The 72,089-nt window shown below is 39.0% G+C and overlaps 2 protein-coding genes and 1 pseudogene across 2 annotated transcripts; 2 read left to right on the plus strand and 1 right to left on the minus strand.

Annotated features, from left to right (window-relative positions):
- Window positions 1-12,285: 12,285 nt before the first annotated feature.
- Window positions 12,286-14,966, minus strand: LOC114420624 (nucleoside diphosphate kinase 2, chloroplastic-like). The gene is made up of 6 exons (XM_028386471.1): window positions 14,418-14,966; window positions 14,264-14,320; window positions 13,967-14,104; window positions 12,720-12,800; window positions 12,533-12,645; window positions 12,286-12,400 (listed from the first exon to the last, which is right to left on the minus strand). The coding sequence occupies exons 1-6, from the start codon at window positions 14,745-14,747 to the stop codon at window positions 12,286-12,288; spliced, it is 834 nt and encodes a 277-aa protein (XP_028242272.1). The 5' UTR covers window positions 14,748-14,966.
- Window positions 14,967-16,132: 1,166 nt separating this feature from the next.
- LOC114420625 lies at window positions 16,133-16,810 on the plus strand (annotated as a pseudogene).
- Window positions 16,811-48,236: 31,426 nt separating this feature from the next.
- On the plus strand, window positions 48,237-49,961 carry LOC114420626 (protein NSP-INTERACTING KINASE 1-like). The gene is made up of 5 exons (XM_028386473.1): window positions 48,237-48,258; window positions 48,477-48,668; window positions 48,756-48,832; window positions 49,333-49,668; window positions 49,755-49,961. Exons 1-5 carry the CDS (start codon window positions 48,237-48,239, stop codon window positions 49,959-49,961), a joined length of 834 nt encoding a protein of 277 aa, XP_028242274.1.
- The last annotated feature ends 22,128 nt before the right edge of the window (window positions 49,962-72,089 follow it).

Below are 72,089 nucleotides of genomic sequence, written 5' to 3' on the forward strand. Positions count from 1 at the left end.
TGGAAAAAGAGAAAATAAGTTGTCTAGCTAAAAAACGACATGCTTTTGAAAAGAGACGATTTCCAACTTTTCTTTGAAAAAATTCATTGATCATAACCAATTTTTGGAAAATGTGTCTACACCTGAAGGGTGAATACTGTGAAATTTCCCCGGACGCCCGAAATGGACTTGGAGGAATGCACAAATTGATAAAAGAACATATTTTGGAAACATTGGGTTGATTTAAAATAGAGGAAATGAATCCTGAGCCCTAGCATCACATGACCATAAAAATTTGACACTTGAGTGTCCGCATAGGTGCATGCATGACCAGTTTTGCATAAAGTTTCCAAATCATCATTTTTGCATTTGTGTCATGGAAATAATGTGAGGCATCCCTTTTATCCTTGAGCCAAACCAAACCCCGACATGTATCATGTCTAGCCATTCTACAAACCTTGAGCCAAAATCCTGACTCACCATAATCCTTACCCTCGGAAGCAAAAAAAGAAAAGAAAGGAAATTCCCAATCAAAGAGTGGGAGAAAGCAAAAAGAAAAGAAAGGAAATTCCCAATCAAAGAGTGGGAGAAAGCGAAAAGAAAAGAAAGGAAATTCCCAATCAAAGAATGGGAGAAAGAAAAAAAAAAGAAAAGAAGGAAAGAAAGCTCCTGATCAAGGATCGAAAGAAAACAGAAGAAATGTGCAGAGAGGTCTTTGGACCGGGCAATATCTGAACAATACAGAATTATCACCAAATGAACAAAAAAGGAAGGAAAGGAAACCACGACCTAAAATGGTCTTCTCCCTTTAATTACCAACCAAAATCCCGTGCGCTAGCGACCTTTTTTTTCTCTCGCCCCGCACTAAACAAAAAAAAAACAGAAAGAGAAAAAGCCAGGAAAATCAAAAGCCAAAAACACACAAAAGCCGAAAAACTCCCCAAAAGAACCCATTCCCAAGGGAAGCCCTATTGATCCATGATCACGCATGTGATTTTTGATTTGATAGGAAATAATTTGCAAAGTCAAGTCATGACATATCTATGGTTCGGAATTAGGATGAAACACTTACCTGTGCGAGATTGATACACTTTGAGTGATTTCTTCTATTTTGTCGAACCCGGTGTTTCCTCTAAATGGTCAATTAGAAACGAAATGCTAACATCCAAAATCTCATTTATGGTTATGGGAGATTTCATCAGCAGACTCTCCTTCCCCGGTAGACGCATTGTTTTTCACTCAAAAAAGCATATGCTGCTCTAAATCAGTTGGAATATTTGTCTCTTTGCTAAAGCATGTTTGCATTTTAGTGGAGAAAACACCGAGACTTTTTCAAGTCTCACAAGTTATCCAGAACTACGTAGGTCTGAGTTCCTCATTGGAGGATACGTAGGAGCAAGAGCCTCGCTTTTGTTGACCACACCGCCTTTTGTTGCCATGACTCAAGAGCTGGTAGCCCGCGGAGACACCTTACGGTTATCCGCACCTCGTCATTCAGTGACCCCAAGTGTGATTGACGAGCAGAGACCAATATGGTCATCTGCGCCCTTTCCGGAGATGTCATCATTTTCCGATGGAGACTTTTCAAGTCTCACAAGTTACCCAGAACTACGTAGGTCTGAGTTCCTCATTGGAGGATACGTAGGAGCAAGAGCTTTGCTTTTGTCGGCCGCCCCATAATCTTTGTCATACTGACCCTGAGGTCATGATACGTGCACCCTTGTATCATCCAGAGGCGGCGGGCCCGATGATACGCGGAGATACCTTATGGTTATTCGCACCCTTTTGTCATCCAGAGGCGGCGGGCCCGATGACAAGCAGAGACCAAGTTTGGTCATTCTGCACCCTTGTATCATCCAGAGGCGGCGGGCCCGATGATACGCGGAGATACCTTACGGTTATTCGCACCCTTTTGTCATCCAGAGGCGGCGGGCCCGATGACAAGCAGAGACCAAGTTTGGTCATTCTGCACCCTTGTATCATCCAGAGGCGGCGGGCCCGATGATATGCGGAGATACCTTACGGTTATTCGCACCCTTTTGTCATCCAGAGGCGGCGGGCCCGATGACAAGCAGAGACCAAGTTTGGTCATTCTGCACCCTTGTATCATCCAGAGGCGGTGGGCCCGATGATACGCGGAGATACCTTACGGTTATTCGCACCCTTTTGTCATCCAGAGGCGGCGGGCCCGATGACAAGCAGAGACCAAGTTTGGTCATTCTGCACCCTTGTATCATCCAGAGGCGGCGGGCCCGATGATACGCGGAAATACCCGAGTGGTTATCCGTATAAACATTCTTTTGCTATCTGTAAGACAGAACGCTTGATAGCATGCAGAGGCTGACATAGTCTTCTGCACCTTTTGTTCCTCCGGGAACAACAAGTCATTTACATGCGGAAATTTCATGGTCGCCCGCGACTCTCGTCAACCGAGAGGAGCGAAATTAGTGTCATACACTGATTTTCGGGGACCTTTGCTTGATGACATGCGACCATTCTTTGGTCCTTGTGAGGTGCTTGGCATCCATCATTAGGCAATTTGTGAAATTCTAGGAGCGACAAGTCATGGTCACCCGCGACTCTCGTCAACCGAGAGGAGCCAAATTAGTGTCATACACTAATTTTCGGGGACCTTTGCTTGATGACATGCGACCATTCTTTGGTCCTTGTGAGATGCTTGGCATCCATCATTAGGCAATTTGTGAAATTCTAGGAACGACAAGTCATGGTCACCCGCGACTCTCGTCAACCGAGAGGAGCGAAATTAGTGTCATACACTGATTTTCGGGGACCTTTGCTTGATGACATGCGACCATTCTTTGGTCCTTGTGAGGTGCTTGGCACCCATCATTAGGCAATTTGTGAAATTTTGGGAACAACAAGTCATTTGCATGTGGAGATTTTATGGTCACCCGCGACTCTCGCCAAATCGAGAGGAACGAAATTAGTGTCTTATCTTTACTTTCCTTTTATCTCCAATAAAAGACAAGTAAAGAGGGGCAACTGTCATACCCTAATTTCGTCCGGGGACCTTTGCTCGATGACGTGCGACCATTCTTTGGTCCTCGTGAGGTGCTTGGCACCCATCATTAGGCAATTTGTGAAATTCCAGGACATGCCGAAAAACCAAAAAAATATTGATGCACAATCCGTAAGTTTCCGTGACACACCGGAAATCAAATGGAAGCATCGTTGCATAATTAAGTGAGGTTCCGTAACATTCCGTAAGTCAAAAAGGGGATGATTATGTAATCCGCAAGGTTCCGTAACATTACGGAAAGAAAACAAGTATCGTTACGAAATTCGTAAGTTTCCGTAACTTTACGGAAAAAGAATCACCAAAAAACAGCAGAGGGGGTGTACTTAGTAAAAATGGGGGTGCAAATAGCACCCAGGCCCACTTGGGCCCTCCGGAACATTCCTCCAGAAGGCGGTTGCTTCTGGAGGAAGCAACCCTGCTCGCCTGGGCGAGCTGAGCTCGCCTGGGCGAGCTGGGCGGCAACCACCTCCCCTATTTTGCTATAAATAGGGGAGGAAGGCAAGAAGGAAGGGGTTCAGCCCCTTTGGCACTTCTCTCTCTTTCGAATTTGCTTGGAAAAATTGTTTCCGTGAAGAAAATCTAAGCCGAGGCGCTTCCGAAACGTTTCCGTAACGTTTTCCGTGAGGAATTTCGCAAAGATTTCAACCGTTCTTCGACGTTCTTCATTCGTTCTTCATCGTTCTTCGATCTTCAACGGGTAAGTACCTCGAACCAAGCTTTTCGATTCATTCTATGTGCCCGTAGTGGTCCACATTGTGTTTCGTGCATTTTTATTCTCGTTTTGTTTACTTTTTATACCCCCTGTTGACGTGCTTAAGCCATTTTACTTAAGTCATTTCTCGCTTAACTTAAAAATAAAATAAATTTCCACCGAACGTTTGAATTGTATTATCCATTAACTTCGGTTAAAATAAATTCCGACCGTTCGGTCGTGCCGTAACCACGTTGGAAATCAAAAAGAGGTAAAAAATAATATAATAATCAAAAAGACATCTTTTAGTAAAATAAAGCGGAAAATCAAGTGGACGTTTTCTCTTTGGGATTTCTCATTCTTAATCGAATTGATTAATAACTAAAGTGAAACTAAAGGCTAAAATCAATTCGCCTAGTCAAGCTCGTCCATAAAAAATAGGCTTTTGAAGTTTGTCATTTCATTTCCTCACTAAGTAAAATGGATCATTTTTAAGGTCCAACGCCTTAAAATGATCACCTCTTAAAATAAAAAAGAATCACTTGATAAAAAAGAACTACGTAGGTCTGATTTTCTCATCCCAAATTGAGGAATACGTAGGAGCAAAGGGAAACACCCTTGTCGACCACAAAAAAGGGAAAAATATAAAAAGGGTATAAAAGGATATAAGGACATAAAAAGGAACGTAAAAATCAAAGTCATGTTTGCACATTCGATTAAAGGCTGCCGTCCCTTGGGGCGGACGTGTGGGGTGCTAATACCTTCCCCGTGCGTAAATACAACTCCCGAACCTTTTACTTAAAAGTTCGTAGATCGCGTCTTTTCCGACGTTTTCCTCAAATAAACGTTGGTGGCGACTCCGCGCGTATTCCTTTCGTGGAACACGCATCCCGCGAGTCTCGCGTCGCCCTCCCGCCGAAGGGTAGGTTGCGACACTAGTCTAAGGAGCCGTCTACTATGATGAAGAGTCTCCACTAGTCGCTATCCCTCTAGGGCCGCTCTCCTCCATAGAGTCTGCCTCAAATGCTGACATGACGTCCTTTGGAGAATCCACATTAGGGAGTGCGTCCTCATCACCCTCGGGAAAGTCAAGAGCATCCACAACAGGCTCAGGAGGTAACTCCTCTGGGTCCTCCTCAGGGTCTTCTTCAGATGACGAAACCTCTATCACTTGGACTGGCTCCACTAGTCGATATGGAGTAGGTGTAGGTAATATCCACTCCACAGTTCGCTGAAGCGTGAGTGCGGGTTCCTCTGCATGTACCAATGAAGTAGCCGTGAATCGAATCGTGCCACGGAATCGGCACCTCGCATTGCCTTCGAGGGTCTCCCAAACTCCCTCTAGGCACTCCATCTCCACTCGATCATGGATTAATTGCGCTGCCATCACGATCTACAAGAAATAAGAGAAAAGGGGGTAGACTCTTTCACGAGAAATCTAACTACGGGTAACAACACAATGCGTCCCATAACCGCTACATGTAGTTAAAAGGTATGCCTCAAGGGTTTTCTTCTCTGGTAATCGATTACACAGCATTGGTAATCGATTACCAGAGGCCAAACTCGAGTTACACAGCTTCAGAACATGGAAACCTGCAACTTACACTGTGTAATCGATGCCCGGGTTGGGTCGCGATTGGTGAAGCTTGGTTTTGGGCAATAGCACCCCACCTGACGTCCCCAAGGTCTCCTGACCCCCGTGACATATCTCCAGGTACCACTCTGTGGTCAACAAATAAAAGTAGGAAGACTGACTCTTCCACACTTTCTCACTTCAAGCTTGTAGGATTATGGGGTACCCGTCATATGTGGTACGAGGTGGCGATCGGGAGATGGTGCAAATCAACTCTCCCACATCCACAAATCACACACGAACCCACCATCCCCAGTTGCCCACCTTCAACTGAGCTCACGTACTCCCACGTAGCCCTTATCCTCGTCCCTCTCAGCACCGGGTCCCCATCAACCCCTCCAAGCTTCCTCAATATCCAAGCAATTCAATATCAAAACATCATGAACTACCCTAAACCAAACCATTCAAACACAATGTTAGATGTTAAAAGTTATTTTCATCTTGTTTGGTTGCTATAGCCAAGAGGACTCGTCAAAATTTATTAGAGAATATATTGCTAAACAATTTCTTAACACCTATGCACTCTTGCGTGATCCCTCTATAGTCAATTATATGAATCATACAGAAAAGAATGAAAGATGTTTCATGAAAGAGTGTTCCTTCCACAAGTCACTAAATCCCTAGCAATTCATACAACATTATTTTTATCTAATTACATCTATAACATCCAATTACCAAAGCACGAGACAAAACAATCTTGCATTGTTACTCATTACAACAAAGCAAATGGGCATAGCAAATCATTGCAAGAGAAACGATCACATTGAAAGAACCAAGTAGCTAGGATCCATTGCAGGCCAAAGACATGTATAAAATATTGGCCACCATTACAATAACAATTCTCATACAATGCCGATGCACAACCTTTGGTCAAAAATCTCACACGAAATGATAGAATCAGCAATTCATAATAGCACATCATTTAAGGGAGACCACACTATTCCAAATCTAAAAATTCTAAAAGAGAACATGTTGTTATCAAATTGTAGTATGGTCTCAATCCTATAGTCACATGGTAGGCATTCCATTTAATATTTATGCTTACAATTTTAAAAGCAACCAATGTAAGTGATCATAGAGTCAATCTAATTCTAGTTTGTGATATTACTCAATTGAAAATACCATTTCAATAAATGTCGGAGGGAAATTGTTCAAACATAACCATTTTTTGAAAAACAAACAACTAAGGTTACTTGATCCCAGATGTTCAAATCCAAGTGAAGCCCCTTTGCCTCAGCTTAGCCTATCTTTCCCTTTCCCCACACCAGATCTTGGACTTGTAAACAAAATAAAGAAGAGAATAGGTGACAAAGTAAAGAACAAAGTCAATGACCAAGCAGAAGCAACCGTATGACCAAATCCATACTGATAAAGCATATAGCTGCATAAAAATACATATATGCCCAGCATCTGCAAGCGATAGGCATAAACTGGAGGGTTACATAAAAACAAACTATTCACATTGTCTCTTACCATTTTCTATTTCTATATTACTATCGTAACATTTTCTTTTATCGGCCAATATTAGTTATTAGTTTTTGTTAGTCAGAGAATTTGAACCTACGACCTCTCCTCTCCTTCCTTCATTGAAACAAGAGATCTTGTACAAAGAAGAGATAAACTAAATGTTTTATCTTATCAAAATGACTACACTACTAAAAAAAGCACATTCTACATCGGTTGTTTACCATCGTCCTAGGCAACGTCGTAGAATGTTCGCATCTACGATGACGGTTCCCAAAAAAATATCTTAGAAAAGCTATAATTCTAAGACGATTTTCAGGAAAATAACCGTTTTAGAATATATTTTTTTAAAAAAATAAAAATAAAAAAATTGAGAATTCTAAGACGATTTTTTCAAAAAACCATCTTATAATTTATTTATTTTTAAAAAATAAAAATAAATTAAGGATTCTAATTCTAAGACGATTTTTCGTGATTTTTTAACAATTTTTTTTTAAAAAAATTGAGCATTTTAAAACGATTTTTACAAAAATCATCTTAAAATGTAAACATTCTAAGATGATTTTTCAAAGAAGCATCTTAGAAAATTTATTTTTTTTAAAAAAATTAAAATTTTAAAAAAATTTAAAAATAATGATGCTGAAAAACTGAAGTGGGTCGATCCCCTTGACTTTCATGTTTGAAGTGGATACACAATTACACATACACAAAGACACAAAGGTGCATACCTCTGCGTATTATGTGAATGTGACTAACAAAAGAACTAGCTATAAAGCAAAAGAACCACCACCACGCACTATAAGAAAAATGACTTATACTTACAGACTTCTTTTACCTACAGTCATGAATTAGTATAGGTAAAACTAAAAAATACTTCTATCTACAATGGATGAATGTAGGTAAAACTTAATAACTTGTACTTACTATTATTTGGTGTAGGTAAATTCCTTAGACTTTTACCTACAACTATTTTATGTAGGTAAAACTTAAAAAAAAATTATGTCTATGGTCGATTAGTGTAGGTAAAACTCACTACAAAAAATTCATTATATACCTATAGACACTTTCAATGACAATCATTATAAGTGTTTAATTTAGACAATATTTATTTTTAGATTTAAAATTATGGATATATGTAACTTATACCTATATATGATAAACTATAGATATAAGTATCATTTAACTATATTTTTTTTTATTTCTATCATTGTTTATTTTAATGATGAATTTAAAATCATGAGTATAGATAATGTATACATGCAAATATATAATTTTGTAACTATTTATAAATAAGTTTTGGTTGGATTGGATAAGTGTAAATAGAAAAAAAAATATAATTTCAAAGAAAAAATATAAAAAAAGAAGAGACTAAAATCGTTATAATTTACAATTCAAGTCCTGCCAACTAAACAATTAACAAAACGACCCCATAAATAACTTTAATTATATTCTCAACTCACCCAAAATTTGAAAAGTGATGTTCGCGACCCCTTTTCCCTCTTCCATTCTCCCCTTTGTATTTGTATAGTTCAGTTATGTTCTGTGGTTGCCGACACAACAACGTTTCTCGCACTCGAATCTTTCTCCACTCTTACTCTCACAACAGAGATCACTACAAATGCAAGACATTTTCAGATCAGTTCGTCGATCACTGGTATTTTGCAGTTCGCCAGAGAACGAAGAAGCCTCCTCGCTCGAAGTCATAGGAAGCCTCGTTGATAAGATCAGTTATTGTATCCGAAGTTCCAGAGTCTTCTCCAAACCCTCTCTGCCGTCGCCTCCGCCGCCGTCCTTTCCTAAGAACGCTACTCCTCCGATCCAATGGCAGAAAGGCGAGTTGATCGGTTGCGGTGCCTTTGGCCAAGTCTATGTTGGAATGAATCTCGATTTCGGAGAGCTTCTTGCGGTTAAACAGGTCAATTACTTTCAGAGTTTTTTTCTTCACTTCACTATTAATTTCTGCTTTCTAATTTTATCTTCATTTTGAACTTTTTATTTATTTATTTATTTCATTTCATTTTGGAGTTCGGTTCTTAGCTTCTGTTTGTTTCTCCTTTTCGCTTGATTCTTCAAAATTGACCTTGTTGTAGTCTCTTCTTTTATTATAGTTTGTCATTTCGGTTCGCTTTTATTTGACTTGACTGCGATTTTAGCTTTGTTGCTTAAATATAAATGAGTAATTTATCTTGATGAAAGAAAGTTAGTTGCATATTTTGACAGGAAGATTGTTCCTGTGCCCAAGGCTGAGGGGACTGAGTACGTAGCTTCAAAGAAAAAGCCTCCATTTGGGCCAAGATTCATTGGAGCAGCTTTTGTGCAGCCAAACAAACCAGGATTCAAGATCAATGGCCACTCTATCAGGTAATTAGTTCATATATATGGTGACTTTTTCAGTCTTATCACTTAGAAGAAATATTATTCTATACTACACCCTGGTTGAGATTCTAGAAATGAGAATGTTGCATTACTATAATATTTGAGAAATAAGGACACAGACAACACTACTGGAAATTATACGGTTGGAGTTGAACCGTCGTAGTATGTCACAACAATCTATGCTGATTGTATTGCTGACCGTCTTAAAATGGTTGTTTGAGGACAGGACTTTCTACGACGGTTGTGATATAACCATCTTAGAAAGATCCCCCTATTATGCCGGTTGGAAGCTAGACTGTCTTAATATGTCCATTTTGCAACTTGACTTTCTACGACGGTTGCTATATAACCGTCGTAGTATGTTCAACAGACTAAGACGGTTCTATAACAACCGTCTTAGTATTTAAATATTTTTTTTGGAGATTGCTTTTTACGATGGTTTTAATATAACTAGCGTAGAAACTCCATCATACTAAGACGGTTATACTATAACCATCGTAGTATTTAGTAAATTTTTTTTTTGCGTTTTTGATGGAATTTTTTTGCTTTTTTTTTTATCCTTAATCATTAACAACATCGATAAGAACCAAAACTATCATTTTCAACATAAATAAAATCATTTAACTACAACAAGTGTGAAATCATTTAACTACAACCTCTAATCATCATCATCATTAACTCCAGTTCAATCTGAATCCCAGTAAGGAAGTTTCACTCAGTTAATGAACAGAAGAGAAGAAAGAGCATCATTAACTAACCGTATTTTAGGTGTTGGAGTGTGAAAGAGCTCAAACTTCAAGATAACAACAGAGGATTTTCCCTGTGGATAAAAATAATCATTAGCAAAGATATTTGTGGCCTAGAAGAAGAAGAAGAAAAAAAAAGGTAGAAGTGTATGGTTTATACATAAAATAACCGAGAGAGAGTAGAAGTGACCTTGTATCTGCCATAAGATACATAGAATGAGATCATGATAGCAAGAATTACATCCTGCCTTGCATATCTAATCCGGAATGACGACGTTGAAAAACTATTGTCTTTATCATCAATCATCAAAACTCCACATAAATTGTCGGCACCCACTTTAGGAGCTGCACCTCAAAGGAAAGACAAATTCGAACATTTTAATCAATCTAAGAAGAAAGCAAGACAGCAAATTAACCGGGCAAAAAAATAAATGCTCTGCATATTCAGCATGCTAGTGCTAATGTCTCATGAAAATCAAACAGTAAGGCAGTTCAAAATTGTAGGCATAAAGATTTTGAGAACATATCCCAATCAAGGCTAATATGGGTTGAAAACAGAAAAATACATTGGCACTGGAATCCCCATTTAGCATTTGTTTTGCACACTGAAAACTTATCAGAGAAAATGGTGAACAACATTGGAAAACTCATTTTGGAAAAAAAAGAAGTTTGGAATGGTTAATTAAAAATCATGAGAACTGAAATAAGTTTTCAAACCTTATTTGCTCATATAGTATAATTAAAAATAAAAAGAGGGAAAAAATGGGAAATAAGTTCTATTCTATGTTCCCTAAGCTGATTTCTTTTTTTTTTTTTTTTTTTTTGGTAACCCTGTTATTGTTATATGGAGTATCCCTCGACTTTGTCGATGACTAATCTCCATTGGATAACATGAATGGTCACCTTTGGTGAAATTCTCTCCTTCCAATCATATTTTTTTCGTCTATAAGACTCGAACTGAGACCTTGTTCAAGGGAGCAGAGTATCACTTGAACCAACAAAAAAAAGGTAAGGTCAGTCACATGAATTGCATAACGCCATCAGGCTCAATTAAAGACCAAATTTTCAAGCAACCTAAAGTCAAACTAAAGAACATAACTGCAATGAAACATGAACACATAAAAATATTAGGAATATATTAATTTCACCTTCATACTGAGCAACCCCTGCAAGAACCCCAGGATGGGAGTCATCACCGTCCTCCCATCTCAAAGTAATCTTGATTCTGTACCATCTGCACAACAATAACAATAATTAAAAATAAAATGTAAAAAAGAAGTGTTTAAAATGTAAATAAAATAAAACCACCCGAATTGCAGAAATGAAAGCTTACCCTTGTTCAAAAAGGTTGAGATTGTGAAACCTATGAATGTAAACAGCAACTTCATGAACAACATCGAGTATAGGAAGTTGGTGATTTGCCCTAGAAGAGGCAGTTTGGTCTGCATTGAGCAACCTTTTGGTTGACAAATTGGTTTGATTCAGACCCACGAACCATCCTAATCTCCGAAACATACGTAGTGTATTGTAGTGCTAGCAGACAAAGAAATACTCTGAATGAATGGCCAAATAAAATTTCAAAACTGAATTAAAGGAGGAAAATAATTGAAACCACAACTTGTCCATCGTTTAACACCCTAGTGCTATGACCAATGTTTTTTAATCCCTATCGTTCCCATGATGAAACAGTGACTTTTATTTCAAATTTAATTTATACTGATTTTATTCTTTGTTGAGTTACAGGAAGTTTTTCTCACCACCATAGATTTGAATTTGAAGCTTAAAATTTTGTCGTAATTTTGGGGATTTGTTCCCTGAATCTATTGAAGCTGCCAATGCCTCTATCAAGTGTAATCCCTTGCTTGACAAAAAGGGTGCCTATCTGTGCAAACCATACCGTATATTTTATTTTTATTTTTGTTTTTAGATTTTTTTTCATTTTTTAATAACTACAAGTATTACTTTTTATTGTAAATTAAATTATTTTCATAGTTAGATTACTTCATCCAAATGTGTGAATTTACTGTCATAGACTTATTTCCACTTAATCAATAGTAACTCAAGAATGATTATCTATATAAAAGATATTTGTAAACTCTACAAAGAACTTTTTTTACAAAGATTCTATCACTACAAATACTTTTTTACATTTTTATTTTTTACTTTTTTATTTGACGTCTAACAAATAGTTACTTTTTTACATCCAAACATGCAAAAATTGAAACCTAATAAAACCATATAAAGATTACTATCCACTTAGTGTTTCTCAATAGGCCAACTACAATAGCTTCCACCACATCAAATATGCTGAACGTATTGTCTCAACAAATCAATGGCTAACTTTTTTTGTTCTCTTTCACAATTCACATCTATGTTTGTTGCATGTATTTGGGTTAAACTGGATAGCATAAGAGGCCTTACCTATTTCACGCTTGCCATTCTCAGGATTGTCACTGCCATGAACAACATTCCTGGCAAGTTCAACATAAAATCATGTCAATCCTAAATCTTGACACATATGCTGTGAAGCCTATCTTGATTATTGACTAAGTGAAGGCACTCAAAAGTGAAAGTCAGCTGCAAAAGATTAAAAAAGTTGTTACCTTCGTGTCTGAACAGCAAGGTCTCCTCTTATTGTGCCTGGTTCAGCTTGAAGAGGATATGTAGCGCCTATAAGTTTACGGGCCGATGCGACTATCCCAACCCCCTCCCAAGCCTTGCAAACATAGCATCATATCAAACATTGCAAAAATGCAGGTGAAATTGGAATTCTATTGGAGCGAGTTATACCATACACACAACAGGACCTGAAGTAATATAGTCAATCAGCTTGGGGAAGAATAACTTTTGTTTTAGATCCTTGTAATGCTCCTAGAACCATAAACAATCATAATAAGCCTAATAAATATAATAATCACATTAAAAAAACACAAAAGAATCAACATTACTGCAAACAAAAAATGTAAGTCCACATTATATGGTTCAGTAATCACTTCATGCAACTACAATGAAATCAAATAGCATATGTTAACAATTATTAGACAAGTTATTTTTTTAATGTTCTATTGAAATCGTATACACAATGATTCTAACATACCTTTCAGATGATATAATAGTTAGAATATATCATAATACCTTCTGTGTATCTTGAAATGCCTTAAAAGATTTTTTAACATATTGTATATTCTCATTGTTTTTCCTTGTTTATTTAGGGAAAAATAATCTGCTTTATCGTATCATTAATATAAATAGTCCACTGAGTTAATATTTGGTATTGATATCATTATATATCCTATTAATTTAATAGATTATTATTAGGAGGCTCCTTTCTCTATTTTCCTTCTTCCCTACCTAAAACCCATAATCAGGCCATGGTATCCACCTTGAAGAGAGTTTCATGTCTCAAGTTTATGAGTCTCATTAAATAGTTATTCAACCCCACAAAACCCATATATTGTTTTTCTTCTCACTTTTATCACTCTGTTCCAGCTACATTTCGAACTGTATAATTCTGTTCCAGCCCTACTCTTACCACAGATTGACATCGTTTGAACCTGTCTAACAACATGTTGGCTCTGTTCCAACCAGTCCTTTTGCATATTAGCTCTAAAGAAAATATGGTTTGGCTCTTCTCCCATTGTGTGTCCTAATGAAGGTGCCTCTCCTGGTATGCACCTTTACAAGAGCACATCTCCCATTGTGTGCACTACTGCACTTAAGTTATTTTTATGTTTATTTGTAACAAGCTTAAGTTTATAGAGGGAGTGCTACCATTGTATCCTCTATGCATCTTGAACATCTTAGAAGATCTTCAGAACATATTGTGGAATCAATTAGTTTTCTAACCAAGGAAAGAATCAATCTTTTCATCATATTTCCTTATTTAATTAAGGTTAATTGTATTCTTAGTTCGAATAGGACTATCGATTGAGTTAATAATTTGTATCATATGATATCACTATCATTATTGTACTCCATATCAATTTGATAGAATATTATTGGGAGCCTTCTATCTCTCTCTTTTTCTTCTTTCGTACCTGAACCCCATAATAATCCCAACAGTAAGAAAAACCACTGCACTCAACACATGACATACATACACACAAGCACTCAAAGAGCTTCAAGCCGGTTAACTTAAACCCCTTCTTCTCAAACCTAGAAATAATTTCTCCCACCTAAAGTTGTCAGCACAAGTAGCCAGCCATAAGTAACCATTATTCAAAAAACAATGAGCTAAAGATCAGCATAATAAAAACAGATAAACATCTCTTATAACTTGAATTATTATTTTGTTCTCTATTCCTAAAACCAGAAGAACAAATTAGGAAACTTACGAGGCCACGTTGCACGCCGTCGGGCTTGACCATTATGTAAGTATGGTCAACTTGTTCCTGTGCATTAGAATTAGAATTAGAATAATTAACAATCACAACAACACTTCTCATAAATCAGACTTAAGAAAATTGAAATAGTTGAAAGAGAGGAAACCAAAGAAGCAATTAAGTGGAGAAGGAAAATGACGAGTTTGGAGGAGGTTCTGGCACGAAGGGTTTTAGCATTGGCATAGGGAGGAGGGTGATATAAGAAAAGATGGGATTGTGAAGGAAATGCTGTTAGGTGTTGATGAGTAGAGCGAAATAGAGGGAGATTAGACTTGGGTGAGTGTGGAAGAAAGAATGTGACCCAAAAACTTCCACACACAGCTTCCATCTCTGTCTGCGGCTGTGAGACAAAACTACAGGTAAGAACGGTTAAAATTCCTAGCCCGTGAATCATCTGCAGCATCGAATTCAAAGCCCCACGACTTTCCTTCACCATGCAATGCAGCTACAGAATGCTATTCACCACAAGAACCTATTCTTCCCTCCATTTTATGTCCTCTGGTTTCAGATTTTCCAAATTCTTCTCCACCACCGAGAACTCCAAGTTGACGCCCAAATTGTTTGCATAAACAGAGAGTTCTTCTCCAATGGTTTGAAGCCTCTCACAGAGCCCCACCCCCGTGATCCGCAGGTGACGAACACATTCGCCGGCTGCGCGTGCAAACACTTTTGATGCCTTGTAACCTAATAACAAGAAACAACAACCTAGGGTTTGAGATACACAACATGGGTGAGGTTCAGGGTCAGGTTCAGGGACACAATGTGGGTGAGGTTGAGGGACATGCACAATGTAAAAAGCTTGAGGAACAAATGTGGGTGAGGTTCGAAGAAAATGGTTGTGGAACAAATGAAAGTGCCTGAGACAATGGCTGAGGGATTGCAGGCGCGCCGCGGGTTTAGCCTAATTTTAATATTTGTAATACTACGACGGTCGTAGCTCGAAACCCGTCGTTGTCTTCACTGTACTTAATTACAATAATGCCACTTACAACATTCTAAGACGGTTATTTATAACCGCCTTAGAATGTACGACGTGAAAACTAAATTTTTCCCCCTAATTACAAAATTGCCACCGCGCCTTCTTCTACATCGTTTACGTAGAACCGTCGTAGATATTGCGACTTAAAAAACTACTTTTCTAGTAGTGCAAGTTATAATTTAATTGGTGGACTAAGTTCATATATCTCTAAAATCTACCATATTTTTGAAGCAAATATAAGGAAAGTTAAAAAGCACTGAAACACGCGTATATGCATTGTAGGAACTAAGAATAAATCTTATAAATTTGAATTTTATGAAATTTTATTTTATAAAAATTGTGTTTATATCTTTTTTTACATAGAGTCTCAATGTCTACGTACTCACAGGTGGCTACTATGTCCAGGGATATACAATTGTTTTAGCGTAAAAACTTTTCTCACAATATTTAGCACAAATAACTTCTTTTTATTTTAACTAATTAATGATGTTTTCCTATTTCTTATTTTATTAATTATTTTTTATGGCTAAATTACTCTTTTAGTTCCTCTTTTTTTTTAATTTGTTTAACTTGACATCTCTATTACTATAGAAAAGATCTGATACATGTATGCCTATTGCTTAAGCTACATGATAGCCAGAATGCTCTTAACTGCAAATGTTGTAGCTAGAATGTTCTTAACTTTTCTTGTTTTTTCAAAAGCTCATTCATTTAGTTATTTTTAGAAAATTACACTTTTTTCAAAAGCTCATTCACTAGTTTGAGTTGGAGTGAGAGTGACTTGAACCAACATTTACAACAACAACATTCCACTCTGCTGAATTATTTTCTAACTAAAATTCATGGCCTTAACAGCTGAATCACTTCCTTATAGCTCAAGAAGTAGAGATGTGTCAGAGTTCAATTTGAGAGAATGGGCAGTGAAAGCTTGAATTAGCCATGAGGTAACCAACTCCAGAAGGTACTCAGGATCTTACATGAGAAGCTTTAGAGAAGACACAAGATCATTTCTAGCACTGCTTCTTCACCCGGATACTTCTTAAAAGGTACATGTTTTTTTCTCTCACTCCAATTCAAAGGAGTTCATTGTTTTAAGTCTTAACTTCTTTTTCACCTCATTTTCTCTCATTTGTTTTACATGAAATAGACCCTTCAACATATTCTTTCACTACTGCTCTTAAAGGTGCAACTACAAGTGAATAATGAAGCACATTGATAATTAGCATGGTTTGTGATTTTTTTTAGTGTGCTTAAATTTTTTGAATCAATTAAATGATGGTGGTGGTCAATTGCAGCACTGCAAGCAAGTTCAAGCTATAACAGTTGGGAATGCTTATCTCCAGAATGGTCTTGCTTTAAATTCAAAGTGGAATGAATCAGAAAGGTATGTATGCAACCCTCTCTCAGGGGAGGTACCATTGGAGTGTTTATCTGCAAAAACTATTAGTGGAAGATCTTTTAGAAACTCAATAAACAGAATTGCCATGTATTCCCCTATAAATATTGCTTATTACAAATAAATATAAGCTGATTACAAATAAATACAAGCTGATTTTCAGCCCTGTAAATTAGCAAAACTACCATAAATCCCTATACTGCAGCTGTTATATTCTAATTAAGGAAAAAAGCACAGATTTGCAATTACATATAGGTTTTTAAATGGCTTTAAATATCCAGCTGTACATATAGGTTTTTAAATGGCTTTAAATATCCAGCTATATTATGCTGCAATTAGAACATTTCCATTTCCATTGACAAAATATTCCGTCTTCAACTTGGTATCAGAGCTACCTTTTAGGAATTTTTATAAGAACATAGGACACTTCCACTATAGGAGCTAAGCTCTAGGGGGTTGATATGTACTTGTTTTCTACTATCATTTAAAACCTTGTACTCTTCATTCCAGTTGCAATAAATTTTTTCTTTCTAGTTTCTAGTAGCACTACTGAACCAAGATTCACAACAAGATTCTTGTTGATCACTTTAAATATTTATGCAGGGAAGTAATGACCAATCACCAAATTGACTGCATAGGTTCACAACTCAAATGAAAAATCGTTATGCTACAAACAATGAAACCACATCTTCTTTGGAATCTGATGCTAGTCAAAGTAAGATGGTATCTAAACATTCAAACTTACAAGTAAAGGGCAAGGTAACTACATCTTGGATATTTTGTCATCCTCAAGTAATGAATTTATGTAGAAAGATTTATTAATTAGGTTGTTTCATTTATATTACTTGTCTATTTTGATCTTTTTTGTCCAAATTTATATTCGTTTTTCATGGAGTCCTAAGAAGCATGATGTGCACTTTTTAAAAAAATAAAGAAAATAAGTTTTTGTTTGCTTTTCTATTTTTGTTTTTGGTTCTGGTCATTTTTATTTAAACTTTTTGGTAGGATTTATATTTCTTTTTAGTTTTGAGTGAACTGATAGCATATGTATGAATGCCTTCTAGGAACAAGCAGATATGATAGAGGGAAAATTTAGTCCCCCAGCAGCAGTACAACATATTCATGAGATACGAAAAATGAAGTTGGAACTAGAGCAAGAACGCAAAAAGTTGGTAAATATTCAGCTAAAACTCCAGGGTAATTATTCTGCATTTAGAATATCTAGATTGTATTATCATTTCACATGTTTAAATAGAAACGACCAACAATCTGGATCTTTCTTTAATGCCAGAAGAAGAGAAATTGAACAAGTCTTTCCAAGAGGAGCTTAAATTGCTAAAGTTGAAAAGAGACAAAGTGAGTCTATATAAATTTGATTTATTTCTATAAGATTTTGGCAAAATATGGAATGCCAAAATATTGGTGGAGTTTTTTGTATTCTTCCTGTATGGTTCTGCTCTGCAATAGTTAGAAAGGTTAGGAAAGAGCAACCAGCTAGTAAAGTTTTGTTATGACTCAAGATAATTTGATTGAGAATTGTTGGTTTGAACCAATGTATTTCTCAACCGAAAATCAATGACTGATCTTTTAAAATGATGATAATTTGTTCATACACAAGGCAAGAATTAAGTTCATAATCTCTAATAAATAATGTTACTTATGAATTATGTCACACCATATTGGTATTTAATTGACAATTCTACTCTTAATAAGAATTATTCTCTTGGATTATATCAAGTTTCTATAAGATTTTGGCAAAAATGTTTTCACACCATATTAGTAGAGACAATGAATAGTTTTCTTCTTTTTGTTTATATATATATATATATATATATATATATATATATATATATATATATATATATATATATATATACCTTGTTTGTGTGAATGACAAATTGTTATTTAATTATAAGTTTTTTTTTACTGTACTGCTAGCTATACTAAAACATAAGCTAGCTAGCTTCTTTTAATGATGTACTTATTCATTAACTATTATTATTATTATTATTATTATTATTATTATTATCTTTCATCTTGATACTATCTGTTTTTGTTTTTGTTTTTCCTTGTTTCTTTTATTTTTATAACTTACATATTCTTCCAATTTAAATGTTATTTTCCATATGGTAATTAAAAAAAAACATATGAATAAGTAAGTGGGCATATCTAGAAGATTTATTATTATTATTATAATACGCTTTTTACCTACACTTGAAGACGATAGGTAAAATTAAAGGCTTTTACCTACAGTTGGGAGATATAAGTAGAAGTTAATGACTTTTACCTACACACTATAAATAGTAAGTACTATCTATAGTGACAGTGGAATATAATTGTAGGAAAAATTATATCTGTAGGTAAAACTTATAGTGACATACTATTAGCCGTTGCTATACACCCCTCAAAATTGATGGAAGAAATGTCCGAAGTACAAAGTCTATTATACATTTACTTACGAATTTTTCATCTATAATGATAATGGTTATCCGTAGGTATAAGCCATTTTTTTTGTAGTGACAAATACAAAGTTAAAAACAGTGCATCGCTACTGTGACTCACTTTATCTATCTACATTATTCCACATCAACTTATTTCATGTAGCATGAACAAGAATATACCAGGGAACAAAAAGTAATACTAATAAATACAACTTTATGACTCCCACCTTGCGTAAATAAAAATCCACCAACATATCTGCTATTAAATGATGTCAAGGAATAAATGTACTGGACTTTTATTTGAACCTATAAAGAATTAATGTACATCAAACCGACACTCATACAAAACTTCTTATTATTAGTACTTTCAGATCTGACCACAAAAATAGAAAAAGTTAGTAAATATAAGTTTGAATCAAAAGTAAATATAAGTTAGTAAATATAGGTTTGAATCAAAATTGAACGTGACTTGCCTCAATTTGACCAATAGAATTTTTTTATTTAATTTCTCCATATAAAATAAAATTAAAATCATGTGGATTAGTCACTCATCAAAGATAAGTATTTCACTGGTTACACATGAATGTATGTTTACCTATAATGCAATGACACTAATGGAGTTAATGTCTTAAACAATAGAAGGTTATATTTTGGGAGACTGAAAGAAAGAATTTTGAGGTATTAAATGTATTGCAATGACACTAACGGAGTTAATGTCTTACATTGAGGTATTAATTTTGAGTTAATATTTTTTTTTTAAATATTTTGTCCTACAAAATGAAGGGGAATAATATACAGATTATAAATTGAATCAAATATTATTGCAATTGATTAAATAAAATTCACAAGCCATCATTTTTCTAGTGATCAAAGCACACCGTCAATAGGCCTTGTCATATATCTACGAGTTATACCATTAGCATAACGAAAAAGGCATAAATCAAGACTTTTAACAAAATAAAACATTCACAAGCAGCAGCAACCTACCGAAACTCCTATCTGAATTAAAAATTAAGGTAACACATTAAAAAGTAAAAATAAAAACACCAACCTTACTCATAATTCAAAAGAATTTTACAAAGGGTTCGCCATGATGGGAGATAGAACACACCTTTGCAAGTCTCAACGAGTGATCAAAGAATCTGGATGCACCGCGATGCTATATTTTTTTAGCAAAAAGATATTAATAATTAGTATTGAAAGACAAGACAAGACACAACAAAGAAAATAGAAATTATTATGTTTTAATAAATTAATTTGAAGAATCCAATTAATTAAAGTTGTGATGAGGTCCAGCCATCACTACTACAAAAGCGCTTTTTTAAGACGTTGTTTCTAAGACGACTCTGAAGGACTGCCTTAGAATAGGAGGCGGTGACAATTTTGTAATTCGGGTGAGAAATTTTGTTTTTTAAGTCACACATTCTAAGGCAGTTACAAAGAATCGTCTTAGAATGTAACCTGGTGGCAATTTTGTAATTAACTAATGTAAGACAACGACGGTGAAACCATAAGCCCGTCTTTGTTTCGGCCCTGGCCCGTACGCTTGCACCTACTTTTGAACCACCTGAATCAAACACTCTAGCTAGTTAGCCACAGTTCCAACGCCCATTGTTGTGCCCTAGCTTAAACCTCTCTCTGGAGCTCTGTATCTTAAACCCCTCTCTCCCTCAAACCTCGCTCTCTCTCCCTGATGCACATCATCTGCGTGTTGTGACCCGTTATCAAAACCTCGCTCTCTCTCCCTGAAGCTCCAACGTCCATTGTTGAGCTCACACCGTGAGTACGCATAATGAGCTCGCCTGTGCCATGACCTGTGTGCCATCTCGAAGAAGTGGAGGCTCATTCGTATTCGCGAAAGAGGAACGAGTGGAGGCTCGCAGCGTTGAAGTGCGGATTGCGGTGCACGTCCGTTTCTCATTTACTCCTTTTTGTGATTTCAATATGAAAGACTAAAACCCATTTCTTCTTCTTTTTTCAAGACGATTCTGAACCCAATCCCAATATCCGTCTTCGAGTAATGCTCTTTTTATAAATCCCTAATTCCCAATTTATGAGCAAAATAATAACTTGTGCTGCTAGCATTTTTATGACGAATTTGTCAGGATAGAAATCCCTAAATCCCAATCCAAAATTTTAAATCCAACACCCCAGTATATCTTCGAGTAATGCTTGGTATTTTTCAAATTCAAGTTTTTCTTTCTTTTACTTCTCATGCCCAATTTCATTTTCTTTCTTTATGAAATTCATTATTAATTTCTCTGTGCCAAAAAAGCAAGAATCATGAGTTGGGTTTTTTTCTTTTTGAGAATTATGAAGATTGATCTGTTCGGAGAATGGGTGGAGAAGAAATAAATGGTTTAAAATTTCTGGAGGTTATAAACAGGTAGCATTCATTTAGTATTTTTTAAATGAGTTATCAAGTATTTATTGACTGTCAACAATGTTGCAATTAGTTGATAAAATGAAAATAAAACAACCTAGTTCCTTTTGTTTTATTTTCATTTTATCAAGTATTTTTTAAATGAGTTATCAAGTATTTTTTAAATGAGTTATCAAGTATTTATTGTTCATAATTTTGCTCTGTTTATGCTTTATATTTGGCTAGATATATTTTCTATAAAGTATTAAGAACTTTGGGCCTAATCAGTCTTCTACTCTAGTTTTGTCCAGCCACCTAACATGGTTTAACAATAAGAATGGAGGAGTTACATGCGGCATAAAAGTCAAAACCCAATTGTAGTGTTGTTTAACAATAAGAATGGCTCTCTTCGGTCTATTTTCATGCATGCTGATGGCTTAGACTGGTTCCTCATGATTTTTGGTCTCTTTGGGGCCATTGGTGATGGCATAGGCACCCCTTTGGTGTTGTTTACCACCAGCAAAATTATGAACAATATTGGTGGTTTTTCTAACAATATAGGCAGCACTTTCATCCACAACATCAATGAGGTTTTGATTTTTGTTTGTTTTTGTTTTTCTTCTCTCTCTCTCTCTCTCTCTCTCTAGTTCAACACATGATGATAATAGGAGTAGCTTAATAATTTGATTTGGGTTTACTATTTTGTGATGCAGAATGCCGTGGTTTTGTTATATTTGGTTGGTGGGTCTTTTGTTACTTGTTTTCCTAGGTGAGTGTCAGTTTTGCTATGATTTTGATTTTTTACTTTGACTGAGTAACTAATTATCTTTCTTTTCTATGATACAAAAGTATTAGCATTTATCTTCAAAAACAAAGTATTAACATTGTATACTACTTTTACTTTTGGGGGGTTTCAGAGGGTTATTGTCTTTGCTATATGGGCATTCATGTCCTATTATGATAGCAGATTGGTCATGTACCATGGAGCTAAAGGTGGGACTGTATTTGCAGTTGGAGCAGCCAGAGCTCTTGTATAGTCGGACAAAACTACGTGTGTATGGTCTCAATCAATTTTCATGTGACAATTAACCAGATTAGTAACTACTCTTTTCCCATAAATTGAAATACTTATATATATATATATATATATATATATATATATATATATATATATATATATATATATATCACCTGAAAGATTGATCAGAATTATAAATACATGATAAATATATGATGATTTCAAATCATACAACAATATCCTGTGGAATTTGAATTCAACCATGTGGACTTTGTGTACCCATCAAGGCCAGACAGTGTTATTTTGAATGATTTCTGCCTAAAGATTCCAGCAGGGAAAACTATGGCTTTGGTTGGAGGGAGTGGCTCTGGAAAATCCACTGCGATATCACTTTTGCAAAGATTTTATGACCCAATTGAGGCAGAGATATTTCTTGATGGTGTGGCCATTCAAGAAGAGGTTGTGGAGGTAGCAAAAGCTTCCAATGCTCATAATTTCATTTCACAGTTGCCACAAGGATATGATACTCAGGTGAGTGCTACTTCATTAGTCATTTGTCAAACCAACCCAATATGTTAGTAGTTAGGTTAGGATGTTTGTTTGTGGAATGTGTTTCATGGCATGCAAGTTTTACCCTTGGTTGTTAGGATGAAAAAAGAAGTAAAAAAATTCAAATTAAACTATAAAAAAAGTGAAGAGAAAATTTTTAATATATAATATACTAAAAAATAAACTCAATTTATAGAGATTAACACAAAATTATATATATATATATATATATATATATATATAACACAAAATTATACTTGTACATAAAGATATTTTATTTGCTAAAAGTCCAAAAAAAACTATTTTTAAAAGGCATGCAATCTTCTAGGTTCTAGCTGTAGTCCTTACACGTATAAGTTATTAGCACTAATTAATTAAACTAGAGGGATCCTTATTCACGTAGTTGAAACAGTATAAGAAATATTGTTTATTCATGTGTGTTCCCATTATAATACTATTATTTAAGAAACTAGATCAACAACTCACCATTGATTTGCATGGTTAGGAGTGGACAATAAAGGAAAAAAAGGCTCACATTAAATATGCCTTGTGTGACATCCTCTACCCCTCACATATATATTAATAAAGGAATAAAAATTCAAATATTTAATTAAAAGTATTTTTAAAACATTTTTAAATACAAGCCTTTCAAAGGGGTAAAAGGCTCACATTCACTTTCTTCTACATTATATTCAAACTTGTCCAAATAAATAATAAAGTCATCTCGACTCAAACAAGTTCGTCTAAGCTTCTTACAATTAATATAGAACCTATATCCTAATGTCACATCCTATTAGAGCGTTGTGTTCTCGTGTCCTCTAGCATGAGGTTCTTCATAGTCATCCACCTATTTATCTGCTCCCCCGAACACAAGTTCAAGATCATCACAGGATCCAAACACAACAACACACAGGGAGTGAGTTATCACATTCCTAGCTAATAGAGAAACAAGACAATTAAATATACATATTATATAAATGATATACCACTTGCTTAAACATAGCTCACGTAATTTCACCACTTTGTCATTCAAAATTCACTTTTCAATCATCAATCACATTACGCAAGAATCCCACACTCCGATCAAGATATAATCACACATCAATTTCATAATAAACAATTAGCAAGCGTATGCAACAGTTATGCTAAGACTCAATCCTATATGCAATGTGGTACCATGTCAGTGAAAAACCACCCTGGGCGCTTAGGAGTACATAACAAGACACACCACACAATGGGTTTGTCAGGTCACTCTCACTAAGTAAGATCATAGGGAGACCAGTCAGGGTCACGATGTTTTGTGAGAATGTTCCAACCATATGGGATCAACATAGGCTTAAAGGAGCACTCAAACCCGGTGACCCCCAAGGCCTACACTCCGAAGAGTCCGTCAGGGCCTCTCCCTCCTGATTTAGGTCCAACCCCTAAAATAATTTTGCATGCAGACACTGCTCATGAATTATACAATACCCACGACCTCACACTCGTGTTTTAAACACGTACAACATATTGCGCTACAATTTAACACTGGTTCCTTAATAAGAAACCTACACTTTCTCTTTAACACTAGTTCCTAAATAGGAAACCTACATTTTCTCTTTAACACTGCGCATTTACACTTTTCTCAAGATGACAGTAGTCGGGTTATTGTACAATTCATAGCTTACAACACAAGTAATTTCACATCAAGTGTTAACTACACACTTATCCACAACTAAAACTCATTCACAATTTCACATCTCATAGTGTCACAATCCACCATCACATGTTTACACGTATCTCACAAATTAACACATGTTCATGAATTCCACAATTCATCACATATTCCATTTATAAACATTGCTCATGAATTACACTTGTTGGATCAAGTGGCCTCAGAATAATTAAGAAGGGGGGTTGAATTAATTATTCCTAAACCTTTACTAATTAAAAAAATTATTCTTCTAAGGCTTCTACTTATGTTGTTAAGAGAATATGGAGTATAAGAGAAACTTAACCAAAAGTAAAAGCGGAAATTAAATGCACAGCGGAAAATAAAAGAGTAGGAAAGAAGGAAACAAACACATAAGAGTTTTTATACTGGTTCGGCAACAACCCGTGCCTACATCCAGTCCCCAAGCGACCTGCGGTCCTTGAGATTTCTTTCAACCTTGTAAAAATCCTTTTACAAGCAAAGATCCACAAGGGATGTACCCTCCCTTGTTCTCTTTGAAACCCTAGTGGATGTACCCTCCACTAGAACTGATCCTCAAGAGATGTACCCTCTCTTGTTCTCAGTCAAACCCAAGTAGATGTACCCTCTACTTGTACCACAAAGGATGTACCCTCCAATGTGTTAAGACAAAAATCTCAGTCTGTTAAACCTTTGATACTTTTTGAATGGGGATACAAAAGAATTCTCAGGCAGTTAGTCCTTTGAACACTTTTGTATAAGGGAATGGGAAGAATCAAAAGAATTCTCAGACTGTGTCGTTTTGAATTCTTTGACAAGGGAGAACGGAGACACAAAAGAATTCAGGTGGTTAGTCCTTTGTTCTTTTGGAAAAGGGAGAAGAGAGACACAAAAAGAATTCAGGCGGTTAGTCCTTGACGAATTCTTTTTGGCAAAGGGAGAAGAGAATGAAAAGATGAATAGCACAAGTTTTCAAGGTTTGGAAAACCAGAAAACTTCAGAAAGCTTTTGGTACAAAGAAGAAGAAGAAGTTCAAAGAGATTCAAGGCTTGTAAAGGATTGTATGAAATAAGTGTTCAAGATTATTGAAATGCAAAACAAAGTCTTGCTTTTATAGACTCTTCATGTCTGGTCAAGACAACCATTTAGAAAAGTTATAACTTTTAGAAAAACTTAAAACCAATTTGAAAAAGTCAAAAACCTTTTGAAGAGTTACATCTTTTGATTTATTCAGAAACAGTCACTGGCTTTTGTGTGAAAGGATGTGACTCTTCACATTTGAATTTGATTTTCAACGTTCAAAGGCACTGGTAATCGATTACCAAAACATTGTAATCGATTACAGCTTTTTGAAATTAATTGGAACGTTATAAATTCAATTTGAAAACTTTTTCAAAATAATTTTGCTACTGGTAATCGATTACATAAATCTGGTAATCGATTACCAGAGAGTAAAAACTCTTTGGTAAACATGTTTTGAGAAAAAACATGTGCTACTCAATTTTTGAGAAAAACTTTTCATACTTATCTTGATTAAGCCTTCTCTTGATTCTTGAATCTTGATCTTGATTCTTGAGATCTTGAACCTTGAATCTTGATTCTTGACTCTAAACTTTCTTCTTGAGTTGTTCTTTGATTGATCTTTGAGCTTTTTGTCATCTCCTTTGTCATCATCTATTGTTATCATTGTTATCATCAAAACACCTTTGAATCACCTTTGATTTACCATGAAGCTTTGCTTCTACGTAATTGATGCGGGCTGGCTGAAATTTGAGAAGAATCGCTTGTGAATCCTAACATTGACAAGCAACACCACACATGGGGCAATTTTGAAAGCTGTTGTTAGATGTCTCTAATGACTCATCAGGATTTTCAAGTTTATGCCATTATTGTAAACCACAGTTACAATGCTAAATAAAATGGATAAATTTGACATCTTTGTCCCTCATCCTCTCGTAATTACATCTTTGCTTCCACTGGAATGTGGGTGCAAACCATTGGTTTGTTTGCTCAAGCAACCTGTGCTCTTGAGTTTGGACTTCCAAGACCGTTCAATCAGAAATTACTTGTGCTACACATTTGGTGAGGGTGCCATAAAATGACGAGTAAAGTTAAAAACAATAAGTTTCAAAATAAAAGAAAAAAAACATTTGATTGGCTGTGTCTCAAATAAAGTACAGACATTCATGTGACCTCATTTTATCATTTTTGAAAGTTTGTCTTTTTTGAGAGAGAATGTGAGTTATCAAAAATAGGAATCATTTGACTTAATCTGTCAATTGAAAAAAAAAATCCTTCAAATGTTTCTTGTCCTTGAAAATTCATTTTTGAGAACCTGCACAGTTTCTTCCTTGCTACAAGGTCATGACAAAAGACAAGGTTGATACCTCAATGCCCTACTCTGGGGAAATGAGGGGCACCATGCATGAACCTCAAGCGAACCTAGGGGCAGATCAAAAGTACTCACCCATCGATGTTTTTGAACAAAAAAAGGGGGACAAACCCTGGGATTTCAATGGATTGATTAAACGCCAAACGGCTCCATTGTCATCACTCCAAAATGGTCAAGTGTTTAAATCAAACAGAACATACACTCTGAGGGAGTTCCCAGAGAGATTTGCAAAAGATACGATAAGGTTGCATGAATTATCACCTCTTTCAAAAGGACAGTCAATCTGTGTTTTCCAAAAAAATCAAATCAAATCAAAATCACAAAATAGGGAAAGAATGTCATGAACATTGTACAACTTTCCATTCCATTACACTATTGCATACGAAGTCCGCATTTACTGCATTTGAAGACAAAGGTTGCATGCATCTGGATCCGTAAAATTCATGTTAACTACATAGATTTCCTACATCTATTGTCCAATCTTCTCAATGAGTCAATCTCTTACTTTCTCATAAGGGCAGACCCTTGGGTACTAGTAACCTCACCTTTGAAGGGCTACACGCCCTCGCCATTAGAGGGCTGCACGCCCTCGCCTTCAAAGGGCTGCACACCCTCGCCTTCAAAGGACTACATGCCCTCACCTTCAGAGGACTACACGTCCTCGCCTTCAGAGGGCTACACGTCCTCACCTTCAGAGGACTACACGTCCTCTCCTTCAGAGGGCTACACGTCCTCTCCTTCAGAGGGCTACACGCCCTCGCCTTCGTAGGGCTACACGTCCTCGCCTTCAGAGGGCTACACGCCCTCGCCTTCAGAGGGCTACGCATCCTCAGCTTCAGAGGGCTACATGCCCTCGCCATCAGAGGACTACACATCCTCGCCAACAGAGGGCTGCACGCCCTCGCCTTCAGAGGACTACACGTCTTCACCTTTAGAGGACAACACGTCTTCACCTTTAGAGGGCTACACACCTTGCCTTCAGAGGGCTTCATGCCCTCACCTTCAGAGGACTACACGTCCTCACCTTCAGAGGACTACACGCCCTCGCCTTTAGAGGGCTACATGCCCTCGCCTTCAGAGGGTTGCACGCCCTCACCTTCAGAGGACTACACAACCTCACTTTCAGAGGACTACACATCCTCGCCTTCAGAGGACTACATGTCCTTGCCTTCAAAGGGCTACACGTCCTACCCTTCTGAGGACTACACGTCCTCACCTTCAGATGACTACAAATCCTCACCTTGAAAAGACTGCACATCGTCGCCTTCAGATGGCTACATGCCCTCACCTTCAGAGGACTGCATGTACTCGCCTTCAGAGGACTACATGTCCTTGCCTTCAAAGGGCTGCACGCCCTCGCCTTTAGAGGACTACACGTTGTCGCCTTCAGAGGGCTGCACGTCCTCGCTTTTAGTGGGTTCCTCATCTGTGCCTTCAAAGGACTTAAGGTCCTCTGCCGTTAATGCTTAACCGAGACTTGCACTCCCGGGTGAGGGGCCAGTAGTTTCCCTTTATCAGTCCCTTGGTCATCCCCCTGATCTAGGAGGAGGGCCAACTGTGCGAGCACAACCAGAGGGAGGCTATCATGCAACCACTATGCATACTGGGGCAAGATTTCACCTGTGCCGCTACAAAGAGACGAGTGCGGATCATGCACACCAACATGACCACTCTTACACAGATATGGATGACGTTGCTACTTAGCAACATTCTGCCCAGTGACCACAATGCCGATCTCCCCCTGCGAAAGTATCAGTTTGGATCGCACCCATAAGACACCCAGTGGACCCGGAGGAGCCCAACAAGGCCCTAGGGTTTCCAGCTCTGGTCACGGGCCTCTGTCAGTCCTATAGGGTGCCCGTCCCCCCCAGCAAGGTCATGCCATCGTGACATAGGTAAGTATGCACTTCTCTCAACTAATTTCTGATGTCATCTATTGTTTGCAGGGATCGCGCCCACAAGACACTCAGTGGACCCTGAGAAGTCCAACAAGGTCTTGGGGTTTCCAGCTCTGATTATGGGCCTCTGTTAGTTCTATGGAGTGCCTGTCGCCCCCAGCAAGGTCATCAGGCCCCTTACTAACCGAGCTTTCATCAAGAAGTACTGTGCCCCCAGGCAGGCGCAGGGCGAGACACCACAACAGCCTGGGGATGGCCGGCAGCGGGCAACAGACGCACCGCCGACACCTCCAAAAGCCCCTCAACTCATCTACAAAAGCTGGAGCATTGCCTACGAACCGTGGTCGACCAGCAGGCGGCCAAGTCCAAAGCCAAAGGTAAGCAAAAGTACTAGGTCCGTGACCGACAAGTCATCACGCGTCTAGCTCAAGATGTTAAAGAAGTGCTACTAGGAGGAAACCTAGTACTTTTTAAATCTCTGCCTGTTATTTGATCACCTTTGTTTCTCGAGTCATAGTAGGACACACCTAGTTGATCCTAGGAATTTAAATGAAACAAGCACAAGCTCAGAAGGTAGTCATACCTCACAAAATATATGTATGCGTGTTTAGGTAGCAAAAATATCGAACAATATATATATATATATATATATATATATATATATATATATATATATATATATATATATATATATATATGTATGTATGTATGTATGTATGTATGTATGTATGTTTAGGTAGCAAGATACCTTGGATACGCATGTATATAGCAAAAATACCTCACAAAAATATACATATGTTTAGGTAGCAAAATACCTCATGAAAAAAAAAACAGAAAAAGTAAAATAAAAATAAAATTGGTTAGCTAAAAAGCCAACATGCTTTTGAAAGGAAATGAACTTGCCATTCAGAACACAAGGTTTTTGAAGAAAAATGTGTATGCACCTGAAGGGTGAATGCTGTGAAAATTTTCCCGAACACCCAAAATGGACTCGGATGAATGCATGAATTGATAAAAGAACATGTTTTGGAAACACTAGGCTGACTTAAATAAGGAAAATGAATTCTGAGCCCTAGTGTCACATGACCATAAAAACTTGATGCTTGAGTGTCCACATGGGTGCATGCAAGACCAGTTTTGCATAAAATTTCCAAATCATCATTGTTGCATGTGTGTCATGGAAATAATGTGAGACATTCCTTTATCCCTGAACCACTGGCCAAACCAACGCCTTTACATATATCATGTCCAGCCATTCTACAAGCCTTGAGCCAAAATCCCAACTCACCATAAACCTTGACCCAGGGTGAGAATGTCCATTCTTTTCCTCGGAAGAAAGCAAAAGAAGAAAATTTCCAATCGAAGATTGGAAGAAAGCAAAAGAGAAATAAAAATTCCCGATCAAAGATCGGAAGAAAACAAAATATACAGAAAGGTCTTTGGACCAGACAATATCTGAACAATACAGAATTGTCACAAGTAAACAAGAAAAGAAAGAAAACCACGACTTGAAGTGGTCCCCTCCCTTTGATTGCCAACCAAAATCCTGTGCACTAGCGACTTTCTCGCCCCGCACTAAACAAAAACAGAAAAGGAAAAGGCCCAAACACTCAGAGCCAAATTCCTCACCAAAACACCATTCCAGAAAAAGTCCTATTGATCCATGATTACGCACGTAATCTTTGATTTGATAGGAAATGGTTAGCAAAATTAAGTCATGACATATCTATGGTTCGAAATTAGGATAAAACACTTACCTGTGTGAGATTGATACACTTCGAGTGATTTTCTTCTATTTTGTTGGACCCAATGTTTCCTTTAAATGGTCGTTTAGAAACGAAACGCTAACATCCAAAATCTCATTTATGGATATGAGAAAATTTCATCAGCATACTCTGCTTCCCCAATAGACACATTTTATTTCATCAAAAAATCATATGTTGCTCTGATCAGTTGGAGGTTTTGTTTCTTTACTAAAGCATGTTCGCATTTTAGTGAAAGAACACCGAGACTATTTTAGTCTCACAAAGTCAAGAACTATGTAGGTATGAGTTCCTCATCACAAATTGAGGATACGTAGGAACAAAAGCCCTGCTTTTGTCAACCACCCTACCTTTTGTTACCGTGACCCAAGAGTCCGGTGGCATGCGGAGACACCCGACGGTAACTCGAAAACACCCTTTGCTATCCAGTGACCCGAGAGTCCAGTAGCATGCGCAGACACCTTACAGTTATCCGCAGCTCGTCATTCGGAGACCCCAAGTCCGATTGACAAGCAGAGACTAATGTGTTCATCTGCACCCTTTTCGGAGATGTCAGCATCTTCCGGTAGAGACTATTTTAGTCTCACACCGCTTTCGCAAGAACTACGTAGGTCTAAGTTCCTCATCACAAATTAAGGATACATAGGAGCAAAAGCCTCACTTTTGTCGACCGCCCCACCTTTTGCTATCGTGACCCGTGAAGTCCGATGACATGCAGAGATACCCAAGTGGTTATCCACACAAACAATTTATGTTGATCCTAACCCATGAAGTTAGGTGGAAGGCAGAGATACCCAAGTGGTTATCCGTATAAACACTATTTCGCTATCCGCCAGACTCAGAGTCCTGTAGCATGCAGAGACTAACGTCGTCTTCTACATCCTTTGTCAATTAGGGGCAAACAAACTCGTTGACACGCGGAGACTTACGTCGTCTTCTGCACCTTTGTCATCCTGACCCGTGAAGTCAGGTGACATGCGGAGATACCCAAGCAGTTATCCGTAGAAACGATTTCTGTTGATCCTAACCCGTGAAGTTTGGTGACATGCAGAGATACCCATGTGGTTATCCGCACAAATGATTTTTGTTGATCCTAACACGTGAAGTTAGGTGGCAGGTGGAGATAGACAAGTGGTTATCCGTATAAACACTCTTTCGCTATCTGTCAGACTCAGAGTCCGGTAGCATGCAGAGACTAACGTCGTCTTCTGCGCCCTTTCTCAATCAGGGGCAAGCGAAGCTGTTGACACGCGGATACTTACGTTGTCTTATGTGCCTTGTCATCCTGAGCCTTGAAGTTTGGTGACATGCGGGGGTACCGTATGGTTATCCGCACCATTCGTCAACCAGGGGCAAACGAGACTGTTGATGCGCAGAGACTAACATCGTCTTCTGTACCCTTTGTCAATCAGGGGAAAGCAAACTCGTTGACACCCGGAGACTTACATCGTCTTCTGTGCCTTTGTCATCCTAACCCGTGAAGTCTGGTGACATACATAAATACCAAAGTGGTTATCCGTACAAACGGTTTATGTTGTCCTGATCCATGAAGTCAGGTGACATGCGGAGATACCTAAGTGGTTATCCGCATAAATGATTTCTGTTAACCCTGACCCGGGAAGTCAGGTGGAAGGCGGAGGTACCGTATGGTTATCTGCACCTTTCGTCAACCAGGAGCAAACGAGCCCATTGATGCGCCGAGACTAACGTCGTCTTCTACACCTTTTGTCATCCAAGGACAGCGAGTCTGGTAGCAGGCGGAGATAACTTATGGTCGTCTGCACCTTTCATCAACCAAGGCAAACGAGTTTGACGGTATCAGGATGATGTTGGTCGTCCGATTTTGATTATTTTCAAAATTATTGCAAGTCTTTTACTCTCGTCGTCTAGAGACATTTAACCCCGATGACGCACGAGATTCTTCTCTGCTGGGCGGGGACAATCAAGTTTGATAGCGTGTGGAAACGTCGTGGTTATCCCATTTTATCGCTTTCAAAATACTGAAGTTTTGTTGACGCTTCCTTTTCTTTTCTTTCTGAATGACAGGTCCCGTTGGTTGGGATATTGGTCGGCCGAATGATGTTCCGGTTGAACGAAATTAGTGTCTTATCTTTACTTCGCTTTTATCTCCAATAAAAGATAAGTAAAGAAAGGCAACTGTCATACCCTAATTTCGTCCCGGGACCATTGTTTGTTGGCATGTGACTTTCTCTTGACAACCTCAAAATGTTTAACACCCATCGTTGTGGAATCCGTAAAATTCCGATATGTTTTGAGAAGAAACCGGTCAAAAACAAGAAAACAGGAGTGCATTTAGCAAAATGGGGTGTGTTTAAATAAACGGTTACACTCTAATTTCATCCAAGGACCATTGTTGGTCGCTTCGAAAGGCTTAACACTCATCAAAGTGGAATCCGTAAAGTTTCGTTGGATTTCGGAAAGAAAACGGCCAAAAACACAAAAATAGGGGGGTGAACTTATCAAGATAGGGTTGTAAATAGCAATTCGAATATAGGCCCTTCCGGAAAGTTTTGGAAATTGGGTTGCTTAAGGAGGAAGAAACTGGGCGGCATGCTCCTCCACGTTGTTGAAAAATGGTTTTCGGGGCTTCCGTGACTTCCGTAATGCTTCCGTAAAATTTCCGAAAACCTTGGGTGAGAATGTCCATTCTTGCCCTCGGAAGAAAGCAAAAGAAGAAAATTTCCAATCGAAGATTGGAAGAAAGCAAAAAAGAAATAAAAATTCCCGATCAAAGATCGGATGAATACAAAATATAAAGAAAGGTCTTTGGACGAGACAATATCTGAACAATACAAAATTGTCACAAGTAAACAAGAAAAGAAAAAAAACCACGACTTGAAGTGGTCCCCTCCCTTTGATTGCTAACCAAAATCCTGTGCACTAGCGACTTTCTTGTCTCGCACTAAACAAAAACAGAAAAGGAAAAGGCCCAAACACTCAGAGCCAAATTCCTCACCAAAACACCATTCCCAAAAAAGTCCTATTGATCCATGATCACGCACGTAATCTTTGATTTGATAGGAAATGATTTGCAAAATTAAGTCATGACATATCTATGGTTCGGAATTAGGATAAAACACTTACATGTGTGAGATTGATACACTTCGAGTGATTTTCTTCTATTTTGTTGGACCCAATGTTTCCTCTAAATGGTTGTTTAGAAATGAAACGCTAACATCCAAAATCTCATTTATGGTTATGAGAAAATTTCATCAGCATACTCTTCTTCCCCAATAGACACAGTGTTTTTCATCAAAAAATCATATGTTGCTCTGATCAGTTGGAGGTTTTGTTTCTTTACTAAAGCATGTTCGCATTTTAGTGAAAGAACACCGAGACTATTTTAGTCTCACAACGTCAAGAACTACGTAGGTCTGAGTTCCTCATCACAAATTGAGGATACGCAGGAGCAAAAGCCCTGCTTTTGTCAACCACCCCACCTTTTATTACCGTGCCCAAGAGTCCGGTGGGATGCAAAGACACCCGACGGTAACCTGGAAACACCCTTTGCTATCCAGCGACCTGAGAGTCCGGTAGCATGCGACGACACCTTACGGTTATCCACACCTCGTCATTCGGAGACCCCAAGTCCGATTGACAAGCAGAGACCAATGTGTTGATCTACACCCTTTTCGGAGATGTCAGCATCTTTTGGTAGACACTATTTTAGTCTCACACCGCTTTCGCAAGAACTACGTAGGTCTAAGTTCCTCATCACAAATTGAGGATACATAGGAGCAAAATCCTCGCTTTTGTCGACCGCCCCACCTTTTGCTATCGTGACCCGTGAAGCCCGATGACATGCAGAGATACCTAAGTGGTTATCCACAAAAACAATTTCTGTTGATCCTAACCCATGAAGTTAGGTGGCAGGCGGAGATACCCAAGTGGTTATCCGTATAAACACTCTTTCGCTATCCATCAGACTCAGAGTCCTGTAGCATGCTGACACTAACATCGTCTTCTGCACCCTTTGTCAATCAGGGGCAAACAAACCCATTGGCACGTGGAGACTTACGTTGTCTTCAGAACCTTTGTCATCCAGACCCGTGAAGTCAGGTGACATGCGGAGATACCCAAGCGGTTATCCGTACAAACAGTTTCTGTTAATCCTGACCCGTGAAGTCAAGTGACATGCGGAGATACCCAAGTGGTTATCCGCACAAACGATTTCTGTTAATCCTAACCCGTGAAGTTAGGTGGAAGATGGAGATACCCAAGTGGTTATTCGTATAAACACTCTTTCGCTATCCGTCAAACTCAGAGTCCTGTAGCATGCACAGACTAACGTCGTCTTTTGCACCCTTTGTCAATTAGGGGCAAGCAAACCCGTTGACACACGGAGACTTACATCGTCTTCTGCATCTTTGTCATCCTGACCCGTGAAGTCAGGTGACATGCGGAGATACCCAAGCAGTTATCCGTACAAACGATTTCTGTTGATCCTAACCCGTGAAGTTTGGTGACATGCGGAGATACCCAAGTGGTTATCCGCACAAATGATTTTTGTTGATTCTAACCCGTGAAGTTAGGTGGCAGGCGGAGATACGCAAGTGGTTATCCGTATAAACACTCTTTCGCTGTCTTTCAGACTCAAAGTCCGGTAGCATGCAGAGAATAACGTCGTCTTCTGCGCCCTTTGTCAATCAGGGGCAAGCGAACCTATTGACACGCGGATACCTACATTGTCTTCTGTGCCTTTGTCATCCTGAGCCGTGAAGTTTGGTGACATGCGGGGGTACCGTATGGTTATCCGCACCATTCGTCAACCAGGGGCAAACGAGACTGTTGATGCGCAGAGACTAACGTCGTCTTCTGTACCCTTTGTCAATCAGGGGCAAGCAAACTCGTTGACACGCGGAGACTTACATCGTCTTCTGTGCCTTTGTCGTCCTAACCCGTGAAGTTTGGTGACATACGGAAATACCCAAGTGGTTATCCGTACAAACGGTTTCTGTCGTCCTGATCCATGAAGTCAGGTGACATGCGGAGATACCTAAGTGGTTATCCACATAAATGATTTCTGTTATCCCTGACCCGGGAAGTCAGGTGGCAGGCGGAGGTACCGTATGGTTATCCTCATCTTTCGTCAACAAGGGGCAAACGAGCCCGTTGATGCGCAGAGACTAACGTCGTCTTCTGCACGTTTTGTCATCCAGGGACAGGGAGTCAGGTGGCAGGCGGAGATACCTTATGGTCGTCTGCACCTTTCGTCAACCAAGGCGAACGAGTTCGACGGTATCAGGATGATGTTGGTCATCCGATTCTGATTATTTTCAAAATTTTTGCAGGTCTTTTACTCTCATCGTCTGGAGACATTCAAGCCCGATGACGCATGAGATTCTTCTCTGCTGGGCGGGGACAATCAAGTTTGATTGCGTGTGGAAACGTTGTGGTTATCCCATTTTATTACTTTCAAATCATTGAAGTTTTGTTGACGCTTCCTTTTCTTTTCTTTATGAATGACAGGTCCCGCTGGTTGGGATATTGGTTGGCCAAATGATGTTCCGCTTGAACGAAATTAGTGTCTTATCTTTACTTCGCTTTTATCTCCAATAAAAGATAAGTAAAGAGGGGCAACTGTCATACCCTAATTTCGTCCCGGGACCATTGTTTGTTGGCATGCGACTTTTTCTTGACCACCTCAAAATGTTTAACTCCCATCGTTGTGGAATCCGTAAAGTTCCGAGATGTTTCGAGAAGAAACCGGCGAAAAACACGAAAACGGGAGTGCATTTAGCATAGTAGGGTGTGTGTAAATAAATGGTTACACTCTAATTTCATCCAAGGACCATTGTTCGTCGCTTCGGAAGGCTTAACACTCATCACAGTGGAATCCGTAAAGTTTCATGAGATTTCGGAAAGGAAACGGCCAAAAACACAAAAATAGGGGGTGAACTTATCAAGATAGGGGTGTAAATAGCAATTCGAATCTAGCTCCTCCACGTTGTTGAAAAATGGTTTTCGGGGATTCCGTGGCTTCCGTAAAATTTCCGAAAACCTTGGGTAAGCATATTTCACTTAACATTGGTGAAAGGGAAGAGAAAAAAAAGATAAAAATCAAATCCGAAACACTTCCGTAAGGCTTCCTTAACTTTTCCGTAAAGTACAAAAAGGGGGGTGAGCTTAGTAATTGGGGTGCGCTTAGAAATCTTCCTGAAGAAACCTCTGGGTGGCAAACACCTCTCTTTTCCCCTATAAATAGGGGAGGGGGGCTGTTTCAAAAATATTCATGACCCCTAAGCTATGCATTTCGGCTATTTTGGGCAAAAAACACGTTTTCGTGAAGAAAAATCGAGTCGAAGTGCTTCCGTAACGCTTCCGTAAGCTATTTTGTGGAAATTATTCATCGTTCTTCATCATTCTTCACTGTTCTTTGTCGTTCTTCAGTCTTCAACCGGTAAGTTCCCGAAATCGAATCTTTCAATTCATTTTATGCACCCTTAGTGGTCCCTACTTGTTTTGTGTATTTTCACTTTAATTTCGCTTACTTTCAGTTTTCTTTTCTTTTGCTTTAACGAGCTTTTTACCTTTTATTTATGCCGTTTTCTCACCTAATAAATGATTAAATGAATTTCAACCGATCATTTGTGTTGTAATCTCGTTTAATCACTGTTAAAACAAAATCTAACTGATCGTTCACGCTGTAACCATGGTTAAACCAAAAAAAGGTAAAATAATAATAAAATAATCAAAATATCTTGAAAAATAATAATAAAATAATCAAAAAAATCAATCGGACGTTTTTCTTTGGAAGTTTCCTTGAATGAATTGACTAATAACCAAAGTGAAACTAAGGCTAAAATCAACTCACAAATCAAGCTTTTTCCGCAAAAATCACTAAAGACCGTTTTAAGGTCCAATGCCTTAAACGATCCTCTTTGCTTTTATCGGTTAACATAGACCGTTCAAAAGCATAAAATCAACATGTAACTTTACCGCTTTTGCAAGAACTACGTAGGTATGAGTTCCTCATCACAATTGAGGATACGTAGGAGCCAAAGCCCCGCTTTTGTCGACCACCCCAAGAGATCGTTAATGGTCCAACGCCTTAACGTTTCTCTCCGCCTTAACGTTTCTTTCCTTTCAAAATCAAAAGATCGTTTAATGGTCCAACGCCTTAAATGACCTTTGTTCGGTTAAAATTGATCTTGCGGAAAAAGATCAAAACAACTTAACCAACGTTTAGTTCTAAAAGAACTACGTAGGTCTGATTTCCTCATCACAATTGAGGATACGTAGGAGCGAGGGAAACACCCTTGTCGACCACAAAAAGATAAAAAATACAAAATGCATAAAAAGACATAAAAACATAAAAAAGGGAAAATAAAACAAATCAAAGACATGATATTGCACACTTGGTTAAAGGCTGTCGTCCCTTGTGACGGACGCGTGGGGTGCTAATACCTTCTCCGTGCGTAAAAACAACTCTCGAACCTTTCACACTTAAAGTTCGTAGACCGCACCTTCTCTGGTTTTTCCGACGTTTTCCTCAAATAAACGTTTGTGGCGACTCCACGCATTTTCCTCCCATGTAAGACGCACCCGTGAGCCCCACGTCGCCCTCCTGCCGAAGGGTAGGTTGCGACACAGAGTAAAACATTTTATCTTCCCGGCAGACTTTGTGGTAATGGATATCTCTGAAGATACTGACATCCCTGTAATATTGGGAAGGCCATTCATGTTGACCGCAAGTTGCATAGTTGATATGGGGAAGAGGAAGCTGGAGCTAGGTTTTGAAGATCAGAAAATTGATTTTGATTTGTTTGTTGAAGACAAGCCTGCTCCAGAACATAATGTTTGCTTGCAGGTAATGGAATGAGGTCAAGAGGTTCTAAAGGTAGGAACCAAAACATAAGATCACCCAGTGAGGTAAAAGTGTCAAGCTAATGACGTTAAAGAAGCGCTTCCTGGGAGGCAACCCAGTTTTAAATTCTGCTATTTCTGTTTTTTGTTTTATGCATTTAAATCATTTGGAACATGCTATGTAATTTGTACATAGGAGTATATCAGCCAATCTTTGAATGCTTAACATAAGTGTTTCAATTTCATGGAAAAAGGACTAAAAAATAACTTAAAAAATATTTTCTGAAAAACAGTCCTTTCGCTAAGCGCTAGCTTCGTGCTAAGCGCATCTCTGTTCATGCGCTAAGCTGCAAGTCTTAAGCGCTTAGCACCCAACCCTTGCATCTGAGGCTTAGTTGGTCCGCTAAGCTGGCCAAGGTTGAGCTAAGGTAACTTCGATTCGATCTGAGTTCAACTAAGCTTCACCCTAATCGCTAAGCACAACTTATCCGTGGCTAAGCGGGAGCTTTTGTCGCCAAGCGTAATTCCTTACGGCCTTAATTGAGGTCCATGACGCTAAGTGTCAGTCATGGCAACTAAGCGAGATTCATTACGACAATGTGAGCACTAAGCGAGTCCATCTCAGCTAAGTGCATGCTCCTCTGTACTTAAGATGCATCATTTTAGCTAAGCTGCGAGAGTTACAGCTTTTCTAATCTGCAGACCTCGCTAAGCGGACGTACCCTCGCGCTAAGCCGAGTTTCTGTTAAAAAAAAAAATCTGATTTTGAATTTCAAACGTCGGCTAAACGCACATGTTCACTAAGCGAGCCTGTTTGAGAAACCAAACGTCTCAGTTGCTCGCTTAGCGCAACGGTCCGCTAAGCGAAAGTATCGAAAAACTGCTTAAGTGAGTGTAATAGTAGTTACACTCACATTTGCCAGATTATAGAAACCACGTCTCTGCATTCTTTCTCTCCAAAAAAATTTGCACATTCTGTGTCTGTGCTTTCTTTGTGCATTTTAGACTTTGAAGCATCAATCATACACCATCCAAGTAAGTTCCTTGATTCTTTTTCTCTTTTTCATGTCTTAACTTTAGGGTAGAAGACTTCAACTGTAGCTTTAGATTTTTAGGGTTTTTATGTTTTGTTAGAATTAGTTTAATATTAGGGCTATGTACGCTTGTATACTAAATTGAGTACGACACACATTGCATGTCTAATATGCCTTTTAGAGGCTTGAAAAGTGCGAGAAAACGAGCTGCGTTTTCTGGAAAATGCGATGAACTCGCTAAGCGAGCATGTTGCGCTAAGCGAGTTCATCAATACTCATTGTATGTAAGCGTTCTTTGAAGAACTGGCTAAGCGCGCTTACTGCGCTAAGCGAGTTCATCCTTTGAGGATGAACACTCATCCTCTTGCTGAACTACATGCGGCTAAGCGAGGCTGAATCGCTAAGCCATGGTAACTTAACCAATTTTTTTTTTGGTGATAGCCGCGCGCTATGCCGAGTGTTCCTGAGCCAAGCGTAATTGGTTGCGGCATCCGCTGAGCTAAGCGAGCTTCACTCGCTAAGCTCCTAACACATAGTGAAATTTTTGAAGAGTTGGTGTCGCTAAGCGCAACCTTCAAAGAGCTTAGCGCAAATCCTTGCGGCACATGTTCAGCTTAGCAGGCGCTTTCCCGCTAAGCCAATTATGCAGAATCCAAAAATTTTGCAACTTCCGCTAAGCGGCTCCACATGTCGCTAAGCGATAGTGTTTTTTTTTAGAAAGGCCAGCTAAGCGGACCATGTCTCGCTAAGCGGCCAGTGTCTTTTTCAGTTTTATTTTATAGTTTTTTTAAAATTTTTAATAACTGTGTCCTGATCAAATGGTTGATTCCTTTGTCTGCAAATGGCTTCTAGAAAGAGAAAGAGCATTGGTATGAGGCCCACATCTCAGTATGACACAAGGAGATTCTCTTCATTAGATGCTTGGACCAGATATACTGATAATGTTCTGGGAAGAAAAATTTTACCTGAGAGGAAAGTAGAGCTGTATCACACTAAGCTAGATGACTTTAAGGCCGAGCTGGAGAGGCGTAATTTCCATAAACACCTCACCAATTTAGCCGATGGAAGCATAGACCTAGCTTTGGTGAAAGAGTTCTATGCACATTTATATACTTCTGAGGACCGTCCACCAAAGCAATCCAGAGTCAGAGGTCATTTGGTGAAGATTGATGCTGACAGTCTCAACGCATTCCTGGAGACACCTATGGTATTAGCTGAGGGGGAGACTCTACCCACATACTCCAGATACTGCAGGTTGCCTACAGACTTCAGAGAGATAGAGGCTGCTTTATGCATACCTGGCCGAGGGTTCATCCTGAACTTTGAGGGCCATCCTAGGAGGATTCTCAGGAAGGATTTGACTGCACTAGCTCAAGTGTGGAGTGTCCTCTCATACTCCAACTTGGCTCCCACATCACATACATATGATCTAACAGCGGACAGAGCTAGGCTGATCTTAGGTCTAGTCTCTCACTTGGATATGAACATAGGAGCGCTGATTTCTGGCCAGATGACTTCTATAGCCCAGTCTAACACCTCTAAACTTGGGTTCCCTGCTTTAATCACCGCATTATGCAGAGCCAGAGGGGTTGTATCTGACAGCCTTACCTTCGAGCGCCTGAGCCCGATCATTAACTTGGCCTACATCAGGAAGAACTGTTGGAACCTCGAGGATCTAACAGTCTCTATCCGAGGGGCCAGGAGGGCGAGGGCAAGGCCAGCCGAGCTTCCTTCTACTTCTGCAGCTCCTACTCCAGCAGCTCCCTCTGTCCCAGCTCAGACAAATTTTTAGTGCTTTGAAGCCATGCTCCAAAGAATTCATCAGGGACAGATCATTTTACTATAGAGTTTACAGATGATAGCACCTCCAGATTCTATTCCTTCCGTTGAACAGTTTAATGAGATGGTAGCCTGGCCTGGGACCCAACCTTCTCTTCATAAGGAAGATAAAGGTCCCACAGCTCAGGTACCTCAGCATATGGAGGATGAGTCATCTGAGGCCACCATCCCAGAGCCATTTGATATAGGAGAAGAGGCAGAGGAGACACAGGTGAGACAGGTAGCTCCTACCACTCTTGAGCGATCCCTTGAGGCTACTTCAGAGCCTTCTGCACCAGTGGTAAACCTACCCTTACCTCAGCCTGTAGCACACCCCTCCACTCCTCTTCTACAGATGCCTGAGGATCCAACTATACCAGTCCTAGCTATAGACACTTCTCCTCCCACTACTCCAGTTCTTCAGCTAACAGATGAGGAGGATGGTCAGACACAGGACACACAGGACCAGTCACAGGAATTTTAATTCCTGATGAGACTTTTTACTTTTTGATTTATTATTATTATTATTATTATCTTGGTTTTCGTACAGTATTTCCTTTATGTCTACATATACTGCTAGTTTAATTTATGGATAATTTGTTGCTTAGCCTGAAGCATCCTGAACAGTTTATCTTAATTTTTAATGGTTTGGCAGTGAATTAGTTACTTATTTTTTGAAAATGGTTGTATGACTTTATTTTGAATTGAATGCATGATTGTGATGAAGTTTGTGTTTCCTTTCATCAGTTTGAGCAAGTATGTATGTTAGACAAAGAAAGAACAAGAATGTGAACATGCAATTAGAATTGTTAGTTAGTAGACAGATTGATTGTGAAAGAAAAGCTTGAACCAAAATCGGTGAGAGTGTGAACTTAAAGTATGAGTGAATGACTAGTTGTGAGTGATAATCTTTGCATGAATCTCTAAATTTTAGAATGAAATGTTTAAATGAGGACATGATGAAGGCCATGATTGTACATACACAAGCTCTTTTGACCAAACAACTTACCTTGAATGATGATTGCATCCTTTGCTCCCTTTTTGAGCTGAATGATATTGTCAAAAAAAATTTGAACCCTGAACTTAAATAATTACCTCCTGATACCTTGTTTAGATTTTAGGAGAGCATATGGTTCAAGGCAAATTTACCCTAAATTTGGGGGAGGGAAGTCAATTCGAATGAAAAGAAAAAGGTTAAGCATCAGCACACACAACAATTAAGTTGTATGTTAAAAAAAAGAGAAAGAAAAGAATAAAAGTGTGCTATTACAATAAGGTCAAAAGCAACTTGAGAGGAAAAGATAGTGAGAAAGCTACTGGTATAATACAAAACCATTGGGATAAGTCAAGGATTTGTGCTCTCTTAGAATCTAAGCCTTTGAATCCTAGAAAAACCAATGAATTTTTGTAGCCAAGTCTCACTACAAACCTGAGAAAGTCCTTCTGATTCTGTTTATACATTTATGACTTTATGGCATGAGATGAAATTCAAAGATTGGACCTCTTGCTAGTTGTTATTAATGAATAGCTTAAACACTTGTGCTTGAGTGAAACAGTAGCCGTGAGACTGTGGTTTAAGCTACTTTCCTTGATATCTGTCTTATGCCTAACTTCATCTATTTGTTCAGGTTACATTTTATTCTTCTCTTTGGATAACTGCATATCTTGTGAAAGACAAGTGATGAGGGCATTTTACTACATTCTCTTATCATGCAATCAGTCACTTTGTAGCATACACCTTTGTACATAGTCACTGCATGTCATTGTCACTTGAAGACAAATGAGTTGTTCTCTTTTTGCTTGAGGACAAGCAAAATTGTAAATTTGGGGGAGTTGTTAGTCGGTGAAAATGACTAACTTTTGTGTATAAAACTTGTATAAATTGTATCAAACTCTCCCAATTTATGGTTATTTTGTAATGTTATAAGTATTTTCTATTAAGTATAGGTAATAAATACTTAGTATTTCCATTTTGTGTGTTTAATAATCATTTTCTCTCAATTTCAGGTTAATTAGGTAAGCTTTGGAAAAGGCTGTTTTTGTAGATGCAAATGCCTTTGGTGTTTTGATGATGATCATGATGAAGAAAAGCAAATGATGCAAATGATTCAAGAATACAAGCCACAACATCAAGATGATCACTAGTACATTAGGAAGGAAATTCCTAATTGATATAGCAAAAGGTTTGGCCAAGTAATGCATGTTAAAAAGTGTTTTTCAAGAGATTTACTCTCTGGTAATCGATTACCAGAGGATGTAATCGATTACCAGTGGCCAAAAATGCTTTACAATAGCTACTAAATATTTGAATTCAAATTTTAGACTGTGTAATCGATTACACCATATTGGTAATCGATTACCAGCAGTTAATAAACGTTTTAATTCAAATATTAAAGCCTGTAATCGATTACACAACTATTGTAATCGATTACCAGAGGAGATTTTCAGAAAATAACTTTCAAGAGTCACATCTATTCAAATGGTTTATGAATGGCCATCAAAGGTCTATTTATATGTGACTTGGAAACACGAATAAGAAGAGAGAGTTTTTGATTGCCCAAAATGTCTTATCCTCTCAAAGATTCCTTGGTCAAACACTTGCATATTCAAATAAGGAATTGTGATTGATCTTCATTGTACAATCTGTCTCTTTCAAGAGAGATTTCTTCTTCTTTTCTTTTACTTCTGAAAAGGGGTTAAGAGACCGAGGGTCTCTTGTTGTAAAGGATTCCTGAACACAAGGGAAGGGTTGTCCCTGTGTGATTCAGACTTTGTAAAAGGATTTTACAAAGAGAGTGGAAAATCTCAAGTGGGTTGCTTGAGTACTGGATGTAGGCACAGGAAGTGACCGAACCAGTATAAATCAAGTTTGCATTTCTCTCTTCCCTTAAACTTCTTTTATTTATTGCTATTTATCTTTTGCCTTTAAAGAAGTTTATTCTGAATTATCTTTTGAGTAATTCATGTTAAAGATGCATTGTTAATCTAAAGAGAGAGAGCAAGATTTAAATTGGGGAATAGTTCTTGTTATCTTAATTCAACCCCCCCTTCTTAAGATATCTGAGGCCACAAGGTCCAACAGTTTTCACCTTCTTGCTAAGCCAATCTGTTGGCTTAGCGAGCATCCGCTAAGCACAACATTCCTGGGCTAAGCGCGAGGAAGAATCCAGAAGAAGATGAGCTGTATAGGTTCGCTAAGCGCACCGCTTCATCTCTGTAAGCACACCGCTTCAATTCATCCACTAAGCGAGAAAGGCGTGCTAAGCCAAAAATCACTAACATGCGCTAAGCGGTCCATACGTGCGCTAAGCGCACGAGCACGAACAAGGCCACCTATTTAAGCCTGAAATCAAATTTTGTGAAGGGAGTTTGGACTGGGATTCAGAGCTTTGCATGTCTAGGGTTTCTAGAGAGAGAAAGGTCCACGTTCCAAAGAGTTTTGAGAGATTTTGCTGTGTAAAGATCTGCAGAGACCAGAGGTCGAAGCAGGAGCCGGTTTGAGAGCTTGAGATGAGTTTGTGAGTGATTGTGAGATCCTAGAGGTGAAGGAGACATCCTCACCACTTGTAGTTTTGTAATCTTTCATCTTGTTCTTCTCTTTGTTTTTAAGAAGGCTTCCTAGTATGGAAAGCTAAATCCTCTGTTGGATCTTCCCTGTAGGTACCTGATGTAAATATATGTTTATCTATTTAATAATGTTTTGTGTGTTCTTTGTGCTATCTACTTTTCATTCCAGTATGCCTTTACCTTGATCATGTTGGATCAAGTGGCCTCAGAATGATTAAGAGGGGGGGGGGGTTGAATTAATTATGAATGTGTTAATTAAAAGAACACAGCGGAAATTAAAAAGTGTAGGGAAGAAGAAGACAAACACAAGATTTATACAGGTTCGGCCACAAACCGTGCCTACATCCAGTCCCCAAGCAACCTGCGGTTCTTGAGATTTCTTTCAACCTTGTAAAATCCTTTACAAGCCAAAGATCCACAAGGGATGTACCCTCCACTTGAGCTGATCCACAAGAGATGTATCCTCTCTTGTTCTTAGTATAACAATCCCCAAGTAGATGTACCCTCTACTTGTACCACAAAGGATGTACCCTCCAATGTGTTGGGACAAAGAATTCACAGGCAGTTAGTCCTTTGAATCTTTGTAAGGGGAAACAAAAGATATCTCAAGCGGTTAGCCCTTTGAAATCTTTAGCTTAAGGGGAAGGGAAGAATCAAAAGAATTCTCAGGCGGTTAGTCCTTTGTTCTTTTGGCAAAGGGAGAAGAGAATGGAAAAGATGAATAGCACAAGTTTTTGAACAAAGAACTTTTCTTGGAAGAGAAAGTGTTGATCAAAAAACTTTTAGAAAGATGAAGAAAAATGAATCATAAAATTCTGTAGAAAGATATTGAAAGATGTTTGAGAGATGATGTTGAAAAAAGATTGAAAGATAGATGATTCAAAGATGATTGATTATTTAAACTCATGCCATGGTCACATATTTATAATCTCTTGATGACTCAATTCAAAGCTTATGACTCTTGGCAATTTCTTTAAAACTAGTCACTTAAAAAAGTTGTGACTTTTCAAAAAATCTTCAGAAACAAGTCACTTGAAGAATTGTGACTTTTGGAAATGTATTTTTCGAAATCAATCACTAGTAATCGATTACCATTAAGGTGTAATCGATTACACATCAACAGATGTGACTCTTCATTTTGAATTTTGAAAATTAAAACGTTTAGAAGCTCTGGTAATCAATTACAAGTATTGTGTAATCGATTATACAAGTTTAAAATTATTTAAAACTGTTTAAACATAAGTTGTAACTCTTGAAATTTGAAATCTTAACGTTTTAAAACACTGGTAATCGATTACTACCTTCTGGTAATTGATTACCAGATAGTAAAACTCTTTGGTAATGATTTTGTGAAAACTTTTTGTGCTACTCAATGTTTTGAAAAACTTTTTTAGTACTTATCTTGATTGAGTCTTCTCTTGATTCTTGAATCTTGATCTTGATTATTCTTGAATCTTGATTCTTGAAACTTGAATCTTGATTCTTGAAACTTGATTCTTGAATCTTTTCTTAACTCTTGATTCTTTGGCATCATCAAAGTAACCTTGGAAGACATTGCTTCCGCAGATCACGTAGATGCATGGTTTGTTATGGTCATTCAACAATGGAAACTGGTCTGACTCTAAAGTCCTTGATAGTGCAAGGCTGAGTTGTCATGCTTTCACGAGGAATCGGAGTGCGATAAGTTAGTTGAGTATGTGTGTCTTAATGCGATCCTGGTTGAGTTGAGTCTTACAAGAGGAATCTGCGAACGATGCTTGATCAGGATTAGGCTAAGCTATCATGAGGAATCGGGGTTTAGTATTTTAGGAGACACCATAAGAACACATAAGCATTGTTAGATAGAGAAAATCTTGTTAGCATCAGGCACCTATTAGGAAGACCAACGTGTTCTCTACTTGTTTTTACACATCATTTATCTTGCGTGATTTTATTTCTTTTTGCACAGATAGTTTATACACTTGTTCATATTCACACTTACTTTTACACAATAGACGCTTATTTGCTGAAATAGCTTACCAAATAACACAAGTTCCCCGAGTGTTCGATACTCGGTTCTTACCGTTTTATACTACTTGTGCGATCCGGTGCACTTGCTGGAAGCTCAAACATTTAACCCCATAAGCTTAAGTTCCTTCAACTGCACAAGGCTCTTAATGTTTGAAGAGTATCCTTGTGGGACTTTGACTTGGGGCAGACACTGACAAAAACTTATCTTCTCCTTTCTGGACAAAGTATGACAAGCTGGAGGCAAGTAAATTTTTTTACCATTAGACATTGGATGCAACTGCAATCATATGCCCATCTCAGCTAGATCTCGACGGGTATTTAGACCATCTTTCGTCTTGCCTTGAATGTTAAGGAGCGTCCCAATGACACTGTCACATACATTTTTCTCCACATGCATAACATCAATACAATGTCTAACATCTAGATCAGACCAGTAAGGAAGATCAATGAAAATGGACCTCTTCTTCCATATGCAAGTCTTACTTTTATCCTTCTTTTGGGTATTTCCAAATATAGTGTTCAGGTGTTCAACCCACTGGAAGACCTACTCACCAGTCAACGTATCGGGGCAGTTTCGTGCTCTTGACTTCCATTAAAAGCTTTTTTCAATCATCTGTAAGGGTGATGAGGTTTTAGAAAACGGTGATGCCTAGTGTACACTATTTTTCTAACATGTTTCAGTTGTATGTAGCTTGTGTCTTCTTCACAGATGGGGCATGCATGATGACCCTTAACACTGTAACCGCTGAGATTCCCATATGCTGGAAAGTCATTAATGGTACAAAAAATCATTGCACGCATTTCAAAAGTCTCCTTGCGAAACCCATCAAACACTAAAACCCCCTTGTCCCACAACTTTCTCAGGTCTTCAATCAACGGACTTAGATAAACATCAATGTCATTTCCTGGCTGTCTTGGGCTCGATATCATCATAGACAACATCATGTATTTTCACTTCATGCACAACCAAGGAGGCAAATTGTAAATTACTAGTAGAACTGGCCATGAACTGTGTTGAGTGCTTAAATTGCCATATGGATTCATTCCATCACTGGCTTGTCCAAGCCTAAGATTTTGTGCGTGTTTCCTAAACTCCGAATACAAACCATCAATCTTCGCATGTGAAATTGGACCGTTGGGAGCTTCTTTGACAAAAACAAAGGGAAAACAACAGAATGAGCAGCACCTGGAAGTCCAAGATGGAGGATTTGCAAACAATAGGTAAGGTTGAACGATTTGCAAATCAAGAAGATGGAGCAAACAATCCATGGATTTTGTATAATTTTTGATGGACTTTGTCTCCACCATCCGGTGGAGACAATGATATAACAAGCAAATATTCTTTGTTGTTAATGGTTAGTGGATCATAAACATAGACCAACTTAGTAGGCATATCATGATTTATTCTTCTATTTTTAACTCAACTTTTCTTCTTTCAGAACAACACCGTCAAGAGGTTTGCCTTGGAAACCTCAAGAAGTTCCACTTTAGAGAACTTCAGCTTGCTACAAATAACTTCAGCAGCAAGAACTTGATTGGAAAAGGTGGATTTGGAAATGTCTACAAAGGGTATCTCCAAGATGGTACGGTTATAGCAGTAAAAAGGCTTAAAGATGGTAATGCCATTGGAGGTGAGATCTAATTCCAGACTGAAGTTGAGATGATCAACTTAGCCATCCATCAAAATCTTCTTCGCCTATATGGATTCTACATGACAGCTACAAAGAGGCTCTTGGTTTATCCCTACATGTCAAATGGCAATGTTGCTTCCCGTCTAAAAGGTAATGTCTATTCTGTACAGCTAGATACCAGTTACTATATATATAGAGTTTAACACACAATTTGGTTATTTAAAATGGTAACTTGTGTTACTTTAATATTTTAAAGTTTATGTTTTGTACAAATTGATCCAAAAAGTTTACTTGTTATGAAGTTAGTTATGAACTAAACAATTTTATCTCTCAGAGGGCTAATTTACTAAACAAAATCTTTCAGGGACCAAAAACAGTCACTTTCTAGGACCAAATTGCATGTTAGCTTGTATATGTATCCATCTTGGGTTTGCTGTCATACACATGAAACTTTTTAATACACATCCCAAACTTGGATGCACTTCCAATTTCCATAAAACCTAAGTAAAAGAAATGTTTTGAGTTTCCCAATAAAGCCTTTAGTTTATGAAAAAGGGGTATTCATTTATCTTTTGATGATATAGCCTAGCCAACTTTGGACTGGCCAACAAGGAAAATAATAGCTTTAGGAGTTGGAAGAGGCTTGCTATATTTACACGAACAGTGCGATCCAAAGATTATTCATAGGGATGTGAAGGCAAGAAATATCTTGCTTGACGATTATTGTGAGGTTGTGGTGGGAGATTTTGGGTTGGCAAAGCTATTAGACCATAGGGATTCACATGTGACAACAGCAGTGAGAGGCACTGTGGGGCACATAGCCCCTGAGTATCTCTCTACAGGCCAATCTTCTGAGAAAATAGATGTATTTGGGTTTGGAATTCTGCTTCTTGAACTGATATCTGGCCAAAGAGCTCTTGACTTTGGGAAAACAGCAAGTGAAGAGATTCAGGTTCTCCAAGAGCAAATGAAAGAAGCACATGCTTCTGAGATGGATTCAGTGAGACGAATAACTTTGGAGATCAAAGAAGCCATAAAAACACTTTAGGAAAATAATTTGATAAAATTATTGAGATAGAATTGAAGATCAAGCAGCTTTCATTTGAGACAGAAACCGCAAGAAGGGAAGAGGAAGAAATGAGATCCAAAACACAAGAGCTGAAGAAAGACGCTGAAAAATCCAAAGCAGTGGTAGAAGAACAAGAGAAGAAACTAGAGTTTTATCTAAAGCAAGCTGAGGGTGCAAAAGCATCAAAACAAAGAGCCATTGAGGAGATGAAGATGAAGACATGATTGACAAAACAGAAACAACGACAATGGCTCAGGTTCAACCAATCAACAAAAGAAGGAATGAAGTGGACAGAAAGGTCGAGGCAAACCTTAAAGCAATAGAGGAAATAAAAGCTGCAATTGATATGGCTCTGAGGGATGCAGAGATGGCAGATTCTACAAATTGCAGTTGAGGGTGAACTGAGGCTTGTTGAAGAACAGTGTGTGTGTATGTTTTCCACTTTCATTATTTTTTTTCTTTAATTTGAGATGCTATGTGATGCAATCCTACCCCGCAAGGGCATTGGATAGAAGACTCCAAGTAGATTGGGTTAGAGATCCAAGGGAAGACCCTAGGGTTCTCATGAGCCTTAGGATAGATTTCGAGCCCATGGGCTAAGTATGAGCCCACTTATCTTTGTAAATATTAGAATAGGTTTTTCCTTCGTTTGGGCCTTGTATTTTTTGCCATTCTAGTAGTATAGGGTTTTAGCCTTGTATTTCAGGGCATTTTGAGTAGTCTTTGTAGTAGGGACTTTTTTTTTGTATTTTCATGTATTTTGTCAAGGAGGTGAGCTTAGTTTTTAGATGGGTGTGTGTAGCTAAGCTCTAGCTTCTCAAGGAAGCTTTTCAAGGAGGTGAGCTTAGTTTTTAGATGGGTGTGTGTAGCTAAGCTCTAGCTTCTCAAGGAAGTTTTCTCAAAGAAGCTTCTCAAGGAAGTTTTCTTAAGAAAGCTTCTCAAGGAAGCTACCTAGTCTATAAATAGAAGCATGTGTAACACTTGTTGTAACTTTGATGAATGAGAGTCTTGTGAGACATAACTCAAAATTCAACTTCTCTCCCTTTTTCTTCCTTCAATTTCGTGCTCCCCCCTCTCTCTTTCTCTCCCTCTTTCTTTTCCTCCATTGAAGCATCCTCTCCAAGCTTCTTATCCAAGGCTAATCTTGGTGGTGAAGCTCTTTCTTCCATGGCTTATTCCTTAATGAAATTCTGATACCAGGGGACAGATGTCGTACAGGATGTCATGACATCACGCTTCAGAACATGCAGTTTATGTGTGTCTGTATGAACAGATTAAACAAGTAAATAACACAAGAGAATTGTTAACCCAGTTCGGTGCAACCTCACCTACATCTGGGGGCTACCAAGCCAGGGAGGAAATCCACTCTCAATAGTGTTAGTTCAAGGTCTAACAGCCCCTGTTTACAACCTTCTCACCTAACCACTACCCGTGCGATCTCTACCTAAGACCCAATCTTAGATATGAGAACCTCTGCTCACTCCCTCTCACTCACACTCCCGTGTTTACAATTAAGTCAAAGACACACCAGAGATCAACTCTGAACAAAAGAGATCAACTCTACACACTAGAGATCAACTCTAGACACAAGAGATCAACTCTACACACATAGGTCCAACACTTGATGTTAGGGTACCATCAAGGTGGCTCACAAAAGACTCAAGTCCCAAAAACTCACAAACTAACTTTTCAATCCCGGACTTGGTACAGAACTCGTGCAGCCTCCATGTCTTTATAGCCGTGTACGATTCTGGGCTGCAACTTCTTGATGCTGGATGAGATCTATCACTTTCCTGAAAATCTGCAGTTAAAGAACTAAAAGATAACTTTTGATCTTTTAGTTTGAATCTTTAATCTTTAATCTTTAATCCCTGAACGAACTCTTCTACTTTGAAATTCGAACTATAATGATCTTTTAATTCGTTCCTAAAGATAGATCTTCTTATCTCTTGCTAACTGCACAATAATCTGTTAAAGATATAACAGATTTATGTGTCCAGTATTTTCGGGCAAGATGTCAGGACATCGTATCCGACATCGTGGATCCTGCAGCTTTAATGCTTCACTTGACAATTTATCTTGACTTATGCATTGTGCAGCAACTCCAGTATTTACGGGCAGGATGTCAGGACATTGTATCCGACATCGTGGATCCTGCAACTTCACTTTTGCACTTGACTTTTATCTTGCATTGTACAGCAACTCCAGTATTCTCGGGCAGGATGTCAGGACATTGTATCCGACATCGTGGATCCTGCAACTTCAATTCTTCATTTGACATTTTATCTTGCCTTGTGCATTGTGCAGCCCGATCTCATTCCTTGACATAACGTTGGACATCATGTGCAGCAACTCCAGCTTTCCTTCATTGTCTAAGTGCTTATGTTTTAACAAAATCTTAGCCAATCTTTTAAAGCTCAGTAGAGCTAAACACTAACAATCTCCCCCTTTGGCAAATTTTGTCTAAAACATACTTAGACACTTCCTGAGCAGGTACGAGCAGTTATGCAAGTGGGATTAGCAACTTCCATTATCAGAGTAATCAAGCACAACGGAAATTCTTCAAGTTGCAAATCTACAAGTCTTCTCCAGGATGTCAGGACATCTCGCGTGACATCAGCTTTCTGCTTCTGCTCCCCCTGTCTTCATGCTTACTGCAGCATCTTCTATCAGCTACTAGTCTTTTCCAGGATGTCAAGACATCTCATGTGACATCCGCTATCTGCTCCCCCTGTCTTCATGCTCTTACTGCAGCATCTTCTAGTAGCTTACAACAGTCATCATCAGCAGCAGTCTCCCCCTCAAACTCATATTCATACAACTCCCCCTCAAGATCATGAATCATGCATACATCGTATCCTACTATCCTACTGCCATACATCATACATTCAACATAATCATGCATAATAGCAAGCATAATACTATTACTCCCCCTTTTTAGACATAAATTTGGCAAAAGTAGGATGCATGAAATTAATGTGCAAATATTACAGACCAATAACTAGTAATTGTTCAAGGGACATGCCCCTTTAGCTAATAAAAGTGAAAAGCAAGCATAAGGGTCTGATGATCATGGGGTGGCTTCAGAATCATCATCTGATTCTGTCTCTTCTGCTGCATCTTCCTCTTCCTCAGCAACTTCTTCTTCTTCTTCAGCTGCTTCTCCTTCTTCCTCAGCTGCTTCTTCGTCTTCCTCAGCTGCCTCTTCCTCTTCTTCAGCAGCTTCTTCTTCTTCTTCAGCTGCTTCTCCTTCTTCCTCAGCTGCTTCTTCATCATCAATGCCACTCTCTGAGAGCCTTTCGATCAGCCGTTCCAGCTCCATTTTCTTCTCTGTGGTGGCTTTGATGGTTGCTTCCAGCACCTTGCATGTGTCCTTGAGTTCAGCAATCAAGGCATCCTTGGACACAGCACCTGAAGCAGCAGCTTTCCCTGATGTCGAGACAATGTCTGGGACATGTGTCCCCTCAAACAATTTGTAATGCAGGGATAGAGGCGATTCTCTTTTCATCACAGAGTCAGTGTAGTTTAACATATTGGGATGCTGACTCAACATAATGCCACACAATACAGTAGGGAAGGCAATGGGTAATTTGACAGCAAAGGATTCTGAATGCTTAACAGTTTGATCAAAAATATAGTTTCCAAAATTAAATTTGGACTTGGTTCCAACAGCATACAGAAATTTACCCAAACCTGTGGCAACAATGGAAGTATGATTGGTGGGAACCCAGTTTGCAGCTCCAATCCTGTGCAGAATTGCATACTTCACACTTAGCTTCCCTGCTGAAAGCTTCCCTTTCTTTGGCCAATGCTGGACTCGTTTGGCAGTGATCTCCTTGGCAATCTGATGTTCAGAAACATCAATATCCACCACTCCTTCAGTAGGTCTGCCCAGGTACTTGTTAATCACAGCAGGGGAGAATTTAACACACTTTCCTCTGACAAACACCTTTTGATACTCATCACTCTTTCTGTTAGTTATGTCAGAAGGAATGTTGACAATGAATTCCCTGACTAAGCCTTCATAGCAATCTCCCAACTTGCTGACAGTCTTCAGCAGTCCAGCAGCCTTGATGAGGTCCATGATCTCCTTGCAATCCAAGGCATCTCTTCCCAGTTCTCTTTCAACCGCAAGTCTGCGTTGATACACATATTTCCACTTTTCAACATTGCCAATGGAGTGGAAAGAGATGTTGTCCAATGGTGCATCAGGAACATTTCCAGGCACCTTTCTTCCAGATTTCTTAGCCCTCTTAGATGTCGAGACATCTAGTTCGACATCATCATCAGAGTCGGATGAGGAAATTTCTTTCCTCTTCTTGGAGGGGATAGCAACCTTGCTTCTTCTGGATGTGGCAGGAGTGATTGGAGTACTTTTCTTCTGGGCCATAGTCTTGATTCTTCCAGACCTCTTAAGGGGGGTTTTTCCCTTTCTGTTTTGAAGTCTTTCCGCAATGCCAGGTGCCAACCTGTTGGCAATGGGTTCTTCATCAGATTCGACTTCTTCTAAGTCAATGAGGTCACCTGGAGCAGGTTCTGGTGCCCTTGGTGCAGGGGTCTCCTCTGCGGCTCGATCATCTTCCTCTGTTGATCTCTCTTTGCTGGGGGAAGAGAGTACTTCATCATTTGGACCGGAAGATGTTGGAACATCTTTCTCAACATCAGGCACGGAAACACTTGGGGTGGAAGATGTTGGAACATCTTTCTCAGCATCAGGCACAGAAGCATCTTTCAGAATGCTACTCACAATACTGCGGATTTTCTTGTCCATCTCCGTGTCTACTTCCCTAGGACTCGTTGCAGGGCTAGGGTTTTCAGCAATCTTCACTCCCTGTGGTCTTCTGGGAACCAGTTTCTCAGGGACAGAAGCTTGACCAGGAATTATTTGTATGGGTTGGATGTTGAATTCTGGTTGTTCCTGGTGCGGAGATGATGGTACAGCGGGTGAACCAGAAGCGGAAGTTTCTTTTGGTGAGGAAGCCATGGAAAAACAGAGCGTTTGGAATGATTTCGTAAATCTCAGAAAACTATTGGGAAATGCTGGAGAAAACACGAATGCCAAGCAGATATAAATTTGAATGAAGAATGTAGAGGGGCGTGTGAGGCAACGGTCGAATTTGCTTTGTGGTGAACGTGCTATTAATGTTAAGTGATTCGTTTGGGCACGTTCAGATTGCAGTAGCTGCTATAATTCCTCTAGCAGACAAATGCCCAGCTTGCCCCTCAGTTTTTCAAACTGATTTGCATCCAAAGCCTTTGTGAAAGTATCTGCTATTTGTTCCTCAGTGTCAACATGCTTCAGTGTGATCACTTTATCATCAACAAGATCTCTGATATAGTGATGTCTAATGTCAATGTGCTTGGTTCTGCTGTGTTGAACAGGATTTTTAGAAATATTGATAGCACTCATGTTGTCACAGTACAATGTCATGACATCTTGTTCGACATTGTACTCCTTCAGCATCTGCTTCATCCAAACTAGTTGTGAACAGCTGCTTCCTGCTGCAATATACTCGGCTTCTGCTGTAGATAGGGACACACAGTTCTGCTTCTTGCTGAACCATGAAATAAGGTTGTTTCCCAAATAGAAGCATCCACCAGAAGTGCTTTTTCTGTCATCTGCACTTCCAGCCCAATCAGCATCACAATACCTAACCAGCATTGAATCTGAACAATGACAGTACATAATCCCATAGTCACTGGTGCCATTTACATATTTCAGAATTCTCTTTACTTGAGTCAAGTGACTTATCTTGGGATTGGCTTGATATCTTGCACAAACACCTACTGCATAGGTGATGTCGGGTCTGCTAGCTGTTAAATATAGTAAGCTCCCTATCATGCTTCTGTACAGACTTTGATCAACACTGGTACCAGCTTCATCTTTTGTCAGCTTCAAGTGAGTAGGTGCAGGTGTTCTTTTATGGCTGGCATTCTCCATCCCAAACTTCTTGACAATGTTCTTTGCATACTTGCTTTGTGAGAGGAACATGGAGTCTTCCATCTGCTTCACTTGGAGTCCCAGAAAATAAGTCAGCTCTCCAACAAGACTCATCTCAAATTCAGATTGCATCTGTTGGACAAAATGTCGAAGCATCTCATTCGACATCCCTCCAAACACAATGTCATCAACATATATCTGTGCAATCATCAAGTTTTCAGCATCTTGCTTGACAAAGAGAGTCTTGTCAATTCCTCCCTTCCTATACCCTTGCTGAGTAAGGAACTCTGTTAGCCTTTCATACCAAGCTCTTGGAGCTTGCTTCAATCCATAGAGAGCCTTCTTGAGCCTGTATACATGATCTGGATGAGTCGGGTCTACAAATCCCTTTGGCTGCTCCACATAGACTTCTTCATTCAGGTATCCATTCAGAAATGCGCTCTTCACATCCATCTGGTACAGCTTGAATTTGAGGATGCAAGCTACACCAAGTAATAATCTGATGGACTCAAGTCTAGCAACTGGGGCAAAAGTCTCATCAAAGTCTACACCTTCAATCTGAGTGTAGCCTTGAGCAACCAGTCTGGCCTTGTTTCTGGTTATGACACCTTCTTCATTGGTTTTGTTCTTGAAGATCCACTTGGTGCCAATCACATTAGTTCCCTCGGGCCTAGGAACTAGCTCCCAAACTTCATTCCTTTTGAATTGCTCCAATTCTTCTTGCATAGCATTGATCCAGAACTCATCAGTCAGTGCCTCTTTCACATTCTTGGGATCAATTTTGGAGACAAAGCATGAATTGGAGACGATCTCAATCTCCCTTGATCTTGTAGTGACTCCTCTGTTTGGATCTCCTATAATCAGCTCCTTGGGGTGCATCTTCTGGATTCTAATGGAGGGTCTCTTGTCAGGTTGGTTGATGTTTGATTCATCTGTAGCAGAATCAGAGTTTTCTGCATTTTCTCCACTTTTAGCTGCATCTGCTACATTGTCTCCAGATGTTCTGACATCTTCTTCGACATCCTTCTTTCTTGCTGGAGTTAGATCATCAACAACCACATTGATGGATTCCATCACAGTTCTGGTTCTGGAGTTGAATACTCTATATGCTCTGCTGTTTGTAGAGTACCCCAGGAATATTCCTGCATCACTCTTGGGATCCATCTTTCTCCTTTGCTCTCTATCTGCCAAAATGTAACATGGACTTCCAAAGATGTGGAAGTGCTTGACAGTTGGCTTCCTCCCTTTCCAGATTTCATACAGTGTGGTTGGAGTGCCTCTTCTAAGTGTGACTCTGTTGTGGATGTAGCATGCTGTGTTCATGGCTTCAGCCCAGAGATTATAGGGAAGTTCTTTGGCATGAAGCATGACCCTAGCAGCCTCTTGCAAAGTCCTGTTTTTCCTCTCAACTATCCCATTCTGTTGTGGTGTAATGGCTGCAGAGAACTCATGAGTGATGCCTTCAGATGTGCAGAATTCAGTGAACCTGCTGTTTTCAAATTCTCTGCCATGGTCACTCCTGATTCTCTTGATGACACAGTCTTTTTCTCTTTGAAGTCTTAGACTCAACTCTTTGAATACTTCAAAGGTTTCTGATTTCTCTCTGATAAAGTTGACCCAGGTAAATCTGGAGAAATCATCCACAACAACATAGGCATACCTCTTTCCTCCAAGGCTTTCAACCTGCATAGGCCCCATCAAATCCATGTGGAGTAGTTCCAGCACCCTGGAAGTGGTCTGATGTTGAAGCTTCTGGTGGGACATCTTGACTTGCTTTCCAATCTGACATTCACCACAGATTCTGCCTTCTTCTATTTTCAGATTGGGGATGCTTCTAACAGCACCTTTGTCAATGATTTTCTTCATGCCTCTTAAGTGCAGATGTCCAAATCTTTGATGCCATATTCTGACTTCATCTTCTTTGGAGGATAGACATGTGGAGGAGTAGCTGGTTTCTTGAGGTGTCCATAGGTAGCAGTTGTCCTTTGATCTGCTGCCCTTCATTAGAACTTCACTCTTCTCATTTGTCACCAAGCATTCTGACTTTGTGAAGTTTACATTGAATCCTTCATCACACAGCTGACTGATGCTGATCAAGTTTGCAGTCAGTCCCTTCACCAGCAGTACTTTGTTCAGACTAGGAAGTCCATCATGAACTAGCTTTCCCATTCCAATGATCTTTCCTTTAGAGCCATCTCCAAATGTCACATAACTAGTGGAGCAGGGCTCAATGTTCAGCAGGAATTCTTTGACTCCTGTCATGTGTCGGGAACAGCCGCTATCTAGGTACCAATCTTCCTTAGCTGATGCTCTAAGTGAAGTATGAACAACAAGACTGACAGCCTTGTGTTTTGGAACCCACATCATCTTCTTTCTGCTGTTGCTACTTTGAGTTCCATGATGTGGATGGCCATGTAGATGATAGCAAAAGGGCTTTATGTGACCATACTTGCCACAGTAGTGACACCTCCACTTCTTTCTTTTGCTCTTTTTCTGCTGCGTTCCATGATGTCGAGACCGATGTTGTGACATCGTGGCTCCAGTCCTGTTTTTGGCAGGAACAAATTCTGTCATGGTTGTTCTGCCAGCAGACTTAGGATTAAATCCAAGTCCTCTCTGGTTTCCAGCATTCTTTCCAAGCAGCAGCACCTCATCAAGCGTATCTGAGCCTTTATTCAGCATCTTTATTGATTTTGTCATGTTTTCCAGCTTAGAGTTCAGAAAACCGACTTCTCCTTTAAGCTCAGAGATCTCCTCTTTATGTGCCTCCTTCTCAGCCTCCAGATCTGCAATGACCTTCTTCAGTTGTGCTTCTTGCTGAAGAATCTTCTCACTTTTGATGCATAGTTCTCTATAGGATGTAGCAAGCTCATCAAAAGTGATTTCACTGTCTGTATCACTTGAATCTTCAGCAGATTCAAATCTCCCAGTGAGTGCATTCACATCTCTGTCAGAGTCACTTTCTTGTTCACTCTCTGTATCAGAACGACATACAGAAAGTCCTTTCCTCTGCTTCTTGAGATGAGTGGGACATTCAGCTATGATGTGTCCATAGCCTTCACACCCATGACATTGAATTCCTTTGCTGTGACTGGGCTTTACATCTGACCTTTTCTGGTATTTGCTGCCTTTCCTGATGTCGAAAGGGATGTTCTGGACATGTGGCTTCTGCCTCCTGTCCATTCTGTTCATCACTTTGTTGAATTGTTTTCCAAGGAGCACAACTGCATTAGTCAGACCTTCATCAGTATCCAGGTCATACTCACCTTCTTCTCCTTCATCATTGGACACGAAAGCCAAGTTCTTGCCCTTCTTTTCAGCCCTATCCGAGAGTCCTAGCTCAAAGGTTTGAAGGGAACCAATGAGTTCATCCACTCTCATGTTGCAAATGTCTTGGGCCTCCTCTATTGCAGTGACTTTCATGTCAAATCTCTTAGGCAAGGATCTGAGGATCTTTCTCACCAGCTTTTCATCTGTTATCCTCTCTCCCAAGGCAGTGCAAGCATTGGCAATTTCAAGAATGTTCATGTGGAAGTCATGAATACACTCTTCCTCCTTCATCTTCAGATTTTCGAATTTTGTAGCCAAGAGTTGCAATCTGGACATCTTCACTTTGGAGGTTCCTTCATGAGTGGTTTTCAGGATCTCCCATGCATCTTTGGCCACTGTGCAAGTGTTGATTAGTCTGAAGATATTCTTGTCAACTCCATTGAATAGAGCATTCAAAGCTTTGGAGTTTCCAAGTGCCAATTCGTCTTCTTCTTTAGTCCAGTCTTCCTCTGGCTTCAATTCATCAGTGGGCTTTCCTTCTGTGTCCAGCATCTTGGGATGTTCCCAGCCTTTGATGACAGCTTTCCAGGTTCTGCTATCCAGTGATTTGAGGAAGGCCACCATCCTTGCTTTCCAGTATTCATAGTTGGTTCCATCTAGGATTGGTGGTCTGTTCACTGGTCCTCCTTCTTTCTCCATGTTCATCAGAATTTATCTCCCTAGATCTCACTCTGTGATTTCGAGTGTTGGCTCTGATACCAATTGAAATTCTGATACCAGGGGACAGATGTCGTACAGGATGTCATGACATCACGCTTCAGAACATGCAGTTTATGTGTGTCTGTATGAACAGATTAAACAAGTAAATAACACAAGAGAATTGTTAACCCAGTTCGGTGCAACCTCACCTACATCTGGGGGCTACCAAGCCAGGGAGGAAATCCACTCTCAATAGTGTTAGTTCAAGGTCTAACAGCCCCTGTTTACAACCTTCTCACCTAACCACTACCCGTGCGATCTCTACCTAAGACCCAATCTTAGATATGAGAACCTCTGCTCACTCCCTCTCACTCACACTCCCGTGTTTACAATTAAGTCAAAGACACACCAGAGATCAACTCTGAACAAAAGAGATCAACTCTACACACTAGAGATCAACTCTAGACACAAGAGATCAACTCTACACACATAGGTCCAACACTTGATGTTAGGGTACCATCAAGGTGGCTCACAAAAGACTCAAGTCCCAAAAACTCACAAACTAACTTTTCAATCCCGGACTTGGTACAGAACTCGTGCAGCCTCCATGTCTTTATAGCCGTGTACGATTCTGGGCTGCAACTTCTTGATGCTGGATGAGATCTATCACTTTCCTGAAAATCTGCAGTTAAAGAACTAAAAGATAACTTTTGATCTTTTAGTTTGAATCTTTAATCTTTAATCTTTAATCCCTGAACGAACTCTTCTACTTTGAAATTCGAACTATAATGATCTTTTAATTCGTTCCTAAAGATAGATCTTCTTATCTCTTGCTAACTGCACAATAATCTGTTAAAGATATAACAGATTTATGTGTCCAGTATTTTCGGGCAAGATGTCAGGACATCGTATCCGACATCGTGGATCCTGCAGCTTTAATGCTTCACTTGACAATTTATCTTGACTTATGCATTGTGCAGCAACTCCAGTATTTACGGGCAGGATGTCAGGACATTGTATCCGACATCGTGGATCCTGCAACTTCACTTCTGCACTTGACTTTTATCTTGCATTGTACAGCAACTCCAGTATTCTCGGGCAGGATGTCAGGACATTGTATCCGACATCGTGGATCCTGCAACTTCAATTCTTCATTTGACATTTTATCTTGCCTTGTGCATTGTGCAGCCCGATCTCATTCCTTGACATAACGTTGGACATCATGTGCAGCAACTCCAGCTTTCCTTCATTGTCTAAGTGCTTATGTTTTAACAAAATCTTAGCCAATCTTTTAAAACACTTAATGGATGGCACCTCCTATCACCTCTTTTCCTTTGTCTTCCGCTGCATCTCCATGGTAGAAAACCACCATTAAAGGACCTCATTGAAGCTCAAAGATCCAGCCTACATAGAAGCTCCACAAGCAAGCTTTCATCAAGTGGTAATCAGAGCACAAGAGCTTAAAGTAGGTGCTCCTTAAACCTCCATTTTTTTTTGCTTTACCTTCTCTTCCATTGTTGTTTCTTCATTTTTCTCCATGTATCTCCTCACATGTCTTGTGCTAAATTTTGTTATCATGATTCTTTAGAGTTTCCACCGATTAAACTTGCTATAAAAGCTAGATTTGATTTTCTATGGTTCAAATTTCTTGTTCTTGTTCTTGAACCATGAATTGTGTTGATTTTAGGTTCCTTTGAGTTTTTTTCATGTTATTTTTTATGGCTGAAACCTAAACCATAAAATTCTTACAAAAATATTAAATTAGAAGAAAACCTCAAAAATCTAGAGTGACTTGTTCACCTATCGTAGTTTTGTCATAGAAGTCATGTCTAGTCATGAAACTTGTCACATAAGATTTCTTATGTTGTGCTGAATTTTATTTTCTTGTTTCTTTGTCTAACTCATTTGCTCATGAGTGTATGAAATTATTTTAGCCTATTATTTGATTTGAGTCAAATCTTTCATGTTAATTAGTCCTTAACATGTTCATGCAAAATTCTTAGACAGTCTTTGATTGTGAACCTTTTCTTGAACTTTTAGGTTTCCTTATGATTGTGTCTATTGTGAATTTGAGTTTTGGTGATTGAATTGCTGGCTGAAATGTTGATCCTAAGTGAATATTGAACTCCTAAAACTGTGATAAACAATCCTAGTGAGTTCAACATACATAGGAAGGTTGAAAGTAAGCCCAAGGCAATCAATATACCATGCTTAAAAAACAAAATCACTGGTGCTGGCAACTTGGACACACAAACTTGTAAAAATTACTGAGAATTGGTTACTTCGAATTTTGAGCTGAAATTTTTACTAAATTTTATAGACATCTGGAAAAAAGTTAGAAAAAAATAAACAAGTGATTTGGATAAAAGTAAAAAATAGGAAAAATCACATAAGTTGGCAGGAAAATCAGTATCCAAAAAAAAAAGTGAAAGGGAATGTGCTTGTTGTTTTGGCTCAAAATTTATTCTATAATTGGTGCCTATGTTATACCAATCTTAGTTCCGAAATTTCAATTGAAAATTACTGTGAAAACAAGTGCCAAAGCTAGAGATTTGTTGAGTCTTTTTTTTTATAGTTTTTTTACTCTACTCTAGAGCCATTCTAAGTTTCGCTTTGAGTCCTAGCTTGCTTCTATGTCCGTTTCATTGCTTTAATTGTTGAGTAATCCTTGAAAAATTGTCTTGTTAAAACTCCATTGGTTTAGCTTTCATTTCATTTTTTTTGGTCTTTGGTTATTGCTTGTCTCTTTGTTTCCTTGTTTGTGGGTTGCCATATAGGGAATTGGAAGGAGGATTGGTGCCATCCCTTGAAGAATTTGAGTCAAGAAGAAAGTGGCCAACCACCTTAAGAGCTATTGGACTAAGAAGCACTCCAAATTGAGTGAATCACCAAAGAGAGAACAACCACCAAAATTGAGGACCGTTTTGTAATTTTGTAATTTGCAATATACTTACCTTCATTGCTTTCAAGTTTTGTAACAAAAAGGCCTTTCATTGGAAGTGTGTTGGGAGCCTCCAATAGGTTACCAAACTTCCATTTGTATGTAATAATTTTAGGCAATTTTTCCTTAGGATAGTGAGTGTTTTGTTGGGAACCTTGAATGTGGTCATCCAAACACTCTTAGAATTCGCCTAGTTTACATTTCTTGCTTACTTTCATAGTTTATTTCCTTTACCTTTCATTGTCAAACCGCCTAGATAGCTTTCCTTTTACCAATTAGTTTTTTTTACCTTATCTTTCACACCTCTTTTAGTGTTTATTTTGGCTAGTTTCAACTATAGTTTCTTTTACCTTTTTTTTTCAAACCTCCAACAAGAAAGAACCACAACTTAGGAACCAACATAAGTCATCATCCATCTAGTGTTAATGGCGAGGGTACTAGTCATAAAGATCCTTTATCTAGAATCTTAGATGAGTTGAGTTCCCTCAAGTTATGGAAAGAAAAAAAAGAGAGAAAAGAAAAAGGAAAAAAAAAGAGTGGAAGAAGTAAGTCAAGATGAAAAAAAGAAAATAAGAGAGGAAGAAAGAAGAAAAATAATGAAAGAAATGAAAAGAGAAAAGCATGCCTCCTATAGTAGTAATAACTCTTGCAAGAGCCTAAGTGAAGAACTTCGTGACTATTACGAAGGAAGGCATAGGTCACATCTTAAACCTCACTCCCATAGAAGAGAAAAGGAAAGAAAGCCTCAAGAGGCTAACATTAACCTCTCATACTTCCATGGGAAGGACAATGTAGAGGCAAACTTAGATTGGGAAATAAGGGTAGAGCAACAACTTAAAAAGAAGTCTACTTCAAAATCTTATGGCTCTGACTCTTATCCAAAGAAAGACCAAGGTCAAGGCATCTTAGGGGTGACACCTTCTAAGCCCAAAGATGATAAGGGAAAGACAAAGAAAAGCAAGCCCCTAAGGCTAGTATGAAAGAGAAAACTAGCTCTATAAAGTGCTTTAAATGTCTTGGAAGAGGACACATTACTTCTCAATGCCCCACCACAAAAACCTTGATTATGAGTGGCCAAGACATTTATAGTAGCCAACATGAGGCTACTACTTCACCTTCCTCTAGTGAAAGTGAAGAAGCAAAAGGGGAAGAATCTAGTGAAGAAATCAACCCCCAAGAAGAAGGACAACCATTAGTGGTTAAAGAGAAGTGTAAGGAGGTAAGTGTCTCCTCCAAGAGTTTAGCTAAGAAGGAAACTCATTTTACAATAAAGACAAATATTAAAGAAACTTTCCCTCTTAGAGAACCTCCACATTTTCTCTTTTGTAAAAAGACACTTGCTAGCATTGCCACACCTCTTGGGCTTGAGTTTATTCCTCAAGTAAAGAAGTTGTTGGATGGGGGTTTGGTTCGCAAGAGCTTAAATCCTTGTGCTTTGTTGGTGCCCAAAATAGGTATTATTAGGCACCAAGTCCCTAAAATAGGTGGTATGATGAATGTTTTGAGTGGTGCAACCCTCTTTTGTAAAATCACTCGTACACCTAACATCTTCATGGTGTGTGTACATAGGGACTCATTAGGTAGGTTTGTTCTTATTTTTGGTTTTAATACAAACTTAGGTACTCATCTGGGAAACCTTAGGTTTGTCATACTTTTTGGTAGGAATAATCAACATGAAAATACAGAAAAAGGTATGTTTTGTTGCATTACTTTTCTTAATTTTTCATATAGTGATCAAGGGGTTCCCATGAACCCTAAGAGAATAAAGGTCATTCCAGAGTGGCCCACTCCACCAAGTATAAGAAACATTTGGGGCTTCCATGACTTAACAAATTTTTACAAAAGGTTTATCTCATATTTTTCTATACTTTTAGCACCACTCATTGAGTTGGTGAGGAACCATGTTCCTTCATGGAAAGATGCCCAGGAAATGGGTTTTCAAACCTTACCTTACTTCAACATACCAAACACCACTAATACATATGTTTTTGTTCTTTTCACAGGTGTCGAGGGAAGCAGCCCTGAGTATGAAGAACCTCAAGATTTGAGGTCAAATCCTTTCCAAGGTGGAGGGAATGATGCAATCCTACCCCGCAAGGGCATTGGATAGAAGACTCCAAGTAGATTGGGTCAGAGATCCTAGGGAAGACCCTAGGGTTCTCATTAGCCTTAGGGTAGATTTCGAGTCCATGGGCTTAGTTTGAGCCCGCTTATCTTTGTAAATATTAGAATAGGTTTTTCCTTCGTTTGGGCCTTGTATATTTGGCCATTCTAGTAGTATAGGGTTTTAGCCTTGTATTTCAGGGCATTTTGAGTAGTCTTTGTAGTAGGGACTTTTTTTTTTTGTATTTTCATGTATTTTGTCAAGGAGGTGAGCTTAGTTTTTAGATGGGTGTGTGTAGCTAAGCTCTAGCTTCTCAAGGAAGCTTCTCAAGGAGGTGAGCTTAGTTTTTAGATAGGTGTGTGTAGCTAAGCTCTAGCTTCTCAAGGAAGTTTTCTCAAAGAAGCTTCTCAAGGAAGTTTTCTTAAGAAAGCTTCTCAATGAAGCTACCTAGTCTATAAATAGAAGCATGTGTAACACTTGCTGTAACTTTGATTAGTGAGAGTCTTGTGAGACATAACTCAAAGTTCAACTTCTCTCCCTTTTTCTTCCTTCAATTCCGTGCTCCCCCCTCTCTCTTTCTCTCCCTCTTTCTTTTCCTCCATTGAAGCATCCTCTCCAAGCTTCTTATCCACGGGTAATCTTGGTGGTGAAGCTCTTTCTTTCATGGCTTATTCCTTAATGGATGGCGCCTCCTCTCACCTCTTTTCCTTTGTCTTCCGCTGCATCTCCATGGTAGAAAACCACCATTAAAGGACCTCATTGAAGCTCAAAGATCCAGCCTCCATAGAAGCTCTAGAAGCAAGCTTCCATCACTATGCGACTCAAGTTACAAGTTTATTTTTTAACCAGCCTGATATCAAAATTACATCTTTAATCATTTATCTGATCTATAAAAGATGTTATTAATAACAAAAGAAAATGAGTGTTTTGGAGCAAAACTAGCAGCAGCTGAGGCTCAAAGGAAGAGTATTTCATATGCATCACAGGAAAAATGCGATGAAGAATACCTTTATCATCAGATTTTGCAATGTTTTCAGGCACCAACGGTCTATGTGTAGAGATGACTACTTGGGCAGGGCATGACTGTATAATTTATGTTGCCCTTGGCCGTTGAATTAAGTCTGCCCTTGACTGTATAATTTATGCTGACAGCACAATTTTCCTAATTGCTAAGGCTTATGTTGTTGTCAATGACCCCTGCTATCATCAACTTATGAGCCACTTCTATATATAAACAGGTTAAGGGAGGGACCTATTATCCCATTACTGTCAAGAGGCACCTCAAGAGGGTACAACAGATTTTAGCTCAGTGCAAATTGCCCTACATATATCTTGTTCATTATGTGCTACAGTTTTTTCTGCCATTCAACTTGAGGACAATGTTTCAATTGAAATCATAGAAGCAAGAAATGAAAGACATATTTATTGTGATGCTGAATGGGCAAGCTATCCTACAGGCTAGCGCTCTACTACTAGATACTATATATTCATAGGAGGAAATCTGATCTCTTTGAAGAGAAACAAAATGTAGTGCAAAAGCTTAATATAGGGTCATGGCTTCAGCCACTTGTGAACTGATGTGGGTTAAAAAAATCCTCAAAGAACTTAAATTTTGTGAAGTTCAGCATATGTAGTTACATTGTGATAATCAGGAAGAACTTCATATTGCTCTTAATCAAATATTCTATGAAAGAACCAAACACATAGAATTTGACTACCACTTCGTTCAACAGAAGTTGTTGGCTAAGGAAATTAGTATGGGGAAAGTAGCTCTAATGATCAAGTATATCAATAGTGATTGGCTCAACAATCCAAATACTACTTTGTGAACACTCTTAGGGAAGTAATCAAATTATCCCAGCCAGAGAGTGATCTGAATCAACCAATTTTAGTTCAGGATGAGGAACTAAAACCTAGGTGGCTATAAAATAGAAGCCAAGACAAAGGTACAAAAACTGAAACAATGGAGATGGAAAAGATTCTAAGCATAGTCAAACATTGACCCAATAGTGAGGAAACTGGAAATCAAAAAAATTGAGGCAGTGGACACATAAGTAATGGACATTGAGAACGATAGGGGATACAACTGCAATGGCAGTAACAACACTAGGGAGGAAGAGATTCAAAAGGAAGATGAAAGCGAGGTGGAGGTAGAGACAAATTTGGTTCAGATCAAACAATCAAGGACATATCAAGGGCCAAGGTGGGAGATATCCTCTAAACTACTATGTTGAAAACAGAAAACATGCCAGCAAATGCAATTGGATGGGCTGCCGAAGATGATCTTAAAATCATTATGTCAAGAAGTTTGGAAGAGGGATGAAACATTATCAAGGAAAAGGGGATGAATTCTAGGAAGACTACAACTTGAGTAATAAAGTTAACAAACATTGCATGGGGGGAAGTTGCAATCAGCAAGCAGAACAGAATAAGGTCAGTCATGAGCAAACAATTGATGGACTCTAAAAGTCCACACAACAACCATTGATTAAAAATTTGATACAAACCCAAGGCCGAAGACCACCAAAGATTATGAAAGAGGAAAATAGAGTGCAGGTGTAAGGCAACAAAATGAGGTGTGATGCACCTAACCTAAGTGAAATTAAAGGGGGGGGGGGGGGGGGGAAAGTGAAACTAAATGCCAAGCTGGCAGAAAGTTAGAGGCGGTGCATGTGCTCAGAGAGAATATAAGCATATAAGAAGGAATATGTGTTGGGAGTGGAGAATTATTTTGGACTAGTGGGAGAGACTAGGCCTCTCAAAAGCCTAGAACTACTTCTCTTTTTTTCTCCATTTCACCATTCATCATTGTATGCGTTGTCACTATCACGTCCTAGATCACTTTGATCAGACCTCCATCTAAATAGTAGAGTGTTTTCATTTCACTTCTCATCTATGGTTTTCTGGTCCCTATCAGTTGGTAAGTAGCAAGGGCTCCCTATTTACTATTCTAATTCCAAGTTCTTATCAAAATAAATATTACAACTAAAAAGACAGAATAGCATAAGACATGTCTGAAACTTGCAAAATATTATATCAAAATATATGACACCATTAAATTTCAAAATAGAAAATTGACTTCAACAAATAGTAATACACAAGGAGAAATGCATAGAGCAACTACACACACAGGTAACAAGATCAATGCCATTACCTTCAAACAAAATCAATGTAATTCTATTCAACTACAATTGAAATCAACATACATGTATAACATCAGATTATTTTGAACTTAATTAGAAAATAAGGAAATCAGAAAATCACCTTGCAAATGAAACTGCTAATGTACAAAAACAGAGCAGATTTGCAAAAATGAAATGAAAGCGTGAGTATGTTGCTACATATACCCTCAACAATGAACAACTAATATAGCCTAGTGTCATGAATAAATAGTTAATCACCCAAAAAACCTAGAAGGAATGTATCTTCGATTAAGTGATGAACAGGATGCTTAGAAGCCTTTTCAGAAGTCTAAGATGCTCATAATCTGAAAAGAACCAGCCACGAAGGAATGCTCAATGAAATGTACCTCAATGAATGCTCACAAGACATGAAATAAGTAGAGGGAATGCTCAGAATCAGAAAAGATTAAGCGAAAATAAGGGAAGCGACAATAAGGGAAGCATGCATGAGGATGCTCACCAGACCAGTTGCAGGTTCACTAGGGTGACGACGAGACGGCGGTGACGAGTTGCAAGATGCAGTGTCACAGAGGAGGGAGATGGCAGTGATGGCAGAGACAGGGTTTGCGAAACTCAGTGCGTGGGGAAAAGAACTTCATGTTTTAATTTATCAATAATGTTAGTGCTTAGCTTTACTAAGCTTTAAAAGATTGGCTAAGATTTTGTTAAAACATAAGCACTTAGACAATGAAGGAAAGCTGGAGTTGCTGCACATGATGTCCAACGTTATGTCAAGGAATCAGATCGGGCTGCACAATGCACAAGGCAAGATAAAATGTCAAATGAAGAATTGAAGCTGCAGGATCCACGATGTCGGATACAATGTCCAGGACATCCTGCCCGAAAATACTGAAGTTGCTAAAAGCATTGAAGCTGCAGGATCCACGATGTCGGATACGATGTCCAGGACATCTTGCCCGAAAATACTGGACATATAAATCTGTTATATCTTTAACAGATTATTGTGCAGTTAGCAAGAGATTAGATGATCTATCTTTAGGAACGAATTAAAAGATAATTAAAGTTCGAATTACAAACTAGAAGAGTTCATTCAGGGATTAAAGATTAAAGATTAAAGATAAAAACTAAAAGATCAAACTGTATCTTTTAGATCTTTAAGTGCAGATTTTTTCAGAAGAATGATAGATCTCATCCAGCACAAGAAGTTGCAGCCCAGATACGCTCACTGCTATATAAACATGGAGGCTGCACGAGTTCTGTACCAAGTCCGGGATTGAAGGGTTATTTTGTGAGTTTTGGGACTTGAGTGTTTTGTGAGCCACCTTGATGTTACTCTAACATCAAGAGTTGGACCTGAGTGTGTAGAGTTGATCTCTAGTGTGTAGAGTTGATCTCTAGTGTGTAGGGTTGATCCCTTTTGTTCAGAGAGCAATCTCTGGTGTGTATTTGATTTAATTGTAAACACGGGAGAGTGTTTGAGAGGGAGTGAGAGGGGTTCTCATATCTAAGAGTGGCTCTTAGGTAGAGATTGCACGGGTAGTGGTTAGGTGAGAAGGTTGTAAACAATGGCTGTTAGACCTTGAACTAACACTATTTTGGTGGATTTCCTCCCTGGCTTGGTAGCCCCCAGATGTAGGTGAGGTTGCACCGAACTGGGTTAACAATTCTCTTGTGTTATTTACTTGTTTAATCTGTTCATACTCCCAAATATAATCTGCATGTTCTGAAGCGTGATGTCGTGACATCTGGTACGACATCTGGTAGTGGTATCAGAATTTCAATTGGTATCAGAGCAGGCACTCGAAATCACTGAGTGAGATCTAGGGAGATAAATTCTGATGAACATGGAGAAAGAAGGAGGACCAGTGAACAGACCACCAATTCTGGATGGAACCAACTATGAATACTGGAAAGAAAGGATGGTGGCCTTCCTCAAATCACTGGATAGCAGAACCTGGAAAGCTGTCATCAAAGGCTGGGAACATCCCAAGATGCTGGACACAGAAGGAAAGCCCACTGATGAATTAAAGCCAGAAGAAGACTGGACAAAAGAAGAAGACGAATTGGCACTTGGAAACTCCAAAGCCTTGAATGCTCTATTCAATGGAGTTGACAAGAATATCTTTAGACTGATCAACACATGCACAGTGGCCAAGGATGCATGGGAGATCCTGAAAACCACTCATGAAGGAACCTCCAAAGTGAAGATGTCCAGATTGCAACTGTTGGCTACAAAATTCGAAAATCTGAAGATGAAGGAGGAAGAATGTATTCATGAATTCCACATGAACATTCTTGAAATTGCCAATGCTTGCACTGCCTTGGGAGAGAAGATGACAGATGAAAAGCTGGTGAGAAAGATCCTCAGATCCTTGCCTAAGAGATTTGACATGAAAGTCACTGCAATAGAGGAGGCCCAAGACATTTGCAACATGAGAGTAGATGAACTCATTGGTTCCCTTCAAACCTTTGAGCTAGGACTCTCGGATAGGGCTGAAAAGAAGAGCAAGAATCTGGCTTTCATGTCCAATGATGAAGGAGAAGAAGATGAGTATGACCTGGATACTGATGAAGGTCTGACTAACGCAGTTGTGCTCCTTGGAAAACAGTTCAACAAAGTGATGAACAGAATGGACAGGAGGCAGAAACCACATGTCCAGAACATCCCTTTCGACATCAGGAAAGGTAGTGAAAACCAGAAAAGGTCAGATGAAAAGCCCAGTCACAGCAAAGGAGTTCAATGCCATGGGTGTGAAGGCTATGGACACATCAAAGCTGAATGTCCCACTCATCTCAAGAAGCAGAGGAAAGGACTTTCTGTATGTCGGTCTGATGATACAGAGAGTGAACAAGAAAGTGATTCTGACAGAGATGTGAATGCACTCACTGGGAGATTTGAATCTGCTGAAGATTCAAGTGATACAGACAGTGAAATCACTTTTGATGAGCTTGCTACATCCTATAGAGAACTATGCATCAAAAGTGAGAAGATTCTTCAGCAAGAAGCACAACTGAAGAAGGTCATTGCAAATCTGGAGGCTGAAAAGGAGGCACATGAAGAGGAGATCTCTGAGCTTAAAGGAGAAGTTGGTTTTCTGAACTCTAAACTGGAAAACATGACAAAATCAATAAAGATGCTGAATAAAGGCTCAGATACGCTTGATGAGGTGCTGCAGCTTGGAAAGAATGTTGGAAACCAGAGAGGACTTGGATTTAATCCTAAGTCTGCTGGCAGAACAACCATGACAGAATTTGTTCCTGCCAAAAACAGCACTGGAGCCACGATGTCACAACATCGGTCTCGACATCATGGAACGCAGCAGAAAAGGAGCAAAAGAAAGAAGTGGAGGTGTCACTACTGTGGCAAGTATGGTCACATAAAGCCCTTTTGCTATCATTTACATGGCCATCCACATCATGGAACTCAAGGTAGCAGCAGCAGAAGGAAGATGATGTGGGTTCCAAAACACAAGACTGTTAGTCTTGTTGTTCATACTTCACTTAGAGCATCAGCTAAGGAAGATTGGTACCTAGATAGCGGCTGTTCCAGACACATGACAGGAGTCAAAGAATTCCTGGTGAACATTGAACCTTGCTCCACTAGCTATGTGACATTTGGAGATGGCTCTAAAGGAAAGATCACTGGAATGGGAAAGCTAGTCCATGATGGACTTCCTAGTCTGGACAAAGTACTGCTGGTGAAGGGACTGACTGCAAACTTGATCAGCATCAGTCAGCTGTGTGATGAAGGATTCAATGTAAACTTCACAAAGTCAGAATGCTTGGTGACAAATGAGAATAGTGAAGTTCTAATGAAGGGCAGCAGATCAAAGGACAACTGCTACCTATGGACACCTCAAGAAACCAGGTACTCCTCCACATGTCTATTCTCCAAAGAAGATGAAGTCAAAATATGGCATCAAAGATTTGGACATCTGCACTTAAGAGGCATGAAGAAAATCATTGACAAAGGTGCTGTTAGAGGCATTCCCAATCTGAAAATAGAAGAAGGCAGAATCTGTGGTGAATGTCAGATTGGAAAGCAAGTCAAGATGTCCCACCAGAAGCTTCAACATCAGACCACTTCCAGGGTGCTGGAACTACTCCACATGGATTTGATGGGGCCTATGCAGGTTGAAAGCCTTGGAGGAAAGAGGTATGCCTATGTTGTTGTGGATGATTTCTCCAGATTTACCTGGGTCAACTTTATCAGAGAAAAATCAGACACCTTTGAAGTATTCAAGGAGTTGAGTC

Source organism: Glycine soja, chromosome 7, assembly GCF_004193775.1.
Source record: "Glycine soja cultivar W05 chromosome 7, ASM419377v2, whole genome shotgun sequence".
NCBI lineage: Eukaryota > Viridiplantae > Streptophyta > Magnoliopsida > Fabales > Fabaceae > Glycine > Glycine soja.

Excerpts from the sequence above, each read along its gene's own strand:
- LOC114420624 (XM_028386471.1), bottom strand. The coding sequence starts at position 14,747 with ATGGTGAAGGAAAGTCGTGGGGCTTTGAATTCGATGCTGCAGATGATT. Across the intron at positions 14,321-14,417 it reads TCCACTTAATTGCTTCTTTG|GAACAAGTTGACCATACTTA; the intron begins GTTTCCTCTCTT and ends TCTAATGCACAG. Across the intron at positions 12,646-12,719 it reads CAGGTCCTGTTGTGTGTATG|GCTTGGGAGGGGGTTGGGAT; the intron begins GTATAACTCGCT and ends TATGTTTGCAAG.
- LOC114420626 (XM_028386473.1), top strand. The coding sequence starts at position 48,237 with ATGGAGGATTTGCAAACAATAG. Across the intron at positions 48,259-48,476 it reads GGAGGATTTGCAAACAATAG|AACAACACCGTCAAGAGGTT; the intron begins GTAAGGTTGAAC and ends TTCTTCTTTCAG. Across the intron at positions 48,669-48,755 it reads AGATGGTAATGCCATTGGAG|CTACAAAGAGGCTCTTGGTT; the intron begins GTGAGATCTAAT and ends TCTACATGACAG.